At 37.0% G+C, this 70,101-nt stretch overlaps 9 protein-coding genes and 1 non-coding gene across 14 annotated transcripts; 7 read left to right on the forward strand and 3 right to left on the reverse strand.

Moving 5' to 3' along the window:
• The first annotated feature begins 6,818 nt into the window (after positions 1–6,818).
• Positions 6,819–7,441, forward strand: LOC118432969 (multidrug resistance-associated protein 1-like). Its single transcript, XM_035858997.1, has 4 exons — positions 6,819–6,836; positions 6,890–7,089; positions 7,165–7,390; positions 7,433–7,441. Exons 1-4 carry the CDS (start codon positions 6,819–6,821, stop codon positions 7,439–7,441), a joined length of 453 nt encoding a protein of 150 aa, XP_035714890.1.
• Positions 7,442–7,489: 48 nt separating this feature from the next.
• On the forward strand, positions 7,490–8,556 carry LOC110858878. Its single transcript, XR_004836922.1, has 5 exons — positions 7,490–7,614; positions 7,701–7,710; positions 7,784–7,932; positions 7,996–8,110; positions 8,372–8,556. It is a non-coding gene; the product is annotated as an uncharacterized LOC110858878 (transcript).
• A 2,778-nt stretch (positions 8,557–11,334) lies between these two features.
• Positions 11,335–15,110, forward strand: LOC110858879 (cytochrome P450 3A31). The gene is made up of 5 exons (XM_022107765.2): positions 11,335–11,892; positions 12,330–12,493; positions 12,915–13,549; positions 14,072–14,338; positions 14,770–15,110. Exons 1-5 carry the CDS (start codon positions 11,596–11,598, stop codon positions 14,934–14,936), a joined length of 1,530 nt encoding a protein of 509 aa, XP_021963457.1. The 5' UTR covers positions 11,335–11,595; the 3' UTR covers positions 14,937–15,110.
• A 6,593-nt stretch (positions 15,111–21,703) lies between these two features.
• Positions 21,704–23,578, forward strand: LOC110858931. The gene is made up of 2 exons (XM_022107813.2): positions 21,704–21,883; positions 22,169–23,578. The coding sequence occupies exons 1-2, from the start codon at positions 21,829–21,831 to the stop codon at positions 23,356–23,358; spliced, it is 1,245 nt and encodes a 414-aa protein (XP_021963505.1). The 5' UTR covers positions 21,704–21,828; the 3' UTR covers positions 23,359–23,578.
• Positions 23,579–26,796: 3,218 nt separating this feature from the next.
• On the reverse strand, positions 26,797–29,371 carry LOC110858975. Its single transcript, XM_022107859.2, has 5 exons — positions 28,871–29,371; positions 28,658–28,779; positions 27,650–27,929; positions 27,340–27,485; positions 26,797–27,267 (listed from the first exon to the last, which is right to left on the reverse strand). Exons 1-5 carry the CDS (start codon positions 28,912–28,914, stop codon positions 26,936–26,938), a joined length of 924 nt encoding a protein of 307 aa, XP_021963551.1. The 5' UTR covers positions 28,915–29,371; the 3' UTR covers positions 26,797–26,935.
• A 614-nt stretch (positions 29,372–29,985) lies between these two features.
• Positions 29,986–33,926, reverse strand: LOC110858989. 2 transcript variants are annotated; one of them, XM_022107873.2, is made up of 6 exons: positions 33,830–33,926; positions 33,685–33,750; positions 31,287–31,415; positions 31,031–31,211; positions 30,463–30,657; positions 29,986–30,285 (listed from the first exon to the last, which is right to left on the reverse strand). In XM_022107873.2, the coding sequence occupies exons 1-6, from the start codon at positions 33,876–33,878 to the stop codon at positions 30,171–30,173; spliced, it is 735 nt and encodes a 244-aa protein (XP_021963565.1). In that variant the 5' UTR covers positions 33,879–33,926; the 3' UTR covers positions 29,986–30,170. The 2 variants fall into 2 exon arrangements, with proteins under 2 accessions (XP_021963565.1, XP_021963564.1); XM_022107872.2 differs by having other exon boundaries at positions 30,463–30,672.
• A 5,635-nt stretch (positions 33,927–39,561) lies between these two features.
• Positions 39,562–41,733, reverse strand: LOC110858872 (cathepsin L1). Its single transcript, XM_022107756.2, has 7 exons — positions 41,490–41,733; positions 41,289–41,409; positions 41,016–41,221; positions 40,863–40,947; positions 40,540–40,763; positions 40,172–40,284; positions 39,562–40,101 (listed from the first exon to the last, which is right to left on the reverse strand). The coding sequence occupies exons 1-7, from the start codon at positions 41,592–41,594 to the stop codon at positions 39,951–39,953; spliced, it is 1,005 nt and encodes a 334-aa protein (XP_021963448.1). The 5' UTR covers positions 41,595–41,733; the 3' UTR covers positions 39,562–39,950.
• Positions 41,734–42,186: 453 nt separating this feature from the next.
• On the forward strand, positions 42,187–48,756 carry LOC110858870 (hercynylcysteine sulfoxide lyase). Of its 4 annotated transcripts, XM_022107752.2 has the most exons (8): positions 42,187–42,366; positions 42,492–42,547; positions 45,039–45,162; positions 45,418–45,498; positions 46,016–46,289; positions 46,665–47,100; positions 47,490–47,831; positions 48,492–48,756. In XM_022107752.2, the coding sequence occupies exons 3-8, from the start codon at positions 45,072–45,074 to the stop codon at positions 48,669–48,671; spliced, it is 1,404 nt and encodes a 467-aa protein (XP_021963444.1). In that variant the 5' UTR covers positions 42,187–42,366; positions 42,492–42,547; positions 45,039–45,071; the 3' UTR covers positions 48,672–48,756. The 4 variants fall into 4 exon arrangements, with proteins under 4 accessions (XP_021963444.1, XP_021963446.1, XP_021963447.1 ...); XM_022107754.2 differs by lacking the exon at positions 45,039–45,162 and having other exon boundaries at positions 42,190–42,366; XM_022107755.2 differs by lacking the exons at positions 42,187–42,366; positions 45,039–45,162 and having other exon boundaries at positions 42,423–42,547.
• A 437-nt stretch (positions 48,757–49,193) lies between these two features.
• On the forward strand, positions 49,194–51,660 carry LOC118438562. The gene is made up of 3 exons (XM_035859028.1): positions 49,194–49,273; positions 49,686–49,784; positions 49,978–51,660. The coding sequence occupies exons 2-3, from the start codon at positions 49,731–49,733 to the stop codon at positions 51,235–51,237; spliced, it is 1,314 nt and encodes a 437-aa protein (XP_035714921.1). The 5' UTR covers positions 49,194–49,273; positions 49,686–49,730; the 3' UTR covers positions 51,238–51,660.
• Positions 51,661–68,573: 16,913 nt separating this feature from the next.
• Positions 68,574–69,774, forward strand: LOC110859026. Its single transcript, XM_035859081.1, has 4 exons — positions 68,574–68,811; positions 68,889–68,973; positions 69,037–69,119; positions 69,496–69,774. The coding sequence occupies exons 1-4, from the start codon at positions 68,671–68,673 to the stop codon at positions 69,730–69,732; spliced, it is 546 nt and encodes a 181-aa protein (XP_035714974.1). The 5' UTR covers positions 68,574–68,670; the 3' UTR covers positions 69,733–69,774.
• The last annotated feature ends 327 nt before the right edge of the window (positions 69,775–70,101 follow it).

The following is a 70,101-nucleotide window of genomic DNA, read 5'->3' on the forward strand; positions in this document are numbered from 1 at the left end:
TTTTGGTGGTTGTCTGACGGTGGTTATCTGGGAATGGTTGTCTGACGGTGGTTATCTGGGAATGGTTGTCTGACGGTGGTTATCTGGGAGTGGTTGTCTGATGGTTATCTGGGAGTGGTTGTCTGACGGTGGTTATCTGGGAGTGGTTGTCTGATGGTTATCTAGAAATGGGTGCCTGATATTTATCGTGGGAGTGGTTGCTTGATGGTGGTTATCTTGGAGTGGTGGGTGTATGGTTGGGGTTATCCGATGGTGGTTATCTTGGGGGGTTATCTGATGGTGGTTATCTCGGGGGTTATCCGATGGTGGTTATCTGGGGGGTTATCGAGGATGGTAATCATGGATGCTTATCAAATAATTGATATATTGGTTGTCGTGACCACTTTACTTTAAAGTAAAGTAAAGTTAAATGTGGAAGTCAGATCAGGGTATGCAGGATTTGCCACTTTACTTTAAAGTAAAGTAAAGCTAAAGTGAAGTGGAAATCAGTTATGCAGGAGTCGTCACTTTAGTGGCATTTCGCAGTGGTGAAAATGACTATTACTAAAGGGTGTTGATTTAATCCGCGAACATCGATTTTTCTGCCTAAGCTCGAGACAAAGCCAGCTATAATTATGGATCCCGTTAATATTTTTCTTTGAAATTTTTACCATGAGTAGCATGAAGGTAAGTGCTAATTATGAGCATCATAGCATTTAGACGCAGGTCTTAGAAGTGGTGAATTTCAAGTGAAAACCAAAATTCACCAAAAATCGGATGTCCCGGGCAAAGGTAGTGACAATGCATGAGTAAAAATTTTGTCCCGGATGAAAAACGATATCAACAACCCAATTGGGTCCCACCTACCTGGGAAACACCGACCTTGGAAATCTAAGCTGTATGAACCGCTAAACCCTGGTATGAAACTTTCGAAATCTTGCAGGGAGGTCAGGTTTTGGGGCAGTATATGTTGCCACAGGGTAGTGGCACTGACGTGCGTCGATGGGATCATGACCAAAGAGGTTTACCTTGCTTTGTTAGAAATAAGTCTTGGCCAATTCACAACAAAGAAAGACTTTTGTCAGAGATGTATTTTCAACAATAGCCGGATATTTGATAAATATTACAAAAATAATCTTAAATGCCTCAAAGATAATAATGATAATGTTGATAATGATAATGATAATAATGATAATGATAATAAAGATAATGTTGGTGGATTAGATGCTCAAACGATTTCAATCAGTTATTGGGGTCTAACGAAATATTGAACCGCTCCTACCCCCGTCGCATTAATTATGTAACGTGCAATTTGCAATATTTTGACATTAAAATATTTGTGGATTCAACCGTTCTATCTCCATACCTCTGAAAATTTGCCTCAATGTAGTCCAATATATGGTGAATAATTGGTATGAAAACAATTTTGAAATATCTACCTGTTCTTGGGAAAATTGAAGTTGAATTTGAAATTAAAAATCGTAGCATTAAATAAGTTACATGCTGTAAATAGAGTGAAACGGATTAAACGAAAATCTAATATAAATAGCCCATTTTGGTGAAACCCAACGTCCAATCTACATAATCTTGTTACAGAACTTACAAACTAACAGTAAAAAATCATCTCTCCTCCAGAACAGTTAATGACCGCGTTAAATTTACGTCAAAGTCATGAAAAAATGGGTATTTGACACCATTAAGAATTGGGTCACCGCAACCTCTGCATCAGTTACCGTTAAATTGGGTTCTATTCAAAATTACACTGACAAACGTTAAGATACAGAACGGCAAAAAATTTGGATCAATCTGTAATGAGGGTCCCGAAATCTAGATTGGAAGTTGTGGTGTCAGTGCCCTCGGGCGGATTGCGTTGACACCCCTAAATATTGCATGGAAATGCGAAAACATGGCCGCAACAGGATATATGGGCAAATGTGACCTATCGAGTCTGATAGGCTAGCAAACAAGGAATTATTGCCAATTGAGATAAAAAATATTTTCCCACTGTGCTATGCCGCAGAACACATAGAACAATCCGCGGTGAGGATAATCGAACATCAAGTTTCACCTGGGCCTACAAAATTGTTCTGGCATGATAAAAATCTCGCTGCGAATTTTCTGGATAACCTGTCATACAGACTTATGGAAAAAGTGTGCAAGATCCAAAAACTTGAACAAGCCAAGATATGGTTACCAAAGTTCGAGACCTGCGGCGTTTAATTCTAAAATCTACTTTAGAAAAATGAGTACAGGGCCAACAGCAAAAATTTGAGGGCATTGTTAAAGTCCGTGGTGTAAAGCCCACATACAGGGGTATCTCTAAAAAAATATTGGATTTGGTTCCACCTTCACTTTTGAAAAACAAGCATTTAATTTTTCAATGGAAAAATGTTCGCGGATTAAATCAACACCCTTTAGACAACCACTGTCAGATAACTGCCATTAGGCAACCACCCAGATATATAGCCAAGATATCCACGATTAGACAACCAGCTCAAACTACCATGAAACATTGAATTTTCTGAATTTAATTTAAGCTCCATTAGAAACTGGACGTTCTTTACTTTCACTTCCGTTGCGGAACATTTACTTTTAGTTGGTTGCCGACAGACATTTGCAGTTTATAATTCTCGCTCGCCCGGCGGGAGACGGGCTTATACGCTAGTGTGTAACTATTTCTAATTTGGACATCTTATTAAAGACTACCATCAGAAGAGGATATTTCGTAAGATGCATGGTTTTCCCACTAGTTGTAGGGGAAACTATGATCCATATTTGGACTGGGATATGCAGCATTTACCGGTTGCGAAAAGTAAGATGGTAGAAATATGTGCAAATGTAATAGAATATATTTAGGATTAATGGAGGCTTGACATTAACTAATAAGACCTTGTAACGATATTTTTTAACTGAAGGAGGAAGAAAATTCCTACGATAAAATTCAAAATCCAACAATATTCAACTTTTGGATGGATAAAATATTTTGGAAATCGTTCCGTACCCACTCTTTACAGCTGAAGCCGTTCGACCTAAGAAGTGCTTACTCATTTGCAGATACTGACTGGAGGGATAGAAGTATTGGGAAATTGGGAACAAGGTACCTTTGGTTTGATTATTTAAGGTTTTTTAATCTGAGGAAAGCTTATGGCTGAAAAGCCTCTCAGTTTATGTAGAAAGCAAACCCATCAAGTTCAGTATAAACAAGATAATTGAAATAAATATTTCAATGGGTTACATACCTAGTTTCGCGGGCCAACGATTTTGTGCGATGCAAGTTTTTAGGAGAAATTTTCAGAAGCAATTTATAATCTCAGGACTCCAACGTGTTTGCCAAGAAATCTTATCCTTTGCGAAATTTTAAGGTTAGCTAAAACAACAGTTATCTGTTGACTTGAAGACTAACTCTTCGCTGCTTAACAATCCCCAAGTTTTTGCCACATCTTTTTTAACAACAATATTAAACATTTGGATCGAATATTCTTTGTTATTTCTTAGAATAATGGTCCCCCATTTTACCGAAACCAAAGAGGATGAGACATGGAAAGATTACTTCTACGTCTTCTCGTTAACTGTATCATTAATTGCGAGAAACGTTTTAGGTTTATTTTATTGGAGAAATGTAAGTTCAATAGCAATAAAATGCAGATCAATGCTCCATTCCATCGCAATTCAGAAATCTTTACGCTTAAGTGTTATAGAATCGGCAGGTAAAATTGTGAAAGAAATGTAACTCTTGTACAATTAAAGAACAGCGTTAAGTAAAAGTCAAAAAAATAATTCACAATTTTAGATTCTACTAGAAGCACCTTGTTAAATATTATTGGAGCAGATTCACAAAAGATATGTGATGTAATTCCACTCTTGCACACTTTATGGATTACACCTATTCAAACGATCGTTGCTACATATCTTCTTTATAACCTATTTGGATACTCGGCATTTGGTGCCATTGCCACAATTCTGATATTGGTTTGCTTAACCGTATTCTTGATGAGTGGGATAAAAACCCTACAAGTGATGCAAATGATAGCGAAGGATTTAAGAACAAAGATTGTATCAGAAACAATCCAAAATTTAAAGGTAATTGCTCACCTGAATAGATAATATACGAAATTTTCATAATATATACATGAAAATGTATAAGAAATAGATTATTAAACTTCTTGCTTGGAGTGAAGCATTCATTAACAAAATTGGACTAGCCCGGCAACCGGAACTAACCTCGATGTGGAGCTCGTTAACCAGGATGGCCTTCATGGTGACATCTTTCACCGTGGCGCCCGTCGTTGTTCTTATCGTCCTCCTTGCAGTCAAATCTCAGCTTGATGGGGAAACAATCTCTGCCGGAACGATGTTTTCGGCATTGTCGATCATAAATATTATCACCGTACCACTTTTAACGTAAGGAATTGAAGCCAATATTGAGCGTAATATTTTAACCTAACTCATCAAGCTTATTAAGGCATTTTTTTATGATCAGAGTACCTGCCCTTGCTATGCTGTTATCTCAATCATCCGTTAGTATAAAAAGAATTAATAATTTTCTGAATTTGGAGGAATTCCAGTTTCATAAAAATTACATCAAATCGACAATAATTTCAGATCGTGAGTTTCAAATAGTGTGCGGAAAACTACAGCCCGCGGACCCCAGCCCGTGGGAGTCCACCCCACCATTTCCAGCCCTTGATTAACTCCAGCCGGCCAGCTCCAGCCCTTAATTATCTCCAGCCCTTAAATTTCTCCAGCTCGTATATAAAAAGCTCAAAAAGGTTTCAAAAGAGAACCAATGTTGCCGATTTCCGAAAAACTATAAATTATTTTCAAGCAAATCATCGTCTTTATAGTTCATCTCGGAAGTTGAAAATATCAATTCCCAATTACCGATTACCAATTATTTTTAATTTTTAACATGTAATCCAATTACGTAATTGGATTAAATGTAATTAGATTACATCATACGTGTCTACATATGTAGACACGTAACTAACTGAAATTCAGGACCTTGGATTACATGAAATTGGCCCATGTATGGTCGCTAATGGCTCCTACTTAAATAATATGAAGCGAAATTGGTAAATTTTTTATGTGGAGTGACCCCCCTAGGCGGTGGCACAAACCGATTTTTAGAAATTGTCCTTAAAAGATCAAATTCGGTAAGGTGATACTTAATAGCTTCTTATGAAAGCATGTGAAATTAAAAGCCAGCAAAGTTTAGTCAGAGGGTGACCCACACCGCTTTCTAAGAGTTGCTATTTAAAAGTTGGTAGCTGATATTCGGGACATTTGTCATAGTTGTGTATTAAAATGAAAGTACAAAATTATGACGACTGAATTATTATTTTAAACGACTCAGGAGGGGTGATCGCAAACGGTTGAAAACTTTTACTCAAACCGGGGTCGTAGTTTCTACTTAGCATAGTCGAAACCGTTTCAATTTTTACATTCATTTATGTATTAAATATTTTGTTATACACGGGTGAGGGCGGGAGATAATCAAGAAAGTAGTACATGATAGCGAGTGGAGCTACAAATAATAGAAAAATTGGTGTGGCTTAACACGTCGTGAATATTGCGCTTAATAAGAGGAGAAAGTTAAGTATGGTGGCTTGTAGATTTTGAGGAAAGATTGACTCCAAAATATCAAAATCTTTTGATACAACATTTAGCAGTTGTCCCACCCCAATCCGATTTAATCCGGTTATCTCTCCGTTAAGAATTTTTAACGCCATGATGTCATGTAAATTCCTGGATGCAGTGATGGAGAAATTATAAATGGCCAGGCAGCCAAGAAGTGAGAAAATGGCTGAAAGGTAAAATCCAAAATTAGAAAATTCTACATAATTGTTAAATCAATTAATAAATAGCACTAAATACCTTGGATAAGTCCCATTGTGCTATAAATTGCAATGTTGGTTGTCCCAGTTTGTTCTTGGTCCTTTTCATCTTGTGCACTCCAAATTGATAACCAAACATTAGAAAATGTGTATGCAGCTAAACAAATATTACTTCATTTACATTATTTAAAGGTTGTCTTCAAAATTTGTCAATATCTAAATTTATTACCAGCTGAAAAAACAACCAATGTCACTCCAAGTGCGCAGCCTTTTAGGCCTCCTTCTCGCACATATAACCACTTTTCTGCCGGTAGATCATTATCTGATAAATTGTTTTCTCTAATCTGCCCTGGGAACGCATCGGTACTGCAAAGTTTATCATCACGGTGGTTTGATAGGGGACGCTCTTGTATGAAAACACCTCGACCTGGACCGACAGATTTTATTGCCCCGTTCTGTAATTCTATCACAATGTCTGCCTCCGCAATCAAATCGTTATAATGCGTTGCAATAATTCTAGTCGTCCCTTTTAATAGGCCACGAGAGCTTAATAGTTGATCATAGACTTTACTCGCTGTATCTCCGTCAAGGGCACTCATCCTGAGTGCCGGTATATCCTGAGTGCCGGTGCCTTATCCAAGGTATTTAGTGCTATTTATTAATTGATTTAACAATTATGTAGAATTTTCTAATTTTGGATTTTACCTTTCAGCCATTTTCTCACTTCTTGGCTGCCTGGCCATTTATAATTTCTCCATCACTGCATCCAGGAATTTACATGACATCATGGCGTTAAAAATTCTTAACGGAGAGATAACCGGATTAAATCGGATTGGGGTGGGACAACTGCTAAATGTTGTATCAAAAGATTTTGATATTTTGGAGTCAATCTTTCCTCAAAATCTACAAGCCACCATACTTAACTTTCTCCTCTTATTAAGCGCAATATTCACGACGTGTTAAGCCACGCCAATTTTTCTATTATTTGTAGCTCCACTCGCTATCATGTACTACTTTCTTCAGGTAAGAACTAAATATTTACCAATTTATGGCCATTTGTAATAAACAATTCGCAGAGATTCTACGTCGTCACAGCGACGAATTTGAGGAGACATGAAGCATGCACGAGAACTCCACTTTACAGCCTAGTCCTGGAAGCCTTAACGGGTTTATGTTCCATAAAAGCTTTTGAACTGCAAGATAAGATTATGGGCGAAATTCAGAAAACCCTTTTGGAGAACAACAAGGCTTTCTTTTTATACATGAGTGCAACGTTGTGCGTTACAAAATAAACTATTTTGCAATGCATTTTTGATATACACAATTGTAACAAAAATTTAAAACAAAACAGATGGAGTAAGGCCAGATTGGATATTCTTGGGACGCTAATAGTGTTGGGAACCTGCATGTTTGCCATAATCTCAAAGGAAACCTTAAGCCCATCCGTCGTAGCATTATCGTTATCTTCCGCCTTGCAGATTACCCAGCTATTAAATTATTTTGTAAAGCTGACGGGTGAATTCGAATCCAACATTGTGGCTGTGGAAAGAGTAGTAAACTTGACGTCAATTCCGCAGGTGATAAATTTAATTACTTTTTATTAACCTTACTTTTTCAAGAAATTCTAATCCTTAAACTAGGAAGGAGGCGGCTATGCCTATCCTGACGACATAGTTAATAATTCATGGCCAGAAAGTGGGGAATTAATCGCAAAAGACTTATGAAAAATTAAGTCCAGTATGAAAAAAATCCTCAACCTGTACTACAAATTGATAATTTTGTGATAAGGAGCGGAGAAAAAGTATTTACAGTTGAAATTTATGTGAATATATTGTTAATTTCATTAAAAAAATATGTACAAGTTTTTTATCTTCTCATTTATTTCAGGTTGGAATTGGTGAGACGACTGTTAAAGAAACGATTAAAAATTTGTCAACAATTTAAATACGATTATTTCTGCTCTGCCAAAGTTGGCAGAACAGGGGCTGGGAAGTCGTCCCTCTTAATGGCAATATTTCGAATGATAGAAGCAACAAAGGGAAATATAACTCTGTCTGGAGTTGACATTGCAAAAATTCCGGTGAATTATTTGCGATCTAAGATGGCCATGGTGCCTCAAGTAAGTCAACACATCAGATTTTTAGCTGTATATTTTCATGATATACTGCGTTTTTAATTACAGGAGCCTACGTTTTTTTCTGGCACTCTCCGGTTTAATTTGGATCCGTTAGATTGTTATACCGACAGTGAAATATGGGCCTATATTTTCAAGTAACTCCGGACGATGCAAAGCTAACGTAACCAAAAGGCTTAAGTCAGGATTACACTCTGAAAAATAATCTTACCCTGTCAAAAAGTAAATGTACTCTAAATTCTGTATTACATATGTATACAATACTATATTTTGTAAGAGCATTTTTGTAAAATTGACGACGCGCTGGATTTAGTATGATTTGCTTAAGATCGAATTCAGAGTGCATTTATTTTTCAAGTGGGTAAAATAATTTTTAAGAGTGTACAAGCTAGATTGTTTTTGTTACAACTTAAAAAAATTGCAGGTCTGGTTATAAACAATTATTTTGTTTATCGCGTGCAATTCTAAGGAGGCCAAAATTTTTAGTACTTGACGAGGTTACGGCGCATTGCGATAAAAATATTGAGCATGTCATTCAAAACGTTGTGAAAGAGGAATTTAGGGAATGTACCGTTCTAATTGTGGCACACCGCATCAAAACTTTGCTTGACTGTGACAGGTGAGGCACTGTTTTAATATTAGTTTCTAAATTAATATAACTTACTTTTTTATTTTGCAGGATTATGGTTCTCAAGGATGGCCACATAAAGGAATTTGACACGATAAATAATTTACTCAATTTAAAATCAGACTTTTATGAAATGGTCAAATCTGACAGATCGACGTCGCATTTGTGTAAATAATGAATATTGGAATAAATACGTGAACGGATATTTATTTGTTTAAACTGTTGCATGCATTTATTTAACGCCGGTACGTTCGAGTTAGTCGATTGTGTTGAAAAGTGGACCCACACTTACAGTTTCACGGATAAGCATTTGTTCCCAGTAAATATACCAAAATCAAAAACTGAAGTTCATATCCCTTCGTAATTTCACTATTGGTGAGTTTTACTCGTACGTTAGTACAGATTCACGAAATTCTCATACACACATCTAGCGGAAGATCGGATCCAATTTATAATGCGACGGCAATTTGACAGGTATATATGAAGTTGATTAATTTCTTAAACCTGACGGCTGACATTCCTCTCTTATTCTGAATTTTATAATTTACTATGCCAAATAAATCTTTTACAGGGCTCTTTTTGCATCCACTTTAACGAGAGGATTGCGAAACCATTAAATTGGTTTAATCAACGTGTGGTATAAATTCAGAAATAAATTTTTAATTAAATCTCGTGCGGGGGATTAGATTTCTACTAGGTAACTTACTCAATTATAGATCGCATTCTTCAAATTAAGTTAGGCATGTTGAAACTTTGCCATATCAAAAAGTACGAATCGATATCACGCTTTGACAGTTTTCTGGAAGGCTACGCCATGGCAATTAATGGAAGAGTGACCAAACACTAAAGGATTAACAATTTAAATTTCTAACTCACTCGGACGTTGTCAAGTTTGCAAGTTCATGGAATTCCTAGAAACCAATGGAAAAAGAGTCCAAATTGTTGGGAAAAACTCTCCAAAAACGTTTAGCTCCTCATTCCTTAATTAATTATGTGATGGGGCGCTTGTATGTATTTTTTCATACTTTTTCATAACGTGATTAATTCTGGATCAATCACATTACTGTAATCATTTAGGTTTTAGTTTTCACGCCAGAATGTTTATGATTATTATTAATTTGTTATGCTTGCCATATTTTTCAATTCTACTACATAGATGAGTTTTACAAACTTTTAAAAATATTGTGGCAAAGCGGTTTTACGAAAGTTTGAAATAAAGTGAAATCTAAAACCGTTTTTTAAATAGGACGTGAATTAAAAATGTTGAATTTCACCTGAGTTAAAAACTACAGAAAACTTTTGATTTTATCAAGTTTAAATTGGAAATACAATTAGAGAATACATACGTATGCCCACCTTTAACTGGAAATGAAGAGTTTGCTAATATGTAGAGTCGTTTTTGTACATATACATACATCTCTTCTTTGAAAGGGCGTTTGGTAGGAATCGTATTACTTATAACACACACAGGGTCCGTGCATGCAATATGTCGTATATTTTGGTTTGAAAACATATCTATGTTACATGTGATTTCCATCTAAATCTCGACACGACCTATGCAATTTTCTGCCATGGAGATAAGGATTAAATCAGCCACATCTTTGAGCATGATTCCCATAATTGTATTGTTCCTGTACAGATAAGCGCTTATGCAAAATATGCATTCGTAAAATTATGCAAACACATAAAGTATGTACATACATACACACATGGCATGTAATAAGGCAAGAACGATATGTACATGAGTCGTTTCCAGATGTATCTCTCTCTTTAAAAGGGCATTGGGTAGGAATCGTATTTGTTGTAACACACGTGAGGGCCGTGCATGGAAAATATGTACATTTTTGCTTCAAAGCGGTATCCGATTTTGATAGTAATTTTGACACGTGGTATACGACTTACTGATAAAGAAGACTTGGGTAAAGTCTGGCACATACTTTACGCAGCGTCCCATAGTTGCATCGTAGTTTACGCCGTGTTATTTGGCAGAGATGAAGAGTCTGCAAAAGTAACAAGGTTGAAATCATCACCGAGGACTTTTTTTTGCTATGAACCCCCTGAAACATTTTTATTAAGATTTTGATAAATTATAATATTAGCCAGTGAAGTACGTCCAAACAACGCAAAAAATGCGTGTTAAAAAAATCCACATGTCAAGCGTAACTCTGAGGGACTTATTACATCTTTTACACATATCCCTTCATTGTGCGACAACAAAAAGTCGTAAAAATATGGGGTTTGGATATTTTTAATCCAAATGCGATTGTCTAAAACGAACTTCAGTAAGGAGTCGCTACGTGACCTTTTTGGCCTAAAGTTTGACCTTTTAAATTTACATGTATTGCGATAAAATTGACATGCTAATAAACGGTAAAACTTAATTTTTATAGAGGTCAAACTTTAGGTCAAGAAGGTTACGTAGCGACTCCTTACTGAAGTTCGTTTTAGACAATCGCATTTGGATTAAAAATATCCAAACCCCATATTTTTACGACTTTTTGTTGTCGCACAATGAAGGGATATGTGTAAAAGATGTAATAAGTCCCTCAGAGGCACCCTTGGCATATGGATTTTTTTAACACACATTTTTTGCGTTGTTTGGACGTACTTCACTGGCTAATATTATAATTTATCAAAATCTTAATAAAAATGTTTCAGGGGGTTCATAGCAAAAAAAAGTCCTCCACCACTTTTTTGTCGAGTTGTACGTATTTAAATGATTGATGCAATCCATGTCCCCAGTCCATTTGGTCATTCGCAACGTGACAAGTAAGTTCTTCGTACGCCGTTAAAAATCTGGCAGTGTAATATCTACTGGTATCGATTTGGTAATAACTTACTACCCGATTGGTTTGTTTCTGAGTAGTAAATTTTTCATTATCAGAACATTACTGAACCGTAATAAATACTTGTTATTTCCGTACCGATAGAATCATATTTATCCACTCCTCCGTGTAATAATTTAATACCAGTTTGCTAAGAGTGTACCATTAGTAATTTTATGCTAAAAAACAGTCACAATGTGGGTAATCCCTGGAATTCTCGTGGTCTTGGTGACCGCCTGGTTTTTGAGGCGTTTCATGAAAAACTCAAACGCGGATAAATTGTCGTACTGGAAGCAGCAAGGATTTACCATTTTGGAAGAGACGATATCCGGCTGGGACATTTTTACAGGGAAAGGAAACGTGACCGATTCGGATATCGAGTATTATAAAGAGTTGGGGCGCAGGGGGGAATCGTGCGGGGTGGTGACCGAGTTGGGAACGCCGATCCTGATCGTGAGAGATTTGGATGTCGTGAGAGATATTTTGATTAAGGTGAGATTAAGAGGAGAATTTGGACATTTATGGAAATTGATTGATGTAGAATTCTGCAGTAGTTAGTAAAAATTTCATGCATATGATATTTTGCATAATTTTATGTTACATAATTCAGCATGAATTATTTATAGGTTTTACTTTATAGATGTGCATAATTTTCTGCACAAATCCCTCCGTGTAAAGTTTGTCTGTAGAAAAGAGGCCATTTATTTCTTGGTATTAACATTGCACGGGTCGGTTAAAATTTAATACTGATGTGGTAAACTTTTAATACCGATCTATTAATACGCATTATTACTTATCATTATTACTTTCTCCAAATCGTACGTGTGAATACGACTTGGTATTTTGCTATATTGGATTTCCAATCATGAGACTGACTTGATTAAAAAATTTCGTGTGTTTCAAAATTTTGGAAATCTCTTAAATTTCAGGATTTCGACAATTTCACGGACCGACCTCCGTTTGGAGAAGGGAACAAAATCTTTAACGGAAGTTTATTCGGTTTGATGGGGAAGAATTGGAGAAATATGAGGTCCTTTTTAAGCCCAACTTTTACATCGGGACGGATTCGCAACATGTTTTCACATTTTGAAAAGTAAGTATTTTCATATTCGTAATAAATTTTGAGATTAGAGCTTAGATTAGAGTTTAGATTAGAATTAGAGCTAGAGATTGGATTAGATTAGATTTTGAGATTTGAAATATTGTGGTCAATTAATTTTTTAACATTTTTTAGTAACCCCACGTTCATAGTAATTGCATGGTTAAAATAGCTTATCAGCTTAATCAATTTTCAAAATATGTGGGATTCAATGTTTTTTGAAGATGATAAAATTAATTTTTGAAAATTTGGTTCGAACTTTAAGTACTTAATTATGTTTTCCCACACGAATGCAACAATTTATGAAGTTTTAGATTACGAAATTTTTTTAATTTGCCGTTCGATTAATTGAATTTTTGAAAATCGAATAAATTAAGTCGAACTTTGACTACTACATTGTGCTTTCTTTCCTCAGGAGTGCCGCCAACTTGACCGCTTTTATCAAAAACCAGCAAAAAACCTCGTCCTCCACCAACTTCGACTTGCCCGTGGTAGAAGCGATGCGAAAATTTTCCATGCAAGTCATCACCTCCGCCGCGTTTGGACTGAAAGTCGACTCTTTTCACCCCTCCGACGAAATAATTCCCATGGCCCGACGACTCTTTGCGCTCACAATGTCCGCCAAAATAAGGATGATTTTCGTCCTACAATTTCCCAAGCTGGCAAAATTTTTAAACGTGAAAATGGAAGATGTCGAAGCAGTCGATTTTTTCTGGAGATTGATTTCAACCGCGATAAACATCCGCCAAAAGAGTGGGGTAAGGGGCAACGATTTTCTTCAGAGTTTAGTCGACGCGCTAAATTCGAAGGAAGCGGGTGACATTGTATGGAGCGAGGATGCCGCCATTCCGCAAGCTTTCGCCTTCATTGCGGCGGGATTTGATACGATCGCGAATAATTTGTCGGCGGCGTGCTATGTCCTCGCGACGCATCCAGAAGTTCAAGAGGAGCTGTATCGTGAGGTGGAGAAGGTCATGCAAAGTAGTGGGGACGACACGATTTCCTATGAAGAAATTAATGGGATGGAGTACATTGATATGTTCGTGGCAGGTAAGGTTTAACGTGGGATGAGATCATTGAGATCGTCGAAATCTGCATTTTTTTAAATCATTTGCCCCCTCTGGGAATTTAATTTTAAATTCTGGGCAACAAACTTTTAGCCAGTAAATTGATGAATAAAAGAGCTGTAGGTTTCTTAAGCCAGTTCCTATTTTTTTGAAGGCTTCTTAAACTTGATATGTCCTTCTTCAGAAAGTTTTAAAATCTGGAGTGTATATTTTTTTCAAATTGGGAACGACCTGTTGTCCATAGATAAATAATTTTGCCATCCAGAATTTTAAGATAAATTTTCAGAGCCTAAACATGATTTATGTAATAAGTAAGTCGTCATTAAACATTACCCGAGGTATATTCCTCAAAGTCGTGAAATCCTAGGGAAATTCTTAGTCGTATACAATGCCCTTTCAAAATTTTGCTGAAATTATCCAGTTCATAAAACTTTGCCAAGTTATGAAGTGTAGCGAAAGCAGTCCAAAGCGCGTATTAATTAAAATGTATTTACTATTTTACCAGAGACTCTCCGCCTTTACCCCTCGGTAGCGAGGCTGGACAGAGTGTGCACTACGGAGTGCGCATTACCGGACGTGGGAAAGGGCGGGAGAGCGAGACTAATTCGAAAGGGGACTGTGATAGCCGTGCCAGCGGATGCATTTCACAAGGACGAGCAGTACTTTCCAGATCCCTTCAAGTTTGACCCGACCCGATTCAGTCAGGAAAATAAGGCGAAAAGAAGTCCCTACGCGTACATGGGGTTCGGAAACGGGCCGAGAAGTTGTATCGGTATGAATGAATTTATGACAAATAGTATTTTTTTTAGAAATTATGTGACCCTTTTAATAAGTAAATTTATATATGTACTCTGAGTTCCTTATGGATTAAGTAATCTATACGAACAACAGAGTAGCGTTAAATTTAATTTACTCTGGATTTAAACAGTGTTGATTTAATTTGTCCCGGTTTTTTGAGTTAATATTTGAAGTCATGTACGTAGATAAAAGATGGTGAAAACTCTGATGCCAATTTTTTAATCAGAGTTTCTTTCCAAATTAGTCTTTAGACTAATCATCCCCTTAACCCTTTCCTTCGACTTTGCCCTAATTTTCGTATTTTTTTGGACTCCCAAACAAATCGGGCCGAATTAAATCAACACCCTTTGGATATCTTCTATATTTTTTTCTCTATAGTAGAATTTAATTGGTTAATTTTTCTAGGGATGCGATTTGCCTTGGTGGAGACGAAAGTAGCTTTGGCACATATCGTGCGAAATTTCGAAATCAGACCATCCGCCGGGACCCCAATTCCGGCCAAGATGGAGAAAGACATGCTTGGATACAGCGTTGGGACCGATATCAGGCTTAAATTTATTCCGAGAGATTGAAATTATTTCAATATGGATGCGTTCTTAATTTAATTTAGTAATATGTAATTCTACTTGAATTTTTGGAAATGTACCGATTAATTAAGTGCAAATTGAAAAAATGTAATTATAAAAACAAGTATTTGGATTAATAAAAACTAATTAATAGCAACAGGTCGAAACCTGCCTTGTTTTGGGAAAAGTAACGTTGAATCTATTATATTATTTATTTAATTCCAACATTTCCTGAGGTTTACACTTCAAACTTTCACATTATTAAATAGTCAAAAATAGTCTGGCTTGCGTCCCCATAATTTTTTTACTGGAATCATATCGGACAACTTCGGCTCGTTCCACCTGCCTGGATGCTCCAAGGTTTCCCATAAACCCACCAAGTCACCCAGTGTTCACAATTACAATTCACAACGTTGTAGTATTCGAGACCCCGGGAGATATCGGCTCGGGCCCGTTCAACCGCTCCGGAACGTGGACTCTTGTTGAAGGCGGATTTCATAAATCGGTTAAATTGTGAGGTGCACGTTTTACATTTCTTGTATTTATCGGCTACAGTTGACCAATAGTCTTCTTGTATCCGGGCCTGTTCAAAAAACATTTATTCATTCAAAATTCATTCAAAAAATTATTCATTCATTACTCATTTATTTAAAATTTGTGAGTAAATATTTATTCGTTAATCATTGTCTATTCATTTTATTCTAAATTCCTCTTATTAGATGGACTTCTCAATATGCCTAATGCATTTAGCATAGCATGAAAACTGACAAATGAATAAAATAATCCATTCATTCTTTCTTCATGCATATGAAATGAATGTCATTCATTGAATGAATATTTATTTGTTATTTCTTGGATAAAAAATGGAAAAAATTATTACCCATTATTCATAAATTTGTAGAATGATAAATGAATAGCTTATTTACTCTCAAATAAATAAATAAATATGAACACATACTATCTTTCCAAGCAGGTTTGAACTTTTGCAGAAACTGAGAATACTGAAAAACTGAACTAAAACCAGTCTCAAATTATGCTCACGGGGAACTTTGACGCAGCCCGTTTCTCAGAATTCTAAATTTCTGAAAAGGTTCAACTGTTTGTGAATGAAGGGTACACTCTTAGCAACTTGGTAACAAAACCCAAAAGTTCGTTAACACCAACCGTCGGTGTCAACGTCAATTCCATTAAATGGTGACAAAATGTTGTGTAAAATTGACACTGACGAAGAATAATGCGTTGACACCCTACCGGAATCAGCGATATCTTGAAATGATGTCGAATTGACACCGTGCGATGTTACCGCAGTAAGCAAAACTTGGACTTTACACCAAATTGTGTCAGTCTCTTCGCAATGGACGGGTCTGCTTGGCGGCCATTTTCCTTCCTCCTCCACGAAAAGTCAACAAAATGGATAAATTAATTGGTGTGCTCAATTGATTTCGAGGGAAAAATTGTTTTTTAATAAGTTTAAGGACATCTAAAGTACTTCCAATTTCTTGACTTAGGTGAGTCAATATATGTAGCACATTAATTTGCCCTCATTTAATTAAAATTATTTTACTGTGTGTATTTTTATTTTTCAAAACTTATTGTTTCCAGTACAGCTAAAATTCGACGATGGACCCAACGAGGGAGCCAAAAGTGACGAATAAGGATTTGTCCAACCGGCAACCTATTTAATTATTATTAAATATCTTGTTGCTAAGTTAATTTAACTGAAAGATTTACTCATATTTTAGACCATCACCGTGTTAAAAACATATAAGCTTTTTCTTTAAAAGTGCATTAAGGTATGAAGCACAAAGTAGTATTTAATTTGTGCGAGTGTAATAATTTGTTGCTTGTGAATATGTTTGAAATACTTGATTAATTTTGTAAGTGATTAATATTATTGAATGTAAAATAAAACATCTGTTACTAAAAGTTGTACTTCAGTTGTCACAATCCGGGAACAATTTGTCACCAGGTGGTGACATTCATGTATTAAAATACACATATAATGTTACCTAGCAGTGTCGAATCAACATAACTGAGCACAACCTCTTTTCCATTCGCGGTGTTGGTATTGTCACAACGGCATGTTGGGTTGACACCGCAGCGGTGTGCAACATAATTGACACCGCACCGTGTCAATTTGACACCAAACCGGTAGAGTCATATATAGACACCGGCATGGTGTCAATTCGGTATCGATTTTTCTGTGAGTGTATGCACTTGCCTTATCAGACCCTTCTCGAACAATGTGGATAACCCGATCCGACCCAGAGGCCAGAAGGATGTGATCTGCTACCGGAATTATTTCATTCTATTATGTCCCCCGCCTCAAAACTAATTTTACCCGAGTCTCGTTTCTCATTTGCATGAACTCCCCCCGATTTAGCGTGAGCCAGGCTAATTGCGAAACCGGAATTGTGCGTTCCCCCATCCACTGGTACATTTAGAAGCACTGAAAATACCACGGTAAGTAATATTCGCAACTTTAAACCTAGAAAAATAGTAATTAAAAACATTTTAGTTAAAGACACACATTACTTTTTACAAAAATAGCTAAATCCAATTAGCACCAATAAAATTTTTGGCAAACTTACTTCCCCTGTACATCTCGAGAGTTATAATTTTGCAAATACGAGAAAATATCCAGGGTATCAAATTGTGCTGAGTTAAAGAGGTTGGTAATCAAATGAAGACTGATTAGGGGTAAAGTAACAACACCTGGTTTTATACGGTTTATGTGTGGCTGCCAAAAAATGGCAAAGTTCAACAAATGCGTACAACATGTAAATACATACATAATTTCCAAGAAAATCAGATTTATGTATTAAGTCGTATTTAGATTTAGCAACGAACACGTGTTCCTGAACAACGTGTACATATGTATGTATGTAAAATCAGCTCTTTCGTTTTATCGTACTGTAAAGTAATGTACCTAAATCTTCGTTGAAATGAATGTAATCCGATATGCAGATATATACTATGTATGTATGTGTAATACACTTATCTAATTCCAAGTAATTTATAAAACAATCTGCCACTAAATACTTAACTACGTAAGGTAAGGATTTGTGAAGTGCTACGTGTGCCAAGTGATTGATCTGCAGAGTTTGTAAGTATGTAGCATGAAAAATGACAAGTGAATAAAAGAATTCGATATTAATTTTTCATGAATATGAAGTGAATAAATATTTATTTAATATTCATGGGTTCAGAAATTTTGAAAAAATAAAGGTTTACTTATTATTCTTAAATTAGTTGAACAATAAGTAAATGAATAATTTATTCGTTCCCTGTTAAATAAATGAATGTGAAATGCACCTCTTCCACGCAGGTTTGGACTTTTACAGAAATCGAGAATATTGAGAAACTACACTTAAATTGGTCTCAATTTTCCCCAAATTATGCTCATGGGGAACCTTGAGTCTGGTATCTATGTAGTTTCGCAAAATTTTAAATTTCTGAAAAACTTTGTGAAGAGTAAATATGTATGCCCTTGCCTTATCGAAGATGAAGCCATTCCAGATATGAATCATCAACTTCTTTTAGAATTATTGAAACATGATAAATAGCAGATGATGATAAAAATTATTGAAAAAAAACGGGAAAAATGTTAATTATGTGAATACAACATTCCAGAGAATGAATAAGTACATACATAGATGCATCAAAATGATTGTGCATGCTTCAAAATCTGGAACTTGTACCCAGGCCCCGTTTTAGGTATAGGCGAGCTAGGCAACCGCCTAGGGCGCCAGATTTTGGAGGGGCGCCAGCCGGCGCCCCTATGCACTAGATAAAAACAACTTTGCAGAATTTTATAATTTGTCGCGGAAAATAACTTAAAAATAGACTTTCACTGGAGTCTGTACTACAAAATTTTATTTGTAAGTATTATTAAGAAATTTTAACTTGAAAATCTTGCCAGCTAAACTTTCCATTTAACTTATTTAATAAACCACAATTTTTCATGACACTTACGATGCAGAAGTGTGAAGTGGTTACCTCCAATCTTGACCATTTTTAGATTGTTCAGGCTCGGAAATTAGCACAAACATATTTATACTTTTGCGTTTCCTTGAATGCAATTATTTTGATTTTTTTAATATAATTTGGCAGGCAAACTCTGAATTTTTTAAAACGCTCTAACTTGTCAAATTTTAACCCGATTTAAAAATCATGCACAACTTTTGCTTAGAATTGCTTAGCTGAAATTATAAAATTCGGTTTTTAAAAACTTATAATTTAAAGAACATGAGCATTTTTTGCCACTTTAAAGATTCACAAAAACTCCTAGAATGAAAATATCAACTACATATAAAAAAAAATATTTTTTTATAATTTCAGAGAACAAATTCTAAGCAAAAAGCGTGCTGAATTTCTTAAATCGGGTAAAATTGGAAAAATGACGTTCGTTTTTGAAAAACGTTTTTGAAAAATCCGTATACTGGGTGTAGTTTTAATCTAAAATTTTGCCACACACGTAATCCCGCAGATTCTACAAAACAAAAAATGTTACTACTTATTTCTGATAATGCGATGGTGCGAAGTTTAACCCTACCATTTGGTTGAAATATCGAAATTGTGAGATCCATGTCAATACAAACAACGTTTATTGAGGCAGTTTGTGCGATAGTCAGAATTTGTCAAAATATTTCAGTTCGAAGTTGTAAAACGGGCGATTTTTACCAGGCGGAGGAAGCAAACTCAACTTCCAATTTCTTCCCGTGCTAAAAACTTCACAATTTTTTAACTTTAAATTCAAATATTTTGGCAGATTCAGACCATCGCACAAACTGCCTCAATAAACGTTGTTTGTATTGACATGGATCTCACAATTTCGATATTTCAACCAAATCGTAGTGTTACACTTCACACCATCGCATTGTGAATGTAAACAATTTAAACTTACAATGAGGCGTGAGGTGGTTATCGCCGATATCGACCGGACAAATTTTAAATTGTTCACGCTCAAAATTAAGTGGACACGTATGTCTGCTTTTCCTGAATGGGCATTTTTACGCCCGTGGCGGAATTTTCAAACAAGAAATTCAGCCAAACTCTGGGTTTTTTAACACGGTGTCACTTTTCGAATTTTAACCCGATTTCAAAAGCTAAACACAATTTTTGCTCAGAATAACTTTTATAAAGTTTATAAATGCATTTTATAAAATTCAGAAATGGCATGAAGATATAATATTTTTGAAATTTTAAAAAATTAATTTTTACAATTTCAGAGAAGTTATTCTGAGCAAAAATTGTGTTTAACTTTTGAAATCGGGTTAAAATTCGAAAAGTGACAGCGTTTTAAAAATCCGGGTTTTGGCTAATTTTTTTTATTCCGCCACGGGCGTAAACATGCCCATTCAGGAAAACCCAAAAATGCGGGTCCACTTAATTCTGAGCGTGCTCAATTTAAAATTAGTCCGGTCGATATCGGCAATAATCATCTCACACCTCCTCATTGTGAGTCGCGTCAACCTCGGAAATAACCATGTTGCACCCCACTATTGTTAGTACAATTTTAATTTAGAATGTGCAAAGCCTCAAAAGGTGACAAATCTTAATGAGGCTTCTGTGCCATATTAATAGTCAATTATTTTTTCAGGAATTAAAAATATTTAATTAAACGTATCTATCTAAAAAAATGCTGATTTGTATACATGTAATTAGTGCCAAATGCAATTTTGTGCACAATTATATAGTAAGCTGTCGTAAAAGGGTTTTCGAGCGTCGACGGTGCGAGTACGTAGGGGCGCCATTATTTTCTTGCCTAGGGCGCCACATTGCCTAGAACGGGGCCTGCTTGTACCTTGTCATATTTCCATTTGAATAAATACATAAATAAACCGTAGTAACGTTAGAAGTAGCTCACCCTGTCATAATGATTGAGACAGAACTTTGCACCGAAGGTGCGGAATAAGCCAACAAAATAGATCACAACTCTTATATATTCATTATATATATGCCGTTTATGGTGCAAAAAATTCGGCCCACCATTGCACCATTAGTGCAGAATTAGCGACCATTCGGGTTATATAATTTTGAAAACTTTGTCAAAATTGTATGATCATTTCTCCCGGATATTCTGTACTATTGGTGCGTTTTGCATCCCATCCCCCAATTATTTCGCATCATTTTGTGTTACCGATTGTTAGATATCAACTGTGCTATTTATTTACTAAAAAAATTCGATCCAGTTTGTTCAATACCAATGGTGCGCCTAACATAATCAATAATTGTGAAGGGGATTTTTAATTAGCATCAATTCATGCAAAAAACTCGTTAACAGACAGACAGACAGACGGACGGACAAGAGGAATTCAATAGCTCCCGTGCTACGCAGGGTGAGCTAATAAATAACTAAAAAAAATTAGCGAATCTGCACTTTGGAGGTCGGTGTGCAAAAAATGATATATGTGCAGACATACAAAAATTTAAGTTAATAACACATGCCTGATTGCGTTTAAAAGTACGGGATCTTCATACATACATATATGCATTTTGTACGCTTTTCCTTATTATGTACGTTCTTGCTACAAGAATCTTACTTAATAAGTAACTGAATACATAATAGCCGAATAATGAACTGAGAATGACGTCCGTTATATCTGAATAACTTTATTTCTCCTATAAAAAACAATAATTGCTTTTGTCACCTGCCATTCAATCAAATTAATGTGGCACGTAAGAACTTGACAGGTTTAATTTGTCGGGTGTAAATTAACTCAAGATCACGGCCTTCTCCAAATAAAACCAGGAGACATCCATCCCACAATTCATTCGCTTTTAATCATTCACAAGTTTTCCTTTGTTGAATCCAATTGGAACTTATACATACTTGTACATAGCTGAAAATATTGTGAAATTTTATTGAAAACTCGAAATTTAATTTAAAATTGCGATGTTTCTCAAAAGTTTCATAGCAATTGGTCTCGTACATCTACTCCGGTTTCATGGTAATATGTGGAGAATTATTTAAATATATTTCTTAAGTACATACTTTCTACATTTTTCGAACGTAAAATTTTTCCGAATTAAATACCTTTTTACCACACTGAATAAATTTACCTACGTATAATTTGAAATGGTACAACTGATTGAGTAACTCTAAATTTAACTAAAATCTGGTTAGGTAAAATATACTCAACCAATTGCGTGATTTCAAATTTAACTCTAGTTATTATAAATATTTAGGCTCAAATATTTTAAATTCTTTTACCACGTAATTTTTCCCTTTCCAGGAATCAATGCCGAAACGTGTGTCCGCGACGGATACGAGGAAGAATGTAGTGGTTTCTATGAGACCTGTCCGGACGGCTTCACTCGTGAGTTTTACGAAGTCCCGCATGCCGTTGTGCAATGCCGATGTGTTCGAGGCTTGACGGCGCAGGAGTATCAGGACTATCTCGCCTGTAAATGCCGTAATGCTGTCAGCAGTTGTAATCCCGACGGCGGATTTGGAGCGCGATACCAATGCGGTATTGCGTGGCGAGACTGTTCCGATACTGTCAAGACTGGACTATGCAGCGGCGATCTGACCAATTCAAAATGGAGAGGGTACTGCTGCGACGACGTAATTGGGAACTGCATTACCACAGTTGACAAAGCCACCGCAAATGGGACTGTGCCCCAAAATTCGCAAGATATAGTCACCCTGTGCGGAACTCACACAGCCGAATGCCTCAGTAATGCCCAAATAAGCGACCTGTACTGCCCCCGACTAGCAACTCGTTGTCTTCAATCGGTAGAGAACGCTACAATAGCTGGCAAATTGTTCACAAGTAGGGACAACGTGACACAACTTTGTGGCACCGAAGCGGTCAAATGCCTGCCGGATTACAGAATTACGAACATATATTGTCCCGCACTCGTAAGCCAGTGTACCAAACTGATTCAAAACAGTAGCGAATCCATTGTCCGGAATGAGCTTGATGTTCCAAAACTTTGCGGAGCGGAAATCACGACGTGTCTTAGTAATAGCGAAATTCGAAATTTTATCTGCGCGCCTCGCCTCGCTAGGTGTGAGAAGATGATTGAAAATGCGACATTTGCTGGAGTCCTGCTGAATAATACGAGCCAAATTGAGCGGGTTTGTGGCGCCGGAATAGCTTCGTGTCTGGATGATGCTACGAGAGAAAAGTTGCTCTGTAGACATCTCCTCGTCCGCTGTAAACTTACATTGGTTGGCGTCATCACGGTGGATTTTCTTATCCGGGCTAACGATCGAGATAAGGTTTGTGGTAAAAACGTGCCGGAAACACTGACTTGTATTGAGAAGAGGATATTTGGATCCACTTTGGTACAAAGTGTTCCTCCGGTGCTTGGTGGAGCGTATGGCAGAATTAGACGAATCGGTTATGAATCACCGCTAACTGGATTACTTGAGTCTCCCCGTAATAGTCTTTCGGGATTTGGCAATTTGTTGGGTTAATTGAAAAACGCAACGTCAGCCTGACGTTCAAAATACCTAAATTGTAGAACTAAATAGATAAATTGGTTAATAAAATTATATGCTGTTTAAAAAATTCAACTTGGGATATCTTTATTTTAAATGATTATTTTTGTCCAATAGATACTCTGCTTGATTGTGCCTTTTTAAATTTAGGTTGTGCGACGAATATTTGGTTAAAAATAAATTTTCGCCCTTGGCTTATGGAAGTTTACCTGTATTGGCTGTATTATACATATTTTCGGGTGGAATCTCAGCCCGGGTGATATTGAATAGGGTGACGTTTCTCCACAGAAAGCAAGGCTATTAATTTATGTGTGTCTTGTCCATGTTACACATATTAAATTCTATGCACTACCCTTCCTACCAAATTCTAAAATTGTGATGTCCCTTAATGTTACTCCCAGTCTTCTTAAGGAACTGATGCTTGAAAAGTATAGGCATAATTTGAAGACCTGGCTTGCAAGAAAAATTTTTTAACAAGTAATCTTTGGTAATTAGTAATCCTTGGGTGAAAGTAGAATTTCGATATCTTTTTCCATCATAGAGAAATCCGCGTCCCGTTTGTACTTTTAGCTTTTTTTGCCTCATACTCTACCTCCCATTTTTCACGGGTTGTTACGTAGGGAGAACCTAACTATGTGGTGGGGGGACCCCAAGGTGCAGCCACTAGTCCGCACTCCCCCACCACGCACTGTGAGGGGGCCCCGACCCCATACGATTGCGACACTGGCCGGAAAAACCCATTCGGGAAAAACCGCTGCCACAAGGATTCGAACCCTGGTCCATTCGGTTCGCAACCGTGCTCTCTAACCATTAGGCTATCGACTCACAGCTTTCTACCCCTCCCCCCAGGGAAAGGGGCGGGGCCGAACCAAATTATTTATTGGTACCGTTGCACTCACAAACATCACCTCTATAAACTATGCCAATCTTAACAAAAATCAATTTTTTTCTCTTTCGAAATTCCATATTTACATTATTGTTACTCTTATCTTAAGTAAGCCTCGTAACACTTGCGATCCAGAAAATTGTTCGGATGTAATGTTAATAAACCCATATTTTTTTTAAATAATAGACATTTATTTTTACCATTAATTAAACCATGGAATTACAGATACCAGTTTTTTAGGAAGAAAACTATAACTGTTTTTTATGGAAGAAACCGTTTTTTTAGTTTGTTTTTCAATCATTTTAAAACTTCACACCAAAATCTTTGACTTTACTTATGAAATTCTTTAAAATAATTATAAGACGCACAAACAACATTCATGATACGAACGACAGTAACCATGTAAACATGTAGATAAATATTAAACGGCTACAAATACCTGCATAATCTAAATAAATTAATGCACAAATGCTCACATTGAATCATACTTAAAATTGTAGGATACAAAGCGGACAATTATGTAACTGTACAATTAAGAACTTCAAACTCGGTATTTGCAATTCAGTTGCAAATTCAATTGTATAATAAGACAAACATTTAGTACTTACTTACTTCTTGCTTATTTAATCGAACAACCACATTAAACTTTTCTGCTTCTAGCTGATTAACAGATTCTTTAAATATTATTATCATTCACTTACATATTTAGTTAAACATCTTTATCCAGACATAAATAATTTAGACCTTGTCGTTATCCTAATCTACATATTTATGCACTAGTTGACTACACATAAATAACTATAGCATGTACAAATTTGAAGGAATATCATCCAGTGGATCGAACAAGGAATAAAAATGGATTACAAATTTAAAATACTAATATCACTACACATTAAAATACTTTCTTAAAAATTTGACACATAAATTGTATACAGATTTAAATCTTAATCTTAATTGGTAACCTTGTACGAACCATATTTATTTAAAATCTACAAAATTAAAAAAAACTGAGTAGAATATGTAAGTCTCACGGTTTAATCTCGGATAAATGGTATACATTAATAAAATACGGAAGAAAATATCTAAAAGCTGGAAAAAATGCAAAGCAGCTTACAAAAAAAAATAAAAACGTTTCTTCTATTTAGCTCATTTACTGAGGGATGTCCCCATAAAACTATAACTATTTAAATATGTAAATACCCTAAATATATGTAATACTGTGACTGTAAACATTACACACATACATGCAAATTTCTGTTAAATACGTAAATTCATAAATACTTAATTCAGAGATTAGATACCAGTTTTTTTCTCTACCAGCACGATTTTCTTCACCTCGAGGTAATAAATACATGTATAGAACTTTAAAAATGCAGCAGAAATGCATGCAACGAAATGGGTGCCGTTTTGACGTGGAAAAAATTTAGTCTTAAGAATAATGCGACCCTTTCGCAAAATAAATACAGTCCGAATTCTAAGTAAACTAATTCTAAGAAAAATCCAGAGTAAACTTATTTTAACACAATTTTAAGATATTCTTAAGAGTGAAATGCACATTAAAATTAAAACGTTTGAGACTTGTTTTTACCTAGAAATTCACATTCTTCTATTGAGTAGCAATAAATTCGCCTTGCTCTTGCATTCCATGCCCGTTATCTGGCACGTGGTTATCCTCCACGTGATTTTCCTGCACATGCTCACCCGCCACGCGGTTTTCCTGCACATTCCCAAAATCCGCACTCTTCCCTCTATTCAACCCCCTCGGTTTCGCGGTCGGATTTGTATGCGTTTTCTCATGATATTTCAAATGATGCCCTCTCTTAAACCCTTTTCCGCACACGGAGCATGCAAATTTCCTAATCGACTGGTGCACACTTTGATCATGACTCTTCAACTTGGTCAACGTGCTGAACATTTTCCCGCAAAGGGTGCACTGGTTCGACTTGTCTGAATGAATCGCCACCATGTGGAGCTTGCAGGATTGGCTGAATTTGAACGTGGCATCGCACTGGGTGCACTTGAAGGGCCGCTCGTCCCGGTGTTTGCGCATGTGCTGTTGCAAATTTGAATTTAAGTGGAAGGACCACCCGCAAATTTCGCAGATAAAGTTTTTCACGTCGGAGTGGATCTTGAAATGGTTTTTGAGTTGACCTTTCGTCGGGAACGCGCGGGGGCAGAGGGAACATTTAAAATCGAGAGATTGGATCGTGTGACAGCGCTGTGTGTGGAGCGGGAGGCCGTTGTAGGCGAGAACTTTTTCGCAAATGGGGCAAGTCACGGGAGCCTTGGAGATCAGGGTGGGTGGCGTTTTGCGGATTTTGCGGGGGCGGCCCCTGCCCCGTTTGGTGGGTGGGGGTGTGAGAGGAGGGGAGGGGGTGGGAGGAGAGGAAGAGAAAGTGGGGGAGGGTGGTGGGGAGATTTTCAGGGTGGCGATGGGAAGGGGATGTTTGCGGGGGCGACCGCGTTTTTTTGGGGGTGGCAAAATCTCTGGGGAGCAAATGATTTGTTCGGAAGGGATTGGTGGGGAGGGGAGGATTTTTCTGGGGCGGCCCCGCTTTCTGCGAGGGGGTTCTTCGGTGGGGGTGGTGATGATCTGTTCGGTTTCAAGGGGGCGGATTTTTCGGGGACGTCCCCGCTTCTTGGGGAGCGATATGACCGATGGGGAGCTTATTGGGAGAGGGATTTTCCTTGGGCGGCCGCGCTTTCTGGGGGACCAGGGACAGGGATGGGCCCTCCCCAGGGGATAGTTTGGTTTGGGAAGATGGATCTTGGACGTCCCCGCTTCCTTTTGATTAGTGGGGGTGGGGTTAGGGGACTGATAATAATTGGGGGTTCGGAGGAAGAGCGGGCGGCAAAATTTCGGGGAGCGGAAGCAATTTTTTGTTCATGTTGTTTCTGGGATTTTTTTATTTTTCTTTGCAAACTTTGTGATGCTCTGCGTTTTAAAAGATTGCTGATTTTAATTGGGGGGACGGGTGGGTGTTGTTGTGGTTGGGAATCTGAAAGAGGTTACAATTTATTCAGAAATTGACTGTCGGGTTACTTTGTAATATAAATTTTTAAAAAATTACCAGAATTCTCGACTTGATTATCTTCAGAATTATAGTCCTCTTGATAATTTGGGGGTGGAACTTCATCGTCGGGATCCCAATCACTGCATGATTCTTCTTCCGTTCGTGGGGATGAAGGTTCATATGACTCTGCAGGGACGGTGGACCTGTGCAAAAAATTTTGCAAATTTTAGCATTGATATATTGATATATTGATTACAATAAGTATTTTGCCATAGTTTGCGTTCCAGCCGTGCTTGTCGAATAATTATTTATCGAGGTCTAAAATTCATATGTATTACAATCCTACAAAATTTGCGAAATAATTTACGCTTCTGGAATAAATTGGTGCTCCGATGTTTCTTCAGTCGGTGGTGCCAAGTTTTCTGCCGGTTCGTCCTGCTCCTCCGATTTCATGGTGGCTTGGGGACTGAGAAGTAATTGAAAAACGGCGTCGTCGTCCTCCGTTCGCGCCTCCACTTGACGTTTCTTCTCGCCCGTTTCGGCGTCGTAATTTGCATGGAATTTCTCCTCGACTTCGTACACCCCGTCGTTAATTGTCTTGAGACCGTCCACCAGCATCAAGTGGAGGTCACAGGCGTAGCTGTAACCTGAAAGTTGATTACGCACATAATTCAGTTAAAATTGTAATATAATCAGTGTGGAAAACTTGGGGTTTGATTTGGCAATTTTATACAGGGTGGTTTAAATGTAAGGTTACAATGGATAATTTTTCAATGGGAAGAATTCGCAAATCTCCATTATTTTGCGTATGAAATTCAATATTTTAATAATTTTGTCATCAGTGTTCCATAAGTTTTGGTAAAAAATAATAAAAATCTGAATCCCAAATGTGTAGTAACTAATGGAAATTTACGAATTTTTCCGATTGAAAAATTTGCCAATGTAACTTGACATTTAAACCACCCCGTACATCTAAATAAATACCCTGTTTGCAAATAAGTCTAGCAATATTTTTGCGGAAGTTAAAGTTTTTCGCAGTTGAAATATACGTTTTCAAAGTTTGTTGCGAATTTAACGTATTTCGTACGTAAGGTATCCGGTTTTTAAATAGTTTTCATTTTAGAGAGTGTAAATTTAAATTATGAATAATTACACAAATTATTCACGTAAATTCGTCTTCGGTGTTGAATTTTAAGTTTCTTTTTTGTACAAATTCTCGGGTTTCACTTCAAGTCGTACAAATATTTCTTCTTTCTTAATCCCAATTAAAAACTTAAGTAATTCAGCTTTTTGACATAAAATCATTTAAAACAACGGGAAATTGGTTTAATTTTGGCAAAATAATTAAACTAGTAAAATTTGATGTTGAACCCACCTTCAAAATATATTTTGCATTTTTGCGTAATGGAAACCAATTTTGTTTCCGCATCGGTCAGAACGCGACGCAATGTTTCCAATTCAGCAAGGAAATTTTTGAACTCTGGAATTCTTGTTTTCCTACAAAAAAATAGTAAATTAAATAAATTTGGATACTTATTTAGTTAAAAAGTAGCATTTAATTGTAGCAATATTAATTTTGTATTATTACGGATCCACATTGTCGGGAGGTTGACTTAATTTTGGTAGCTCCATTTTGAAATTGTTTAAATTTTGTTAAATCACTCGTTCGTAGTTTTTATATATGCAAATGGGTTTAGATTGGTAACCATGGAAACCGTGTGGTGAGTTGTCCAGACACAAGACGATAATAATGCAAATATTGCATTTAAAGTTGACTGAAAGTTTTTCACAAAATGTGAGTTTCAACAAAATTTAGCTATTTTCACGTTTTTTATTATCTGGTAATTATAGCAACGAATAAATCCACTTGTTTGAATTGGAATAAGATTACAAGTTACGAATTTTTTTAGTAAATCGCGATTAAATAGAGTTAATTATGAGGGAAGTCTTATTTTAACTTAACAGTCTCTTAATTTTTTAAAATTTTTGCATAAATTAATTTTTCCTGGACTTTGAAATGTTTCCACAATATTATGATTCTGTGGGAATGAAGTTTGGAAAGATGGCAGCTGAACCTCATCAAGTTACCATGGAATCGGCAGCCAGAGAAGAAGAATTGTTAGCCAAAGAGTGGAAAAAAAGAACCAATAAGAGGAAGGTAGGGGGCATTCATGTATTACTGGGGTAAATTTGGTAAGTTACGACTTTCCGCGTGCATCGACTAAATTGAATTTGCATACCTAAATTTGAATATAAATCAAATTTAGTTAACGAAGGTAAGCGGACCTAGTAGAGACAAAGTGGGTGGACGACCCCTCATTGCCCATGCGCCTTTTCGCTCAACCAATGAAACTGGTCCAAGTTCGGAATTTCTCTTCCCTGGAGTTGTGAAGCTGGGAAAAAGTGAAGGGAGGAAAGTTGAGCAGACTTTGTCTCTTCATGAAATATCTACATACAGAGTTGCGTTTTCATGCAGTGTGCGCGTGTGGTAGGTGAGAAAGTTACCAAATGAATAAAAGCATTGATTCATTCTTCATCAGTATAAAATGAATTTAATGTATTGAATTTTATTTATTTCCTCAATACTCACCAGATCAGAAATTTGGGAAAATCATACACTCACTCATTTGGTGAATTATTTACTTATGCATTTCATTAATTAATGTTGTGCGAATGAGAGAATGTGAGCAGGTATGGTTGAGATAGGGTTGATATATAATTAGTTGATTTATTTATTTGCTCATTAAATGAAAGAATTAGATAAGCATAATTTGCGTTAATTTTGCTGTAATTGTATTACATTTATTCAGTAAGTTGAATTTTTTTCATGTATAATATTTATTTGTAGTTGTGCATTTGGTCAAAAAGTTGGATTTGGTTCGCTTTGTTTACGCGAATGCGCAGTGGACCCAGGTTTCATGCCCGCCGCAGCTGGATCCCGGGTAACAGGCTTCCACAATGTTTTGCGCGAGGCAGAAATCTCTCAAAGCGGTGCAGTGATTTCTGAAATAGAATTTGTAGTTTCAGAATAAATTGAGAACATAAAATAATCCTGGTTTCCTTAAGCTAATTAATGAATTATATATTAATTTTGGCGGGAAATAACTTGTTTAACAATGCGTAATTCATGCTATACTAATTTTACGAGCGACTCATTTTCGTGTGCATTTTAGTGCTTACCGCGGAGTTGAGCATGAAATGTCCCACGTGTTTCCCTGATAATGCCACGAGGTGGAGGAGTGGCACGACCCCGCGATGGCGTTGATGTCAATCGATTGCCCATACTGGGCACGAAAGTTGACTGCGTAAGTGTGCATGGCACGAAGCATGGAACCCTTCAAGCAGACACACCCACCCGGCGCGGCTGCGCAGTAGCTTCGATTTAAAAAACTAAAAACTTGCTTATCTCCGATTTAAAACTTATAACATACATATTTACATTTGAAAATAAATTTTTAAAAATCTCAAATATCCCGGCTAAAAATTTGTACGGCGTAGAAATTTGGCCCTATTTTTCCCTCAACTTTTGCTTGGTTTTGTGCATAAATTGGGCCAAATTTCTACAGAAAAACTATTTATATGCAGAGCGATTTGTGCCGAAAAAAATATGCGCGTATGTATATATGGTTACGCAGATATTTATGGCAAGGAATATGTATGCAAAAAAATTGCAATTATGTATGTAGATATGTTAATTACTGCAGAATTATTTGCTCAGTAAGAATCCCATGCAAAACCGATTGCTTACTTGGATCTCTTGACCTGGCGGCCGTAACACGTGTCCCGAACGTTTGACAGGGCCGACGCCCCATCGTACGGATTATTCCCGTCGGCGCTGAAATGGTCCGATTTGAGACGAATTTCTCCTCGCTCGTGCATTGCGAGAATGCGACACGCATAATCTTTCGCCTCCACGTCGTAACAGGCACCTGGATGAAGATCAAATTTTATATAAAAAAGTATACACAAATTTGGCACGGAAAAATAATTTTATGAAAATTTACCGCATCCCGTCGTGCACCTATTTCGGGAGAAGCAGCACCGAATATTGTTGGCATAATTGGGACACAAATTCGAAATCGCGACGCCACCTTCGCAACAATCGTCTTGCAAACATTCCCCGTACGGTTGACCTAGAAAGGGGGCATTTTATCGGATTTAATTTACAATGCGATGGTGTGAAGTGTAACCCTTCGATTTGGTTGAAATTTTGAAATTACGTGGGCCATGTCAACACAACCTCCGTTTCTTCGGGCACGGAGGTTCGATGGTCAGAATTTGGCAAAATATTTGAGGTCAAACTTGAAAAACGGGCGATTTTACCAGGCGGAGGAAGCTCACTCAACTTCTATTATTTTCCCATGCCAAAAATTGCACGTTTTTCAACTTTGACCTCAAATATTTTGCCAAATTCTGACCATCGCTGCCTGAAGAAACGTTGGTTCTATTGGCGTGGACCACCTAATTTCGAAATTTCAAACAAATCCGAGGGTTTCACTTCACACAGTCATATTGTCAGTCACGGTGCATATTGTAAACTGGCAATATAATGATTTATTTATTTGCATAAAATTTATTGGCGTTCATGCTTAACAAAGTTACATACAGTCAATGGAAAAAGTATTGGCAACACCCACGCAAGCTAAATAAAATTGGTTATAACTTTACCATGCGTTATCAAATTGGCATGAAACTTTGGACACATTTGATAAATCTAATGTAGTGTTCGATTATAATCGTGTTTCCGATTTAAATCTTGTAAACATAACGCAATCCAAATTTTGACCCTAACTAGTCAGGTACGAACCTGCAAAAAGTATTGGCAACATGTGGCTAAATTAGTTACTCGACACAATTTTCTTAACCATCTTCCACATTTCGTTACGGTAAGGTAATTAGGTGACAAAATATAACGTTAGCGACATTTTAAGTCTACAGTTGTGTTGTCTGGAGCCAAAATGGCGGCACTAAACCAGCTGTATTTGGCGCGGCGAGAAATATTCATGCCTCTTCTATAAAAATGCTTTGTTATCGAAAAATCAAAGAGAAAACATACTTTTCCATATTCACTATTGAAAACGTAGCAAAGAAATATAAAATGACGATCTCAGTTTCTACTTTTCGACGATGCGGAGGAAAAAGGTCACCTACGCCCAAAATCTACTGATGAATCAAGCAACAAATCACTCGAGATCGGAAGATTATAGCCCCCAAATCCATGTCGAATTTCAGTACCAACTGTGGGGCAAACATATCATTCAATTTGGTGTTCACTAAAAAATTATGCCTTAGGGTTTCAGGCTCCAGTAGCCCGACCGACGAGAGAGTCCCAAAAGCGAACCACCTCAATAAATTGGAATGGGCTAAATATAAGCCTCAATTGACTTCCAATGAATGAAATAAAGTCTACTGGTCTCACATAGGCATATTTTACTTATTCGGAGCTCATTAATTGGTTCAAGTCTGGCGGATGCAATAAAAGGCTCAGAAATACTAAAACGTTCGTATGGCAGTTTAACACATAGGAGGATCGATTATGGTTTGGGGTTAAATGACTAGGTGGCGGCGTGTTTACCTGGTCATTATCGACAAAATCATGACCAGGGAGGTCTAAGTAATCATTCCAAACGATAATTTGAAATTATTTGATAAAAACCTGACCTGTGGAGGAATTTTATATTCCAAAAATGCAGTGACTCAAAACAGCTACCCCAATTAACGATGCAAGTTTTTGGAGACCGAAAAGGTTACGCTTCTTTCGTTGGCTGCACAGTCTCCTGATGTCATTCTGATTGTTTGGGCTGCGAAAAGAGAGACCGGTGGGAAACCACTCGACGAAAAACGAGCTTGTCAAAAGTTCGAAACAAGTGTGGCCAACCATATAAAAAAACGTTATAAAGAACCTTGTCGAATCAATTCCATGGCCTATTTCTGCTCTTATTGCGTCGAGGGGAGGTACCACGTAATACTAGAAGCAGTGTGTTGCAGTAAAATTGGCCTTTCTTTGCTCTATGATTTTTTAAGTTAGAGGGTGCCAATACTTTTTGCGGGTTAATTTTGCAAATTTTCCAGCAAATTATTTAAAAACTGCGTTAATATAATTTTGAGCAGTAAAACATGATTATAATCGAAAACAACTTTAAATTAACTAAATGCGTACAAATTTTCATGCTAATTCGATAATGCATGCCAAAGTTATAGCCAATTTTATTTAGCTTGCGTGGGTGTTGCCAATACTTGTTCCATTGACTGTATATGCCCAAATTTCGTCCGTAATTTATTCAAATTGTAAAGTTTATATAAGCTTGTGTAAAGCTTGTGTTAATTTGTACGCATTTCTTTACTTAATTAAAAAGTTTTTTAATTGCTTAACTTATTTAAATTTATAATGTATGTACATACCATTGGACGGAGTGTTATAGCAGGATTGTATTCCGCCTGGAAACGGACCGCCCGGAAATACTTGACCTGAGTAAAATTTGGATTTGATCCAGATGATAAAATTGGTCTGAAATACTTCTTTCAAGTCAATAAATAAATAATTTACCCAACACAAGGCACGGAAGTAGAGAAATTCCGACCAATTTTTGCAACATTTTGAGGAAAAAGTATGTATTTATGCAAAAGTCAGATGAGACGCAGGTTAAAATAGAATGAACGTAAACTATGCGATGCGTCGTATTTATTTGTTACTTTACATTGGCCAGGGTTGCAAAATTCGTGTTTTTTGTGCAATTGCATTTTGCTTTATTGTGTGCTCTAATTTTTTTGTTGGATAATTTTATTGATGAAAAAAGTGCACAAGTCATACTCATTTTTTTGCGAGGTCTCTGGAATTTCGATTTATTTCCAACTAAAAACAGGAGGAAAATTTTGTTGTACATGAAAATGTAGTTACATTTTTTGAAAAGTAGTGCACTCGCACAGTGCAATCAGGTTACAACTAGAAACACAATATTGGAAACCTGGACATTCAAAAAGTGCTTATCAATTTTTGGGTAAGCTTGATCGATTTGATCCACCACACCTGTCCACGCGTAATCCGTAATCCTTTACTCGATGGAATTCTGTCGTGATAAGTAATATTTAGATAACCATTAGTGAGCGATTGCATTCCATTGGAGTAACATACGTGGGTATGTAAATATCTCCAAATTTAGAATAAGAAGGGGACATACATAAAGTATGTATGTAACATAAGTTAACAAGTGATTTGTTAACCCTTTAACGTGCATAAATAACAACAAGAAATTGCATTGATTCAGGGACGCTATCAGTATGTTGTGGTCATGACGCGGGAGTAGAAATTCAAAATTCAGGAGTTTTAAATTAAAACTCCTGAATTTCTCCTATTTGTATTAAAACTTTAATACAACTCGAAAAACTGAAAAATCCCAAATTTAACATTGCGTTGTATAGGGAAATATCCAAATTTTCGGGAAGAAAATCTTCAAATTTAGCATTGTGTTGGCATAGGAGAAATCCCTCAAAATTGCAACAAATTTTAGGTCCCGGAGAGAAAATAGAAAAAATCAATGACCTCCTAGAAACGACAATTGTCTTCCCTCCGCGCCATGACCCACGATTTTTTAGGACGACTTTTGTCTTACTCCCGAATTAAGCCATTTCTTATAAAACGACTATTGTCTTCGTTACAGTTTAAAGGGTTAAAAGCGAGAGGTGGGATGGGGTTGTCGAAAATCGCGATTTTTGCCTGACGTAATTTATAAAGTGCCCTAGGGATTATTCAAGATTACCGAATAAAGCCTACATACATACATAACACTAAAATAGTGTTGTTTAAAGATTTACATTATTATGTACCATGTTACCTAATATGTATTAACATCCAACATAATTATTTAAATTATCAGATGGTAATCATTCGTAAAAGAATGTATGCATTTAGTAAAATAATGACCAAATCAACATATGTACGTACTTAATCATCGTTTTGTCGTGTCTTCAAATATAGCAGGATTGTAATTTTAGGGTCTGTCTTGGCTTCAGACGCGGCTATAATTTATAGAAAATTATCCATTTATATGTAAATGAACCCCCGCCCCGTACATAAAGGGTGCGGATTTAATTCGCCCCGATTATTTTTCGGAACCTATAAAAGTTTGTGAAAATTAGTCCAAATTCAAAAGAGAAGAGTTAAGGGCATGATTAACATAAATTTTCTGAAAGATTAATTATCTATGTAGGATTGCTTCCCTATTTAATAATAAAGATTTCGCCCTTCTTGGTTTTCGAAGATTGATAATCGGGACGAATTAAATCAACCCTCTTTAACATCGCATCTTTGGATTGATGAGTTTGGATTCTAAATATTCCTTTTCATACAAACAAGTAAAGGTCGATTATAAAACAAAGCATTGCTGCTTTCTCTGAGTTACATAGATATTGTACAAAATGGATTAAATTAAGGACTTCCGTTCGTTTTGAATAAACGTCAGTCCTAATTCCTCGAATATTTCGAGCTACAGTTGGATGTTTTTGTCATTCAATAATTAATTATTTTACTGGCTGGTTTCATTTTTAGGTTTCAACCTTGCTATATGTATGCCTAGGTTGGGAAGAAATAAAAATATGTAGCGATGTTTGCCATTTTTGAATTATTTATCAACTAGTCTGCAAACTTTAAAATGCTTTGTTCCCGAATTAAAAGCATTAAGATTAGTACTCAGGAAGGATTTTTCATATGAAAAAAAACATTGCAAACACAGGAAGAAGGAAGTTAAACAACATTTTGTAATTTATTTGAAGAACACTCCCATTTGATAAATACGGTTTGTAGTGAAATTTATGTAAGTAATTGCAGTCAGACCCTACGCCGCCGTATTTTACGCGTCGCACCCGACACCGATATTTCCGATTTCCTATATTGCTGCAACAATTAGGCGCCTAGCGGCAGAGAAATCATGCCCCACCGCCTTATTTGTCGGTGTTGCCTCCTGATTCCAGTAAAGAAGTAATTTAATACGTACATAGTGAGTAACCTGCAGTGATGGGCAACCTCACGAGGCCTCGGCCTCTTCGGCTTTGGCCTCTCGAAAAATTAAAAGAGGCCTACGACCTCACATGGCCTCGGCCTCGCCGAGAAAACTCCAGGCCTCTGCCTCTCAATTTCGGCCTTGGCCTCACACTTTGAACCTCAGGCCACAGCGAGGTCGGCCTCGGCCTCTCCAATTAAAACTGTGGTGAGGCCTAAGACCTCATTGGCCTCGACCTCGCCGAAAAACTTCCAGGCCTCGGCCTCATAATTTCGGCCTCGGCCTCACGTCTTGAACCTCAGGCTTCAGCGAGGTCGGCCTCGGCCTCACTAATTTTCGAAGAGTAGCCCTCAGGCCTCACTGGCCTCGACCTCAAATTCCTTAGAGAGGCCGAGGCATGAGGTCACAAAAAATTGCCTCAAAGAGGCCGAGGCCGCCCATCACTGGTAACCTGTGGCTTCGGGAAAAAATCCGTCCTGAGTAAAAGGCTTTATCTCATAAAATACATATTTATTCTCGTTTCGTTATTTCGTCTTAACCTGAAAGAAAACTAAATTCTTATTCGCTGATTGTTTATTGAATTCGCCCTCTGCATATTAGCTAATTTAGAAATTACTAAACCCACCCACCGTAAATGCTCTATTTATTGCCGGATCTAAAAATACGTAATACAAACTCATCTGTGAATACAGCCTGGCTAAAGCTGGGACTTTTTTCGACCATATTTACATACATGCAATGAAGAATTTACGTTGTCGATTTAAACGCTTCCCACAATTACAAACGGACTTATCAAAATCTTTAAATCTTCGCTAGCAGACCCGGCCATAAAAAGAGGATTTACGGTGTCTGGTATAAAAGTGACTAACTCACCGATATCATAAGCAGTCGATTTAAACCCATTTAAAAATCCTGATATGTCACTATGTTTATGTGTGGGCATTGTAAAGGGCGTTGATTTAATTCGTCCCAATCTTTCCTGTGGATATGTAATACCTCAAAAAGCAATCGGGCCGAATTAAATCAACACCCTTTATTTACCTATGTAGCGTTATTTTTCTGAGGGGGTGACATGATAATATGCCGCCAAAAATTCAGAAAATTAAAAACCTTACATCGCCCGGACTTTGGGATGCATTTGACACTTATGTCAAAGTTTTTCGGAGAGCATCCATATTCCCGTTTGTTTACAATCACAGCGAAAAGCAGCTAAAATTGCGCGTTCTGCCAAACTGGAAGATCGTCTGGATAAAATTATCTTCATCTTTGATGCCACTCGTTACCTCGGTGTTTTTGCTCATCTTCTTACACAAACTGAAGTATGGACAAGTAGATCAGTCCGATGGATGGGAAACTGCAAGAATGCTGATATGCGTCTTTATCGTCACTCTGCTCCCGTGTTGCACTTGCCCCAGTTTTTTGGCAGCATTCCGACCAAAATATATTTGTCATGCGATGAATCCAATCGAACAATGTGGTTCGAAAGTATCTGGTAATACATAATTTGATTATTGGTGAATTGTGTTTACGTCAAAATGATGAATTAAGTAAAGACCAGGCCAAAAAATAGGTAATAAAGGGTGTTGATTTAATTCGTCCCGATTGTGTTTTGGGAAACAGTTTGAGAAAATGAACACAAAATCAAATTGAGAGAGTAAGGGGTGCGATTATTTAGTATAAATTAGTAAAATTCTAATTAGCAACGTATGTAACTCTGATGAAAATTCTGACCTCCAAGTTTTCATCATTTTTGAGGTTCAAATTTTGACTGAAGAAATCGGGGCGAATTAAGTCAACACGCTTTACATGGAGACTTCTTTTATTTCAGAACTAATTTCAATTGATACTCAAAGTAATCCAAGATTGGAAATGGTTGTGAAGCATGCCACGTGGGTTTTCTTGGTCATTTCACCGCCCATACTTTCAGTCGGACTAATTCTCGACCTAGACCCGACCAGAGGATTGTGGGAATTCGCTCTTGGGTCAGATCGTGCCAATTCGGTGACCATTATTACCATAAAGGTAACCGTCACCAAAACTGTTTACTTTCATTTATATGAATGAATATGAGAGTGGACTGAGGTTTTTTTTATCTAAAAAAAACGAAGGGGATATTTTTTTTAATTCCAATAAGGCGATTTGATCAGGTATTTTTTAATTTGGAAAAACGGATCAGGAATTTATTTTAATGAAATGAAATGACTAACAATGGAGAGGTGTCAGGTGGTTATCGCCAATGCGGACCGGACTAATTTTAAATTGTTCAGGCCCAGAAATAAGCCCACCCGTATTTTTTGGTTTTCCTGAATGGGCATATTTACGCCCGTGGCGGAATTTTCAAAACAAATTTCAGCCAAAATCCTAATTTTTAAAAACGCTGTAACTTTTCGAATTTTTGCCCGATTTCAAAAATTGAATACAATTTGTGTTCAGAATTACTTCCCTGAAAATATAAAAATTCATTTTCAAAAATTTTTTAATTTTCCAAAAATTATCGTTTTTTTCATTTCTAAAAACTCAGAAATGGCATGAAAATATTAAATTCGAAAAATTTTTGAAATTGAATTTTTATATTTTCAGGGAAGTAATTCTGAACACAAATTGTATTCAATTTTTGAAATCGGGCAAAAATTCGAAAAGTTACAGCGTTTTTAAAAATTAGGATTTTGGCTGAAATTTGTTTTGAAAATTCCGCCACGGGCCAAAATATGCCCATTCAGGAAAACCAAAAAATACGGGTGGGCTTATTTCTGGGCCTGAACAATTTAAAATTAGTCCGGTCCGCATTGGCGATAACCACCTGACACCTCCTCATTGTAAATATGAAAAATATTACGTAGGAATGCAATCCTTCCTTCAAAAACGGCCGGTTGCACATTGTTGTCTACATGGTGTTTCCATTGTTGGGCTTGATCGCGGTGACGTTTCTTTTCACAATGTTGCCATGGGCAACTATTCTGCATGAGGAGGGGCAAACATACTATGAGACGTTGAAAAAGAGTTGTTTTCAAAAATATGAGATAAAATCGATCCGTTCATTGAAGCCGTTTGGGATAAAATGCGGAAATTTTGGGACTATAACGTCCGATTGGATGGTAGCAATCCTGCAAAATATTGTGGATTATACGATTAACTTGTTGCTAACGTTTTAAGTAAATATGCGAACAAGGATGGAATAGTTTAGATTATTTAGACTGTATGTACCATGAATGTCTCAATATTATGGAAATTATTGCTGAAAATTACATAGTTTGATGCGAATGAAATTCAGAGATCTATGTTATCGAAGGATAAGTTACGTACGTACATTTAATAAGAATGAAATACAAGTTACAAATTTCAGTGTTCTTAAATACTTAATAAAAAATACTTAATATTAATTGAGACAGTAGGTATTACATGCGTTCGTTTTATGATATTGTGTAAGTTACAATTATTTTATATTTACATTTTAAGTGAAACTTACCTAAATACGTATGTAAATAAATATTATTTAAATATCTATGGAACGAAATACACCAACTGTTATACATTTATGTAAGTCTCTAATAATTTGTGGGGAAAGGAAACATGAATGTATTATATAACTTAATACTATTAAGTAAAATATAAATTACATATTTTATACTCATTCCGGAAAGTTGGGTGAGTTTATCCGAATGTCTGGAATTACTACCAGAATTTTGGATAGCTTGCCATTGTAGCAATTCCGCACTTATTTCCACTGTTTCTTGCAAGCCAAAAGTATCCCTGCTGACCCCACGTAGTTCCCCAGGAATTCTTTACAATCCAGTACGCATGCCCCGTCGTGTCGGCACCATATCTGCAAATATTCAGTTTTATGAGAATGATATGCATAATTATTTTTATACGTGACACAAGTAGTAACTTACCCAACCACCAAAACGCCATGGTCCAGGGAGGTACTGGAGCATGCGGTATCGTTATATATTCCCGACGAGTAATATTGGAAGGAAGCTAGAGAAGCATCAATCCCTACAGACACCTGAATGGAAAATTCAAAAATCTTAAGTTTATGCCCATGTAAAATATTATTTTATGTAAAATACTGTCAACTTCGCAATATTATGATTACGCAAATTTTAAAAAAATCTAGGATGCCATTAACGCATCTGAAATTTATGCGATGAAATTCGTAAGCTAAATTTCGAATTTAAATTTCGATAAAATTTTACGCACTTTACGAATGTACGAAATTGTCACAAAAACTAAATACTTTATTACATAATCAAAAACCTACCGGTCCAATCAAACCAACAGCTTGTTGCAAGGCTGCCTCATTTGCTGTAGCAATATTAACATATCCTGTAAGACCTGCTAGGGCACTGTTGGCCGCAGAATATTTGCAAGTGGATTGAACCCCTTTATAGGGATAACTTATTTCCGTGTCAAGACCACCATTGGCTTTGACATAGTTGAAGGCAGCAGTCATCAAACCACCGTTGCATCCCTGGTTTCCGTAACCTTTTAGTGTAATACATAAATAACTATTGAATATTTACTTTTAAACGATGGTTGATTATTTGTAAACTTCTTTTAAAAAATTTAGAGTTTCTCATTTACTTGACGAACAATCGATTAGATTCTGTTCCGACAAATTTGGCAAGGTTCCAGTCCTGTTTTTCTGCATTCCTTCCAGTGCCCCCGTCTAGAGGAAAAAGATATATACATTTTTATTATGTGCATACATTGTGAAAAACTGAAGTAAAATCTTACCGCAGAAAAACTCCAACATGACCCACACTGGCCTTGATTTTTGACTGGTGTAACCCATCCGACCGTTCTCCAGTCGATGGATGCCGGGGCGGTAGCCATTACGGCGGATAATCCAACATTTCTAAGCCCTACGGGAGACGAGGCTTTAAAGCCGTTCATTTGCGAGACAAATTCTGCCGGTTCGAGATCCGAATATTCGTTGGTGGCTGAAATTATTAGGGAAATGAAGCTAATTGTTCAACAGTTGAGTTTTAGAAATTTTGGAAATTTTACCCAATGTAAACGTGTTGGCAGGATTTGAATTATGCGCTCTGATGTGACGAAGGGCTCCTACGAAGGCATTTTTTCGTTTAGCTTCGATGCTCGAATTGTGGAACATTTTATTGTGTTTTAGCTAAAAAAAATAGAAAAACAAATTTGTGGATAAATTTTTGCACTACTAAAATGAACAATATTTTGTTACTTAAAAAATACCTTGAAAGCTGCCCAATCTTCGTCATCGGAACTTGATCGGACAGGGTTTCCTAATACTGACTGAATACAAGCAATAATTGCAAGGAGATAGATGAACGACTTCATTTTAAGATACTGTTTTGGTATTAAGAATGTAAATCTTTCCAAAATATTAATCCAAAATCGAAGTTTCTTTACAAAATGTACAAAAACGGAGAGATTTCCTTTAGAAAATTGTAAAGGACAAGGTTTGTAATGAGAATGATTTTGGTAAATGTTCTGCTTCCTCTTTTTATGTGGTTTTTTCAGCACACTCAATTTGACGGTTGACGTCTTGTTTTCTTGTTTCAATCATATTTTTTTATTTAATAATTAACAATCTTCCTCGGATTTGATAAAAGAAAGGAACAACGTCATTTTTATTGATGTTATTGAAGAGTCAGAAAAATGGGTGATGTGTATTATGAGATTCATACATACTTACATATGTACATATTTACGAAGTTGCATAAGTTGTTGGTGAAACTGGTGATGAATGAAACTTATCGGTGACGTATGGCTCATCTACATATGTATGTATGTACCTCTTCACGTTATTACGTATCATACATAACGTGTGTATGTACTTGTGCATGCAAAAAATTGTAAGTAAATTGTCAGTGTTTAATATGTACGTGGGAGAGATACAAAAATAAATGAATAAAAATGAATAAGACATCATCTGATTTTAATAAATTCATTAATCTTTGTTGGTACATAAATTAGTTTATTTACTTGGAAGAAAAATAGAGCGTGCGTTAGTTCACCAGATCAAGCTGGTTTTTACCGGAAGTGCATTAATATTAGTATTTTTATTTTTATTGAAAAATTTGTCATCTTTTGTATGTACGCATTGCAGGTAAACATTTTTATTCGTTTCTCCACTAAAACTATGTGTAATTAAATTATCCATAAAGTATTTATGTTTTGTGATGTTTATTCTGACCATATGTTATTTTGAATACGTATTCCACATTTGAGAAGCAAAAGGACGAAGGAATAGTTAAAGACGAGTTAAGAACGATCTGATGCTCTTTTAGGTAAGATAACCATAATTGACTAATATAAATTAAGTAAGTAAGAAATGAAATTTTTAATATTATTTGGCACATGATTAATTGGTCTCGTAAATAAGCATGGAAATAAATCAATTGCATATGTGTTCAGCCCAAATACATATGTACATATTTATAATTACTACGTATGTGTGTGTGTGTATCCAGTATGGACGAGCGTACATAATGTAAAAGTTTAAAATTTTAGCTTTAACCTTGAACATTAATAAATGGCATTGAAAAATTAAACGAAAAATCATAAATATGAATTTGACGATAATAGCGACTTTATACAAGTTGGTATTTTAAAACTTTATATGCAAACTTTTAGCAAAAGTGTTTTGAGGAACTTGTATTTACAAATAGTAACACTGTAAATGTAAGCATTACTTAAATTAATTCTAAATGCTACAAAAAATTTGTTACGTAATTTGTAAAATTCAGACTTGATTTACTCCAAGTTAAAAATAGATAATAAGACTTTTTAGCCTGATTAATTGTTTCGTCATGATTTTAATTAAAAAATGTGTTTATCACGAGATCACAAAAATTATATATGTACATAATTGCTTATTACATACATAGTTGTGTAATAGGAATTAAACAATGTGCATTATCTGTAAAGTGTGTAATTCCTGATTGATTGTGTCATTAAATATCCAGGGTTCCCGGGATAAAAGTACAAACATTTTAATTTCTACGTAGTTTTTATGTCGGATTCAAATCGTTACTCTTTTCATGAAATTTTGAGAGAACATGGCGAGAAAGCTTTGTGAGGAAGTGATATTTTTAAATATGAGAAATTTTGTTTACTAATTATCTTCAGTAATTCTTTGGTTGGAAATTTAATTATTTTGCAAGGCATTTGAACATACAAATATGACGTCATATATGACGTTGCTAGATATTCGGCTACATACATTGTTATTAATTTTGGCTGAGTAAAATTACAACAGTTTCTTTTTCACAGATTTTAGTAAATTTCAGAAAAGATACCTATAGAAATTTCTGAGGGAAAATTTATGTATATTATTTACATATTTTCATAGAACGCATCATAAATTACTAAATGCAACAGGCGATCGATTTTTGTATTTGAAGCATTTGGGGAAAATAGCTTTAAAATTGTGTGTGTATTTAAATATGACTAACCCTGTAACATTACCCTGTCACGTAGCCGTCGTATGAAACGAGTTATGAGAATCAATCATCTGATAAGCTCACGATGAGACAATTAATGTTCGGCATACTGAAAAATGTAGAAGGAGTGGAATAACGGAAACTGGTTTGTGATGGAGAACAAAGCTCGGCGAAATATTTATTTAGATGTGCCAAATATTTTATGCATGTGCACGCCGTTTACAGGAAGCGTTTTTAATACTAAATTTAAAAAATGCGTTCAGTTAATGCAAATACACTCTGAATAATTGTATTAAAAATGTATTCAAAGTTACATAAAATTTGAGATGACAAAACTACAGAATTTACCCAATGGAAGTTAAAATTTATCCACATAAATCTGTATTTAGGATTTTCGTTACATAAATAAATGAGTAAATTTTACCTTCATTAGGTAAATTGTAGACACAATTTGATTTAGAGTGTAAATATAGGTATAATGAATTTTACGAATTTTTAAAATACTTTATTAAATTTCTGAAAATGTAAGACATTTTGAACTCGTAAGGTCGAAGGGGATGCTGTAAGATTCAAGTTCAGATCTTGAATCTCACAACATCTATCGATATGTACACTCTTAATAATTCGGTAAAGTCAGGCAGGTAATGATTTCTCCGTAATAAATTTGGCAATAATGTTTTACCAGGTAGTAAAAATTCCTTACCATGATGGTAAAACTTTATAACCAAGCCATTACCAAATGGTATAGCTTATCATTACCACTTTGGTAGAGTCATATACTTGTGCTTTTCGGTAATGTTTATTACCAGATTGTTTACAGTGCACATATATAAAAGTGTACATATATTTTTCCAGACAAGTGCATTCATACAAATATAACTATGCAAAAATATATATCTTTCAGAAACATTCAAAAAGAATCCTTTCCTTAACCAGGAAATGAAATAAGAAAACAAACAAAATGAAACACATATCTGTAAGTTTAATATGTACGTGCACATATAGACTTATGAAAAATATTTTATAACTCTTCTCAAATATATAAATCGTTAATTGATTAAGATTTATCACTTCTTTTCACAAATTCTGTATTCAAATAGAACCATACGTACATACATGGATTCAACCAAAATATTGCGAAAACAAGTTTTTTGCCCTACACTAAAGTTCCCAGTATGTAATAAATTATATATACAAATATTTAACAGAGAAGTAATAATTAATCAAGGTTGTCATATCAGTAGAGATAAGCTGTCATCAAAATATTTAAGTAATGGATTTAACCAGTTAATGACTCTTGTCCTTCACCAAGTGCATGCGATTTTATTCTGTGCAGAAATTTCTACTACTTAATTACGGGGTTGGAGAAATGTTAAATTTTAACTTTTGCGTCCGTATTTTCGTCGTGATTGTTCCTCTCCTCGTGCAAAATGGAGACACGTCCAATCTTCCGCGACAAGGTGGGGACCAGTTTGATTTAATAGTGTTTAATTATGCATTCTAATACGAAGTATTTTGCACTCTAAATAAAACTTGTCCTAAATTTACCGAAGGTTAAGTACAAAAATGGATGAAGCAAAAATTTAGCCGAATTTGTGCAACGGGTTGGACAATTTTACCAATTGTTGCGTCACCGACTTTTTTACTTGGGCAAATTTAGCTCAACCTTTATTTAGAGTGGAGTTTGTAAATATATAAATAATTTTTATAAATAGCTCTGCCGCCTATGGGGAGGGAAATGAGGGCCGAATTTTTACACGCTGCTGACTATACTCCACTAAATCATGGCGCATACGGTAAGAAAATAAAATTTAGCAAGGATCAAAGTCAAAATTTGGTGGTTTTGTGTACAAAAAATTTTTGTGTCGCTATCGGGCTTTAGTTTTTGTTATTTCATTGAAGTGTGTACTTATTAACTTAACATTAATGCACGATGTGGACAATTTATTGAACTAGAATTTATAAATGATGAAAAAAGCTTAATATACATGCACTTTACGTAAACCAAGTTTATGCAAAGTTGAGTAAAAGGTAAAGCGGATGATACAACAATTTGGTTAAAATTTTGTAACGGCTGGACAGATACACAAATTGGACACAGAGTTTGACAAGTTTTTGCGAATTGTTGTGTCATCTTCTTTTCCACTTACTCAGCTTTGGGTTAATTTTATACATCTTCATTTAGAGTGACTGTAACATTGAAACTTTATAATTTTTAAGGAAATTAATCTTACAATTATTTCAACACTCTTGGACATGATTTAGGGCCATGTACATTATTTTTTTGCCATTAGTATGTTTCTAAACACATAGGAACGTTTCCCCGCCGCGTGCAAACCGCTCTACGTCAAGTCCAGGAACGGATCGAGTCCAATGCCGACCTCTGGATTCGAATCGACGCGCGCATCGAAATGGACAAGGTTCGCGCCCAGATTGCATCTCTTTTGAAAGCGGACGCTTCCGATATTGTCGTCGTTCCTAACACGACCAGCGGGATGAACGCCATCTTGCGGAGCATGATTTGGCAACGTGGTGATAAGATTATGCACTTTAGCACGGTTTACGGCGCGATGAAGTCGCTAATTCAGTAAGTTTGCCACAATAAAGTTTCACAGTCTCATAGCATGAATAAAATGTTCATTCATTCTTCAAAAAATTCGAGTAATGAGTGAATATATTTTTCAATATTTTTTGACTTCATGAATATTGAATACATAAACACATAAATATCTAATTCATATTCATAAAGAATGAATGAATAGTATTAATTTTTCATTCTTCGCGATATTCTTAATATACGTTGTGTATTGAGGAATTCACCTAATAAGGGAAATTTGAGATAATGTAAAAAATGAATAATGAGTAAATATTTAATTTCAAATTTTGAGTAAAGGAATATTTTTTTTCAATTTTTTAAATTGAACTTAAACTACTTTTGAATGAAGAAATATTTTTTGAACAGGTACGTTTGCGACACGTCGAACGGGACCGTGACCTCGATCGAGATGCCGGTAACGTATCCAATTACAAATGCCGCGCTGATGGCGCAGTTTGAAGCGTTCGTTACTGCGAATCATAATCCCGCTTCTGGGTCGAGGATTAGATTGGCGCTGTTTGACCACGTGACCTCTGTGCCACATGTTATCAATCTGATCCAAGCGTTCACCTCGTACTTGAAAGAGCGCGGCATTTTGACCTTGATTGATGGCGCGCATGCCGTGGGGCAGGTTGAGATTGACTTGGCCACAGTAAAACCAGACTACTATATTACGAATGCGCACAAGTGGTTTTACGCGGCGAGATCGGGAGCGCTGCTGTATGTGGATAAAGTGCGACAGGCGACAATTCATCCGGCCATTATTTCGTCAAATTATGACAAAAATGGCGGGCGTTTCCAGGTGAGTTATTCAAATTTTGGTGTGTCGAGAATAGGAAAAATAGCGAGAGAATGTGAAACTCATGGGAAATTTAAAAAATGGGTAGTATTTTTAGTTGTAGTATTTTAGATACAACGAATTTAGAAATACTACATGTGTATGTATTAAAGAAACAAGAGATTTCAGGATTTTTTGTAGGCGGAAATTTTCAAGAACTGTTTTTTACAGCGGAAAATCCTTAAGATTTTTTATACCGTTAAGCTTATAAAATGCATTTTATAGCGGAAAACTTTTAAGAATTGAATGAATATTCATACAGAAAAAATGTTAACAACTAAATATTTCTTATAGTAGGAAACGCTTAAAGATTTTTTACCAAGTGCATAAATACATTTTTTCAAAATTTCCAGGACGAGTTCTTCTGGACGGGGACAATCGACTATTCACCCTACATAACAATCCCAGCAGCTCTCGCGTTTCGCGCCGAGTTAGGGGGCGAAGCGGTAATCCGGAACTACACTCATGCTCTAGCAAAAGAGGGCGGGGCATATTTGGCGGGTCGATTCAGAACACGAATTTTGCAAGAAGACGAACAAATGGGGAGCTGTGTCGATGTCCAGCTGCCAATTCAAGTTTACGACCACCCACTCATCGTTCCCGGCTGGTTTGACGAGGAGCTCATCAAGAAAAGGAACCTTTTCACGGGAGTTTATCAGCACGGAGGGGCCTGGTGGATCCGAGTGTCTACGCAGGTTTGTCCTTTTAATTCGTTAGCTATACTCGTTAGCAAAATTATTACCATGGCAATTGTCGATTTACTACTGGTGGTCGTTTGAACCAAAAGATTTGGGACCTACTCCGGAGTTAATAAAATATCGTTTTTTGGTAATTCGTGTCCGAATCTGTTTGGATCGGATTCGGTAATTTTTTGAGTACATGTGCATAAGAAAATGATAGAATTGGATCTGATTTTTCGGATCGAATTTCGGTTCTAGTTTTTAAATAAAAAATGGATTGGATCGGATATTCTGGAAAGTTAAAAAACCGGGTTTTTGTATGATTCGAGTCAACTCCAGGCTACTCGATAACACTGAGGCACATTGATAAAGAAAGATACCGTAATAGTGCAAATAAAGTCAAATTAATCATAAAATGAATGATATAATGATGAATGATAAATGAATGATAAAATGAATGTGATAGATAAATGAATAAAAATATATGTGCTACTGCCTTGGCACAACTTGTCAAATTATTGCTATTTCGTACTAGTATGAGGTTCGAATCCTGCTTGTGTCTTGCGCCTTTCAAACGCAATTTGGTTTGGATTAAGCACATATATTTATGCAAATTCTTTGCAGGAGATTGGTCCCTCTTTGATGACAATTTCTTCTATTTATTTCAATTTATAGATCTACAACAGCATTGAGGACTTCCACAGAGCGGGTGATGTCTTCACAGAGATTTGTGACGAGCTGAACGCCCATACCGGATCGAGCGGAGGATCTGCTGGGAAGGCGGGGTGGATCGTTCATGGGGGTGCGGCCACGTGGGGCTACCTCAAGTGGAAAGCCAACAACGGCGATTTGTAAATGTATTCTAAGATTGAGGCCGAAATTTAATAAAATTTGGTGGATTTTATTTCATGAAAATAAAATAATTTCACGTTAATACGCACATAAAGAGCTTTATTCCGTTTTGTTCGCTAAGTTCATGCATATTACTAGTCAAAACATTTTAATAGGATCATATATAAATATGACTTGGTATTATTTTAATACCGGATTTCCAAGAGGGTATGTATTACCGATCAGTAATAAATTAATCTCCAACTGCAGAAACTTTGGCTTCGATCCAATTCTACAGAGAGTGAGGTTACAAGACAGAAGAAACTTTTGACTACCTGAAAAGGGTCGTTTTATGAATAGGAGCCGCTCATAAAGGATGCAGCTCTTCTTCTCCCACTTTTGTACATATATGATCCTTTACTTTAATATCCATAATCTCATTTACATATGTACAAATGTGTTCTATACGTTTTTAGCCTTCTAACAGAAATAAATCACACCACGTCTGCATACACCCCCCAGATTAGGTGGAGAACTTTCAGATTAGAAAGTTGGACTACTGTTCAGTCGCATTGCTTCTACCACTAAATATTTTGGACTCGGTCTTTCCGGAAAGAATAAAACAAGTAAATATCTGAATATTTGTAGTCATCTGGCAAGTTAAATTATGTATTAACCAGGAATGGGTAATCCGATCCGAGTTTAAATGGTCGGATCGGATCGGATCGGATTGTTCAATGCTTTAGTAAATACTCGGATCAATCCGTCGGATCGGATTACCCATTCCTAGTATTAACCATATTCACGGCAAGTTTGCTATATAAAACAGGGCTCGCAAGTTATCAAAAAATTGTCTTGAAAATTCTTTACGAATTACGAATTTAAGCCTCGTATTCAGATATATTTGTGAAATATTTTTATTTGCAAAATTGTGTTACAATGCGAACATGCAAACTCGTAGTGAATACCTTTATAGTCAAAAACGAATTCATAATCTAAATTTATATTTATTTCTGTCCGTCCGTCTTGAAAAATTAGGTTGGTTGGAGGACTTTACTGTGGAACGTTAACATAAAAGAGCACATGAAAATGGCAACTTCCACCCGAGCGCATAACTTGCTTTCGAGCTTACCGGAGGTAATTGATTCCTTAATGATTTTGAAAAATTTGAGAAAAAAGTACTAAATACATTTGAATGTGAGAAGCCCTTTCGAGTTAGCATCGTTACCAAATTTCGTAAAATTTTGTTTAGAAAATAATTGATTTAAGAACTTTCGCATCTACTTAAAAGTGTAATTTAAATATAAATTCAAACTTCGACCTCTTTCAGATAATTTTCAAAATTATGGACTTCTTGCCCACTCAAGATATAGAAACGACCTCTCTTATCAACTCCACGTGGGAACGGGAAGCTCTGAGACATCTCCTAAGACGAAACTCGGTCGACGTTCGCCTCCACACTGGCACCGATTCCACAGATGACCTTGTCCCCCTTAGGAACTTGTCCCCCGTTCAACTCAGCTTATATATCCCCCCACCCAAGGAGGACCAATTGGAGGTTTTATTTTCAAAAATTGACTCATTCACCGTCCTCAATTTCACCTCCGTGACAAAATTCAGTCTATTTATTCCCGTCGATAACTCACTACGACACGTGGCGTCTCGTTTCACCAAGATTCATGAATCCTTTAAAAACTTGAAATCCCTCGAATTTCAATTCTACTTGACCAATCCTATAGAATCATTTTCTTCCGGGCAAAATTGGGCAGACCTATTTCCTGACAGTCACGTGACCCAAAACCTGACAAATTTATCCCTTGACGTATCCCGACTCCTTCCCGATAGGGAAACTGACCGATGGGATCACATGGTCTCGCTAACCACCCGACTTGTAAGCGTGTTTAGACACGTGGAATCTCTCAAATTAATTGACACACGTGGTGGGCTGAATCATGAAAAAGATCTCATTTTACCCCATCTCAAGTCAATCTGCTTAATAAGAACGTTTCCCATCTACGGAGAATATAACCCGGTCACGCAATTTTTTGATTTTGAAGCACCCTTCGCGCCAAGTTTTGCGAACGTGAGGCGACTCGAGTTTAACATTCTGTTCCACGATAAGTCCAACAGCGTGGATCTTTTGCAACTCCTCGCGCCACAGCTGGAACACGTGTGCATTTCCGGGGTCCATAATACCAGCCCGAATAACAGAAATTATGCCGTGACTTACGTCCCGATTCCGGTTCTCCCGAGGTTGAAAGTTTTCGAAATTTTAAGAGAAGAAAGTATCGATCGTGACTATGAAAGGAATTTTTTCCGACCGCATATCTACTTAAATTTTAAAAGTGGGAGGGACGCGATTGCGCCAGTGTATGGAGAACATTTCCCTGTCCTGGAGAGGTTAAGGGTGCACGTGGTACCATCCACATGGAAGAATGAGATCCCTTGTCCCGATGAGAATTTGCATTTTGAGGCGACCATGCTTTTCCTATATGAAAATTTTTTGAAGGAGGGGATCACGCCAAGTGAGACGGTGAAGAGTTTGGATATTGGTTTCCCCAGGGGGGAAGGGATGTGGGAAATATGGTAATGAAGTGGCCGGGTTATGGTCACTGGGGTTGGAGGGAGGAGGTGCCGGATTTTTATGGGAGAATTGCCACCATTTTTCCACACGTGGACTACCACGTGGTTGAGAAAGGGAAGGAAGACTTGAGAATTGCAAGGGCAAAGAAGTTGGGGGAGGCGCCCGGGGGGATATTTGAGAGTGCAGGGATGCGCAGGGTGGTTTAATTGATTCGATTACATTTCTAGGAGATAGATTTTCGCCACTAGGCAAATTGTTAGAAAGTACTTGATTCAAAAGTACTCCATTTTATAACACATTTCGGTTGTATTTTACTAATGTGTCATTCATGCATATCTAACTAGATTAGTAAGGCGAACTATCGTACATTATACATACTGTATACCTACATAGTGGGGTCATAAGTTCTCGTGAATGCATTTCCGGTAATAAATCCCAAAGTATTAGAGCTATCTGTTCGAAATTTTTATGGATTAACAAGGTATTAATATTGGTTAGAAATCATAACTTCTTTGTCAAGATTTCGTCCACGGGCAATTAGACAAGACATAACTGGTGACGGCCACAGGTCGATCGTGGTACGCGCCAATTTTCGTGCCAAAAGTATTTCAGACTTTTCACCGTTGGCAAAAAATGTAATAGAAAAAAAGGCCAGATATTTGTTGTACAGAAGTCTGACATCCGTTTAAGTATGCGGAAGTCAATACGAAGTCATCACCGTGGTGTGAATGGGAGCAAGTTGGCTGGAGAAATGAAATCTCTGTTTTTTACCGCAAAGGGTACAAGTTGAAGCCAAGAATTATTTTCAGAGTGTCCTAAAGCCAAACGTTAATAACCTGAACCCTGGACCCTCCGAAAATCAACATTGGACCTTTCAACAAGACTCTGTTCCTGCGCAAGGTGCAAAATTGTCCAAAACTGGCTTCAGACGAATTTTCATGACTTTTTTTCATCCGTAGAACGGTGCTCAGTATCTGCAGACCTTAATCCCCTAAATTATGACTGGTGGTCAAAATTATAGGTACAAGTATGCTCTAAATTTCACCCAAGTGTGGAAGGGCTGAGGTCGCACTTACTGAAGATCTGGCGCTTTTCCCAGGAAATCCGTGCGTGCCGCGATCGAGCAGTTTTCGCCACGACTTATGTCTTGTGTACAAGCCCGTGAAGGAAATTGTGAAAACGAAGTTATGATTTCTAAACAAGATTAATACCTTGTTCATCCACAAAAGTTTCTACCAGATAGCTCTAATACTTTGGGCTTTATCACCGGAAATGCATTCACGGGAACTTATGGTCGGACTATGTACATATATTATTTGTTGTACGTGTACATGCAACGGTTCCATTTTAAGCTAATTCAAAAATACGTTAACTATCAAATAAAAAATATAATTTACAATTATAAACGACAAAAAAAATTAGAAGAATATAAAATAGAATTTTTCTAAAGCTTTTAAAATTAACTACTTAATCATGTACATACGTATGTATATTTGGTAAGAGCTTTCTTAACTATGTAATCGTTAATAAAAGAATTTCCTTTTTATAAAAATGTGTTTACTTTACTGAGGCCCAGCTGTCTTGTGGAAACTAGTGTTTCCTTACCCTTGGGGTCGTCCATTAATTAGGTCACATAAAAATTGCTATTTTGAAGGCCATCCATCCCTCCTTTAATATGTGTAACCTAGGCACGATATCAATGTAGTCTGTGACGAATCCCTCCCCCTTGTCGCGTTACGTAAGTTATGTCCGACCCGTTTCCTACCTGTATGCTGTTTGCGTTACTGCGATCGATATAACTAATGAGTGCTTATAATCGACTAATTTACCCTCTTATAACCCACACTCCTTCACAATTTTACAACCCACGCAGTTATCTCCTTCCACCAAAAGTACATTGTGTTTAATTTTCAAATACGTATGTAAATATGCATGTCCTGTCATTTTGTGCATTTATGTATGTCGGCATAATTTCCGCACGAAAGGAAACCACGAATTAAGAAGTTTAGCGAGCCGATTTTGCGACATATACAATTATACTGATTACCAGGGTTGGACAAGATACATGGGTTTCGAAGTACTTTTAACTTTCATGTGAAACATAGTTTCAAAATACCATGGTGTGCAGTTTATATTTCAAATAGTATTTTGCCCAACCCTTCCAATAATCCAGAATGCCGAAGCTAAATTCCTCATAGTGTCAAAATTAAGATACACAATTCAGCTCCATGGATTGGTTAAACTTTAAGACGAAGAAACAAACTAGTTCGTTGCATGACCAATACATTAGCAATCAGATATAGTTAAAGGTTAGACATAAAACTTGTGCAAGAATCTAAATTTATGACAGACGCAGTCTTAACATATCCATTTTTCACCTCACTTCGTCTAACATATTCCCAAAGTTGGGGTAGAATATTAGAATGGGTTTCCTTTTTCTCTCCAAAGTCTCCCTGTTATATTTTGTTATGATTCACAATTTGATAACCGAATTACTAGTTACTGTGAAAAGTCATCCGACTGGTAAACCTATCCCCCCTGAATTTGACCCGATTCATTTTAAACATTATGTCGAAATAATTGAAATCTGTACCAATATTATTTTGATTCATAAAGAACAAAACCTAAATTTGATCGTGTTCCGATTCTTCTACGAAGCAGGCCTGCCGGACAATTTGAAACAATTGAAACTAGGTTATTTTTGCAGAGAAGGGTAAATCCTGCTCGACATTGCTGGGCATTATTTGATCTGCTTGCAGGAAGACGTGAGAGGCGGGGTCCTTTTTCTCGAACCAAATACTCCCTTATACGGCCGTACTTTGGACAAAGATTTTTGATTTTCGGAACTAACATGAGACTTACAATTGAACAAGGTTTTCCAGGATGGCGAAACAAGCTAGTAGATTTCCGGCTGTTCGAGATATTAATTATTGAGATAGGCCAAGTACCAGGACGAGTTGTCAATGCATTACACCTGAAATATTTCAATACTTATCATCACTCTGGATTAGTAGTGGCAGGTAAACCCTCACAGAGGTGGTACACAATAGAATGCTTATCCCATGACGGGGCCCAGTGTTTCAGAAGTGCTCAAATAGTGGGAAAAGATATTAACGAGCTGAGTAAATATTTTGTAGAAATAACGTTATATCGCGGTCGCAAGGATGTTGAATCTAAGGTTAGAAAGTGGTATGACAGAGGTTGTGAGGAAAGAGAACTTCATGAAATTGTAAAACTCACCAAGCTATCGGAATTGGCATCATTTTGGTCATTTCAAGATGCATCCAAATATTCCAATCTAAATATTACGCCTCGTCATAGGACCCCCGCACCTCAGGATAATCCTGACATGGAGTATACCTATGTTACGGGAAGTGTGGAAAGTTTTAGTTTCGTATCTTGTTATAAGGTCAAATCAGATTTGTTTATTCTAAGTGGATTGACCAATCCATTCCACACTATTACCTGGCTTTTTAATTTTTTTATGCTATTAATTATGGTACTAATTTTGACACTGCTGCCTCGAACACTTCGGACAGATGGCGCATATGTTGTGATTTGCATACTATTAGAAAATTCAGGGTTGGGAAATGTAAAACTATTTCAGGAGAGATTTCCTGCTAAATCGAATGTATTCGGGGTGCGCCTTTTACTATGGGTGTGGATTCTGATGAGCGGAACGGTGCTAACGAACTGGTATAAAACCTCATTCACATTGGAAATGATAGTTCCCGTGATGTATGCATCGCCATTGGAAACATGGCTGGATATTCCAGACATGGAAGCACTTTTGCCCTTGAATATGTTCCAGGTTTTGGACTCGGAAAGCTTTGGTGCATATTCTTTATTTCATTTGCGGATGCACGAAAAATTCACGACGTCAACTAGGTAAGTTTGCAATATTCAGGATTTAATTTGCAACATTTAAATACTTTAGTTTGCGTAAACCAGTCACCCACAATTTTCATAGAGGATCAAATTCGTGACATATTATTGCAGTTCTTTTACAATTAAGGTACAGAGCAATAGCAGAACAGCTGAGCAACATAAAGGTCGACCCTAGCGACAGACGAAAACCGATTAATGAAGAAAGCTTTGTGAAGGAAGAATTTATGACCCGATGGGAAAGAATACTCAAGACCCATCTACTTCGATATTCGCCACTCAAACCCATCCAATACAGTGAAACGGTTCGATTGGTGGAAAAGTTATCGACCTGTGGAAAAATAGAATTTCTCGATACGACAGAAAACATTGCGTCCTTGCTCCCATTTTTAAATGATAATCAGGACAAAATTAAATACTTGAGTGGCATTGAACCCTTTTTCAAAGTAGCACGTGGCTGGAAAATTTATCCAGTTCGTGAGAATTATGTCGAGAAACGGCTGCATATTATGCTATCATCAGGAATTTATGGACATTGGGAGACTTGGTTTCGCTTACTTAAATCCCCAAAATTATTTCATCACTATGCAAATTGGACACGTCCAAGATATAATGCCGTATCACAATTAGATAACAATTCTAAAATCGTCACAGGATTCTATGTTTGTGGAATTTGTTTAGGCGGTTGCCTCCTTTGTTTGGGCTATGAGATTTTAAGTATTATGATAAGAAGGAGGTTAAACGATGTGCACCAAATTTTTAAGTTCAGCTTAAACAAATTGATATAGTAATTCCGCTAGATTTCACGGCGGATACGTTAATACAAGGTTTTTGCAGCATTACAAGCTCTTAATTTAACTTGATTTCAACAAAGATTTTACTCATGACCAACATAATGAGGAGGGTAATTGAGAAGCAGGAGGTGAAGGAGGTGTGGCCTTAGCATTTAGGTACGTATATATGCACACTGTTAAATGTAAAATCATGAATTTATAAAATTGTAATGTTTATGTGTGTACACAGAATTGGCCAATTGCATCGCATAAACAGTTAATAAATTATTTATGTACATCAACCTGTGGCTATTTTACTGTACATATTGTGTCGTCGAGAAATTCATATAATTATAATTTTTATGAATATTGACTAAATTATAAGGATTATGATTTTTATGACCTCTTAATGATAATGAATATTTGCATGATTTGAAAATATGAGATTTTGTACGGTTCTGAGACTTAAGTCCGAATAGGAAATTAGAACCGGCTCCAGTCAGCCTCGAGTTAATTGAGAGTTTGTCCATATTTATGTCCTCAAATTTGAAGTTTTTGAAGTTTTCTCCTCTCCTTTCCTGCTCTGCAATTAAATTAACCGCTAAGGGATCCTTTTGTCATTGGTCAAGAGGTGGATGTTCATTTGTACAAGTAACGTCTATCATTTTGGTTGATATTGGTGAACAATTGTGAAAATGACGAGTATCTCTCCAGAACTTGAAATAACAACATTCTCTCGTCACACTCATTGTAACTTTGAAATTAATTGGAACTGTGGGAAAATAAATGATACTACCCCAGTTACTAATTGTGACCACTCCGCCACGATATTTACGTGGCGACAAATGTATATGTGTATTTGTATATGACAAATGGTATTAGTACCCGTTAAATTCTCCATGGGGGTTTTGGCACTTCTAGTTGCCATTATTATCTGCTGTGCTACCAACGAAATACATGCAAAAGGTAGGGCAATGTGAGATTCTAAATGATGCAACTTTAAATTCGAATACTTTTTCCAGGTAACGCGACAAATTTTACGAAGGAAGAAAACAACACACGAATTGTTCGAGGATATCCGACCACTATAGAGGAATATCCATACCAGGTGTCTATCCAAGCGCACGGTTCGCATTATTGTGGAGGGTCACTCATATCGGACCGACATGTTTTGACCAGCTCGTAAGATAATTAACAGGGTGTTCGCAGGGTTAAGAAAAACCCCGGGTTTTACCTCGAAAACCACTACCACAGGGTTGGGTTTTACTCAATGTTTTGGTTGAACTATATAATACAACTTGCAGTTTGGGGGTGGAGTTATAAATGCCGCATATTTAAACACTAGCGTATAAGCCCGTCTCCCGCCGGGCGGGCGAGAATTATAAGATACAAACGTCTGTCGGAAACGGAAGTAAAACAAAGTCAAGTTCCGACTGGCGCGTAAAAAACTTAAATGTCTCATGGTAGTTATCTTGGACTGGTTGTAGCCTTGATTCCGACTTCACTTTACTTTAAACTAAAGTGGCGAATCCCGCATACCCATGATTGAATTCCACTTCACTTTAACTCTAAACTAAAGTGGCCAAGTTAACCACCCATGATAACCACAATCAGATAACCACCCGTGACAACCGCCCACAGATTACCACACCCAGAAAACCACCCATGATAACCACCCCCAGATAACCACCCATGATAACCCTCCATGATTATTAAATACCATACATACCATATATTTAATACCACCCCCAGAAAACCACCCATGATAACCACCCCCAGATAACCACCCATGATAACCCTCCATGATTATTAAATACCATACATACCATATATTTAATACCACCCCCAGATAAACACCCATGATAACCACCCCCAGATAACCACCCACGGTAAGCGCCCCCCAGATAACCACCCACGGTAAGCGCCCCCCAGATAACCACCCACGGTAAGCGCCCCCCAGATAACCACCCACGGTAAGCGCCCCCCAGATAACCACCCACGGTAAGCGCCCCCCAGATAACCACCCACGGTAAGCGCCCCCCAGATAACCACCCACGGTAAGCGCCCCCCAGATAACCACCCACGGTAAGCGCCCCCCAGATAACCACCCACGGTAAGCGCCCCCCAGATAACCACCCACGGTAAGCGCCCCCCAGATAACCACCCACGGTAAGCGCCCCCCAGATAACCACCCACGGTAAGCGCCCCCCAGATAACCACCCACGGTAAGCGCCCCCAAACCACCCACGGTAAGCGCCCCCCAGATAACCACCCACGGTAAGCGCCCCCCAGATAACCACCCACGGTAAGCGCCCCCCAGATAACCAACCACGATAAGCACCCCTAGATAACCGTCCATGATAACCACCCCGAGATAATTCATTGAAGTGCTCACTTCACACTTTGTAACACGTGAGCATGCACTGTTTGTGAAGTGTGCACATCACACTTTGTACCATGTCCAAGGATGCACTTTCGGAGCAGATTGGCGCACCGAACTGCATCGTAGTTGGTGTCTACATGTGTCTGTGCTGTTATCTAAGAGCGGTTATCTGGGGGTGATTGTCACACGGTGATTATCTGGAGGTGGTTGTCAGACGATGGTTATCTGGGGGTGATTGTCAGACGGTGGTTATCTGGGGGTTGTGGTTGTCTGATGGAAACTATCCTGGGTGGTTATTTGGGAGTGGTTGTAAATGAAAAATAATTTTGTGTTAAATTAAAACTTTCGTGCCATTTGAAACTTGTCTTTCGGGAATCGAGTATGAAGTTCTATGGGGCATAAGTAATGCAACTTTGCTTGACCTTAATTTTATTTTATTTTTATTTATTTTATTTTTATTTTATTTTTTGCTTGACTTTAATTTTATTTTCTCGCATTACCCCATCAAGTGGGCTGTCATTTGAAAGGTCTAATCCAGCTCTAAACAACCCCGACTATTATTGGACATTATCGGCACACCCACTGCCAGGGGGTCTGGTCAAAATACAAATTTGAAAGTTTTGTTTCGATAATTTTGAGGATGTATTATCATTAAATGACAATATTCAATAGTTTTATGAAGTATTTCTGCCCTCTAACTTAATTAACAAAGAAAATAGGACCAAACTTATAAATTGAATTATGCCTCCTCAGGGGGTCACCACTTCATAAAATTCCCCCGCTCGTAATAAATTTTTTAAAGGGGTTTGTTTTATGATATTTCCTTCCCCCAAGGAGTGGCCAAGATATTTTGAAGCGATTGTGTTATTTGGAACACTCAAAAATTTCATAGGTGACAATGACTGGAGCACTCTAGATATTTTACTTACGCCAATTTGCAATTGCATAAAATCAAATCTCTCGGCCTATTTGTAATGCTGGCAGCTGGTGGCAGCAGTTTTTGTAGATGAGATATGGGGGATTAATAATACATTTACGGTTCCTCGAAGTAGCACAAGAATAGACAGGATTTTCAACTTGAAGTTTTCCCCATTTAACCCAATTCTATCAGCCAAGTTTGAGCATACGCCACGCCATAACCACTTGAACAATTCAAATGAAATTTTCCAAAATTGAACATCTATGTCAAAGGTACTGAAGACAGTACTTTGTTTTCGAATCGGTGAGCATAGGTTTTGGCCAACAAATTCCATATTCCGGACCAGCGTGCGATGGTGGGAATTTGGTAAAATATTTTAGGGCAAAGTTAAAAAAAATACAATTTTTAGAACAAGAAGGGAATAGAAGTTGAGTTTGCTTCCTCCGCCTGGGAAAAATCGCCCGTTTTTCAACTTTCAACCTAAATAGTTTGACAAATTGCCAGCAAGGAACGTTGGAAGTATTGACTTGGACCACATAATTTCAAAATTTCAACCACATCGTAGGGCTGCACTTCACGCCTTCGCATTGTAAGTGTGATAATGTACAGAAAGTTTAACTCTTTGTGTTAAATAGGCAAATAACATCTTTTTTATCCGCTAACTTTATATCAAAAAATATTCCGAAATGTTCCAGCTAAGCAGCAGCATCACCTTAGGCCCCAGTGCGCAATATATCTCCCTTCCTCCCGCCGGTTCGAGGCCAGCTGGGGATATTATGTGTCACATAACTGGCTGGGGTAATGAGGAAATTATCAATTATGTGATATAAATATGATTTTTAACACCATAGATATGGAGTGACAGATCCCCGATCTCAAATCACTCCAATATTAAAAACTTGGCAAAATTTTTGCGTGAAGCTAAATCCTGCTCCAGCTTCTGCCAATTGAAAAAGTGGGGCAAAGTGACAACAATGTCCATTTGGGTTATACCCAAATTCAGCGCTTTCTAATTAATTAGTGAATCTAATTTACTATCTAATCAAATATCATGTTTAAACCAATCATTAATTACTAATTAACCATAACTACATACGTAAGTGTTCCACCCAAGCTAATTTTAATTAGTAATTAATTATTTAGAATATCACTAGAAATCACCAATTAATTGGTCAATGTTCTAATTAATTAGCTAGTTAATTGGCTTAATTAGCAATCTGAGTTTAATTACTAATTACCAATTAATGAAACGCCCTATTTTCCTTCTATTTATCAATTAGTAATTAATTAGAAATATAACTAATTAAAAAGCTCTGGCAAAATTATACCCAAGTCGTCCTCCACGCTGAGACGCTTTTCTCACTAGATCCTCCATCTATGTCACTCCATATCTGTGCTTGACACATCTTTTTAATACTACGTAAAATATGTCAAAGGTAACCTTGCCTCCGGTCGTCCATCGCCTAATAAACGTTGGGATGTTCTACTGTATAGTGAGGCCAATTGTCAAGCTGCCCATGGCAGTAGCATCACGAGTACGATGCTATGTGCCGGAGTCCCAGAGGGAGGAAAGGGTGCTTGTAGTGTGAGTGGGAAAGTTTGAGTAGATCAATTACAATGTCTCCTTTCATGCCTGACTAAATATCTTGCAATTTTTCTGCTTTATTGTACCGCAGAAATTTGTATATTCCATACATTAAGACGCCATCCATATAATACGTCAGCAAAAACTCTCGATTTTAGCACACACCCATACATCGTAAATATTTAGGGATAGGGAATTTTAACATGGGAAAGGTAGGAAGACCTAAACTGCACACCTACTAAAATGATGACGCAATATATGGAAGTTCCCTATATATGTAAGATCACACCTTGATACAATTATCTAAATTACCTAAAAATTCTTATCTCCTTGCATGGATTTTGATAAGTGTTTCGAAAATCACTACAGCTATGTATGTTTTTACTAAATTTTAGACCAATTGAACAAATTTACATGTGTTTACGGATTTGATTTTCTCGTAAAAGGAATTTTAAATAACACAATTTACATATTTTCCGTGTGATTCTTTCATGGTTCTTCTCAAGAGAGTTAGGAATAACAGGATAAAGTTTGCATTAATGTATAATTTATCTAGGGTGACTATGGCGGCCCTCTGGTCTATGGAGCTGTACAAGTTGACACTGCAAGCTGGGGAATAAAGCCTTGCACAATAAAAGGTGGTCATTAATCATTCTCTGTATTAATTAAAGAATTTTCTGTGGTCATTAATTGTCTGTGTAGATTAGAGTTTACAATTTATTTTTAAACTTCAGGATATCCAGACGTCTATACAAATATTGGAAGCGTAATGGACCTTATTACAAGCTGTTGATAATATTGACTAGTATCTCAAAATGTATAAAGCGTTTAACAAAATCATGGAAAAATTTGCTATCGGATGTTAAACTAGAGAAGATCTTGATTAAGATAGATACATTTAAATAGCGTTTTTTTTCGCGCTCCAACCACGATTTTCGAGTTTGATGTGTTAAAATTTCTGTAATTGTGTTTATTTTGAGATTTCGAAATAAAATTGGGGGTGGTACATAGGCCAGCAGTTTTCAAGATAAATGCCAAAATGTACGAATATTTTGCTAATTTTGAAATATTCAGGTTTTGACTCAACTTTTGTTTTTGGAGTCGAAATAATTTCAAAAATTATTTTGGCATATGCCCTGAATTCTGATCCCGTAATCAGCCTGTCATATTGTATATGTTGTGAGCTTCAAAATTATTTCCCATAAAACTTTCTACTACTGAAATAAAATTATTTTTGTCAAATTAGATTAAATAGACTTATGTAAATCTGCCAAGTATTCTTAAACAAGGATCTATCATATCATCTTTGAACAAACAGCCTCACAAGATTTTCTACTTACGTATGTAAATGCCCAGACCAAACAAACATCTGCACATATAACACGTACCATATTAAGAATTTTCTTCCAGATTAATCTTTGCAACGTACCTATTTATAAACTGCCTAGTTCATCCCAAAGAAGCTCACGTAGTCTGGCGTCTATAATTCCACCCCTGCCCCCACCCATATTCACCCACCCACCCACCTATGTAGCAGAGCTACCCAAGTTCTATCTAACCAAGCTATGTTATAACCACAGTGAGAATCTTGTGTGTGGAAGCGACTCCTTCCAAACTATACGAAGTGTGGGATTTACTGGTCTATTTTTGGCTGCACACTTAAAAATTTAATGGTACATGTCATAATATTGAACGAATGGGGATCATCGAGATCGGTTTGCGGCATCATATACATATATGACCCCAGGGGGAGGATGCGATCAAGTTTCGAATTTAGTGAAAATCTACCTTTCCCCGGACCACACCCTCAAGTGCTAGGAGGAGTGGTCCGATTGATCCCAAAGGTTGATAGGATCCTCCTCCTGGGGTCATAAGAATGATGCCACAAACCGATCTCGATTATTTCAATCTGTTATATATCATAGCATTGAGCATTATATTATTTAGTGTGTAGCCAAAACCACCACGTTTCCCCACAGATTTTTATTGTGATCTCATCTTGCCCCATGAAACGGTGGATTGGATTGGGGGTAAGTTATATAGAGGTGGGGGTGGATTTGGGTGGAGGCCGGGGTTGATTTTGGTGGGGTGGGGGTGGAATTATAAATGATGGCTCACGTAGTCTGGCAGTCAATTACAACCGGTGGCGAATAGTAAGTAACTGTCTGGTAGAAAAATTAATTAATTAATCCGTCTGTCAGACATCCGCATTGAAATGAGTAATCTTTTGCAACTTTTCGCAAGACTTTGGCTCTGCTGTTATTAAATAAATAAAGGATCTGCACATCCATCATCTTCCAACAGACGGACAATTTCTCTCTCACAAAAAGATTGATTTTTACTCCCCTAAACTCCGCTTATTTTTTGATTACTGATAAGATTTAAAAACCTACTATGCAAATTATTGCAGCATTTTCTTCTATTTTTTGTATCCTAATTTTTTCGCACGCCTTGGTGGTGAAGGTAGACGATAAAAGTTTCTACCGAACCCTGCCAAAAAATGAGGAACAATTGTGGTTGTTGAAACAATTTGTCGCGTCAAGTTATGAGGTACATAAATAGGGGCCGTCCATAAATTACGTAACGCAAAAAATCGCGATCTTGTCCTGAAAAATCTAGATATTACATTTTTACTTGTGTGGATAATTATTGGAACAAATCTAAAATAAAGCTTGATGGTCAGTTTGGCAAAAACCAGTTTGTCGAAAAATGTCTTTTCGACATCGTGGTACATAATAAATTGACACGAAATTTTCGCACAATCCTTGTTTTCACAAAATGCGACAATATTTTCGACAACAAGGTTGAAGTACCGTTAAATGTATGAAATTTATTTTTCGCCAAGTGGGATTTTTTCATGGCAATTTTTTTTCGCCAAAACTGTTTTCGCCAAACTGACCGACTTCCAAAATAAATTCTTATCTTCATTTTCTATGTTAAGGTAATTTTATGGAGTGGAATTAGTGAGGTTGGCCAACCCGTCGAATTTTTAGCAGTTCCTGGCGCCATGGAAAAATTCACGCATGATTTTAACACTAAAGTTAACCCCAATCTGACAATAAGTGTGGAACTCGTATTTCCTTATGTTGGCATGTAAGATAAGAAAATTTCCACATTTTTCGTATCTAAAAACGTAAATTGCTATCGCTCTAATTCTGTTTTTTTTTGTATACTAGACAAATGTCCACAGATCCACCCGTTTTAAAGCTGCAAGAGAAACAAATGAATAAAACCGACTTGAGAAATAGTTCGGTTCCAATCTTCCGAATTGCTGGGACTGATTTATTCACTGGAATTTACTACAAAGTTAAAATGCCAAAATTTCCGGAAGGATTCGTAATCTACACCGAAGCAACGGACAAGGATGACGCGCATTTCATACAAATTGACTTAAACCCAAAGAATTTGCCGCATTATGAGCAAACAGCAAAGTGGGAGAAAGATGCTCAGTGGATGTTTCGGCCGACAGAGGACCCCGACTGGTACCAGTGGGATAATCGAGTAAGTCTTAACAATTATTGAAGGATGAAAGCCCTTTATAAGATCGTTACGTCTGTCCGTCTGTCCGTCCGTCGATAACTTTTCAACAAAAAGACATAAGGACTTAAAATTTTGAACGTTAACACTTAACGTCAAGGACGATTTCGAAGATGTACGCTGTAGGTCACACATTTCAAGGTGAAGAGGCCATGAAATATCATTTAATGGTCAAATTGCATATATATATGATTTTGAACTGAAGTTTAATTAACCCCGAATTCAATGGTGACCTCCATTTTGACCTCAAAGGTAACCGAAAGGTCACCAACTGTAGAAAACACGTCAGACATGACAAGTGTAACAGATTTTAAACTAGCAAACACAATATTGTGTTCAGTTTGACAGATAACACACTGATTTCACCCCTTCGTTACATTTGTTGTAACGGTTTATTTAGGAACTACATGAATTTGTAGCACTTTTCACAAATTTAAATTATCATTTTAATTTAATTTAACATTTTTTAAATGTTGAGTTACCTGCTTGTATGTTTGTACTTTTGAAAATTTACTTGTTCAATTTCTCAGGTTCTGTCCGATAAATACAACGCAATAACGGCCTCTAGTTTCAACAAAGTTGGGAGTGGGAGACACATCATGGCGGATACATTGGAACGCCTAGAAGGCTTACGCGCCGGCGGGGTAGAGAGGGATCAAGCTTTATGGAAACCTGTCCGGATTTCAAATTCTGATGATACGATACGATACGCTCGATATGATCTACGATACCCAATATTATCAGCTGATCAATAAAAACTATCCGAACGGCACGATCACCTGGACGGAAAAGAAGTACGGCGACTTTTCCCACTATATTCAAGTCGATAGCAACCCAGATAACCGAGAAAATTATGGCATCGGTGAAAAATGGTATTTCGATTCACTGTTTGAGTTTGAACAAGAAGAAATTTTTTTGATGGGAAACATTCAAGATTTTTCATTTGTTACCCCGAGTAACGTAACCTATTTGGATGAAGTGAACCATACTTTGACCAATCCCACCTCCGTGGAATTTAATCACGTCATTCAGCAAAGTTTTGAACGGGTGGTGAACGTTTCCTACAAATTTGACAAACTCCGCTATCAGCCTAATCTGGTTAAAATTGTTATTGAGAACGTACTTTCGTCCAATTTCGGAGGTGAGAACGAAACAGTTACTGTACCAATTGAGGTAGGTAATTCGCTCCAACTTTATGAACTGGAAGGCATCACGCAGGAATTGGAGAGGCTGAAAGGTGAAATTTTTGACAATTGGGGTTTACTAAATTATGCCGGAAATGTATGTCCGGGACGGAAGAAAAGTAAATATCCCGCAACGGAGGTAGAGATAACCACACCCAGATAATCCCCACCCGACAACCATCCTAAGATTTCCTTCAGAAATTTAATTTTCGCGCCATTAAAAACTTGACTTTCTTTACTTCCATTACCGTTGGCGATAGACATTTCCAACTAATAACTCTCGTTCGCCCGCCGGGTGACGGGCTTATTCGCTAGTCATAGATAAAATCTTGATATGTACATATATTCCTGAACAATTTTCAGAAAGCCGACCCATCCAAATTCCAGCCCACTCGTCCCTTAATATATCAACTTTCTCTGAATTGGTCGCATTTCCGGAGACGGGCTTCAACTCGACGATGATAATGACAGGAAGGACAGGGAGTGGAATCGCCTTGGATGGGCCCTTCATTCGAGCGTATCTCATCGAAAGGAATGACTGGGCAGACGCGTGGATCGTAAATGAGAAAAGTGTCTCCATTCCGATGGAAGGGTCGATGAGTGGGGTTTTCGTGGGAAAAGGAATAATCTTGATAGATGAACCTAAATTCAACGGTGAAAAGAAATGCCGAGATTCCTGTGGACGACAAAATAATCTGGAGCCTCCTACAATTCCAACTGTGTAACTGTTACACGAATCAAAGTTACTCTCCCGTCCCACATAGTAGCGCTTTTACAGAAATTAATAATTCCGAGAAACTACAGTCTCTAAGTTGCCCATCATCATAATTTGAGCGAATTTCAGACTGACAGTGCTGTAGTTGCTCAGGAGGGGAGCTTGCGAGGTTGATAATAACAGATCCTGATGCCCTTTGGATATGTGGTAGGGTCCCATGAGTGTACTAAAACCCTGAAGTGGTTTAACTCCATGGCCACATTTGCGCCCGCCACACCCACTCAAAAATACCCAAAAAACGCTTTCACTCCAGTTTTCACTCACTCAAAACCTCGCCAAAAATCCAATTTACTCGGATTTTGAAATTTCTTTCACCATTACACTCCCAGATAGTTGCTTTCTTCAATCCAATATCAAACTCAATTTTGCTGATGATTATTTCGCAGGGATAATTTGCGTTGTTGATTACTACAACAATGCTCATTCAGAATTTTAAATTTTAAAAATACTAAAAATTTCGAAAATATTGAGTTTGATATTGGATTGAAGAAAGCAACTATCGGGGAGTATATTGGTGAAAGAAATTGCAAAATCTGAGTAAAATTGGATTTTTGGCGTGGATTTGAGTGAGTGAAAACTGGTGTGAAAGCGTTTTTTGGGCATTTTTGAGTGGGTGTGGCGGGCGCAAATGTGGCCATGGAGTCAAACCACTTCAGGGTTTTAGTACACTCATAGGACCCTACCACATATCCAAAGGGCATCAGGATCTGTTATTATCAACCTCGCAAGCTCCCCTCCTCAGAATTGTCAATTCCTGTAAAAGTTCAATTGTGTGCGGATGGAGAGTACGAGATAAATTCTGTAGTTTCTAAATTATCAAAATAATTTAATTGCTAAATGAACAGTAAATCTTTATGGCATAGCAACATTGTGTAAGAATTTGCTCAATTTTTGACAAACTTATCACCACATAGAAAATGATACTTGAGCATTAGCGAGAAACGGTGAAAATGAAAATTCTCGCTCACGGTTTCCATCATAACTTCGTTTAAACGGAACATTATGAAAAATCCCGAAACAGGTGTTTAATTATTTATCTAGGGCTACATAATTATCATGGTTTCGTCAAAATCGAAGCGAGACCGCTGGCGTCATCGCATTTTAAGTCATCAACATTCACCCTCCCTGACACAAATACTTATACCAAGAAGTTTAGTAAGGGCTGTGGAATATTGAAGTACATAACATTGTGAAAATTATTTCAAGTCAGTTTTTAAGGGGTGAAAGCCCTTTATAAGATCGTTATGTCCGTCTGTCTGTCCGTCCGTCCGTCCGTCCGTCCGTCCGTCCGTCTGTCTGTCCGTAGCTCCGATAACTTTTGAACGAAAAGACATAGACACTTGAAATTTTGAACGTAAACTCCTAACGTCAATGGACAGGACGAGTTCGAAGATGGACACTGTGACATCGTCACCTGTGACGATGACGTCGTCACAGTGACGAAAAGTGACGAAAAAGTGTCACGTGTCAGTTTTGACATGTGACACATAATTTTTAACTATTTTTCAATGAGAAATTCGAAAATTCATGTCATTTTGCGGTTGGACGTCACCTGTGACGATGACATCGTCACGGTGACGAAAAGTGACGAAAAAGTGTCACTTGTCAGTTTTGACATATGACACATCATTTTTAACTATTTTTCAATGTCAAATTCAATGGTGACCTCCATGTTGACCCCAGAGGTCATGTAAAGGTCATAGGGCATATCTATTTCAATTTCAACTGAAATTTAACCCCGAATTCAATGGTGACCTCCATTTTGACCTCAGAGGTCATATAAAGGTCACATAAGGGTTATCAACTGTTAAATTTGACACAAATAAGACACAAAAGTCGAAAACACGTCAGAAGTGTCAATCTTAACAAATTTTCGAACAATTTGATATTCACATTGACGTATGACACTCCTTTCACCCCTTGGTTACATGCGTTGTAACGGTTTATATTTATATCCATACACTTGAAGGAAGGACTACACAATTTCAACGGGATTCTTGGGTCTGTTATGTTGGAATTTCTCAACCTTTGTTTCTCAGAAGGGTCAATTTTAAGATAAGGGACCGTCCATAAATTACGTAATGCAAGAGTGGGGGCCTTATGCTCCAATGATATCGTACCTATGCTACACGTGTTAATGGGGGTCCAGAAAATCACGCTTTTTGCGTTACGTAATTTATGGACGGCCCCTAAACATTTAAGCCAATGGAGTCACACATGTATGGACAGCTATCTATATTTAGAAAGACAACCTTATCCAAAGTTCAGTAACCCTTATTCCTCCAACTCTCTGATCGCATTTCTTCCAGTCCAAGGCGGAAAAGTGCTTGTTCCTGTCGTAAAACTGATTGGTTCTGCATTTGTACATAAATTACCCTAAAAAATATTTAGCTTCGACATGCCGTCCTATCTCGAAACGTCGCCTACTACTCCGCAAAACTATGGCAGGAAAGTGGGAAAGTTTGTTCGTGAAATCAATCCATGCTGTGGCGGATGTTCAATCAAGCTTGGGGCAAAATTGGTCGTCATTTTACAAATGGTGACAACAGAGTTTGGCAAATCTTTTTCCAAATTGAACTCACAATTTATTAAACCTATGATTTATTGAAATTCCAGCTCATTTCCGTTATCTTCATGTTCGTCGGATGTGGAGAAATCATAATGAGGTCCGTATGTTTTTATGACAAGGACGACTGGAAACGTAAGTAGCTTAATTTTTGACCTAGGATATGGAATCATTGGACTTTTTACGGTTTACTTGCAGCCCTTTTTTTCTTTGCCTTCATCCACGCCTGGTTTTCTGGAAAGTTGGTGCTGTATGGATTTCTGTATAAAGGAGCTAAGAATGTGAGTAAGAAGTTTGGGTGCAAATTTAACGGCCCAACGAAAATGCAGTTTTATCCAACCAAAATTAATAATATCGCCAATCATGAAATATGCAACGGGCTTAATTTTTCTTTCCAACGAAGATGTAAAAGCATCCACCCAAATCATGGAAATTTTGCTGAAAATTATTGCAAAATAATTTTGTTGGAAATTTTAATGAAAATTGTTGCAAAATAAATACATTGGTCATGATTGGCGAATTTATTAATTTATAATAATTTAATTTAGAATAAAACCCGGGGTTTTCCGAACCCTGATGCCAGTTTGATTAAAGATAATTTTTGTGTTTTAGGTATACAAATAAGTGTAATTTAATTAGATATTTTTGTTTCCATAGAGTAATTACAAATTGGTCACCCGCTGCTGGAAGATTTCCATTTGGTCCGCAATTACTAACGGTTTGCTCGTAACGATGGTTACTACCTTCACTGTGGGACGACAGTTTGGACTGGGGGAATTTGACGTTATAATGGAAGTCCTGAATCTATACTCAATTTGGGTTGTGTTCTTCTACAAAGAAGAATTAATGAGGGGTGCGGATTTTATGGGACCCAATTCCGAGAGAATTCCGTAAAATCGTTTCATGAAAATGTGGAAGTTGAATTGTTAAATGGATAGCTAAATAAAAAGATGAAAAAGTTAAAAAAAACAACGTGGATAGGGAATTTTCTAACATTCGGATGGAATTTTTTTAACGTTGCTAGCGAATTGTTTTAACGTTGCTATAGAATTTTTTTAACATTGCTGATCAATGTAATCGTAACCGAAATTATATACCGAAATTATAACCATAATCATAACAGAACTGTTATGGATGGTAAAGCGTAGGTTTAGATCAATAGCTTCATAAGCTTCCCAGGTGTACTATGTAGTTGTGACACCCATCCAGCCTTTTCTTTATGTACATTTAATACACATTTTAATACTAGCCCTATGATTTGAC

This window comes from Folsomia candida, unplaced genomic scaffold, assembly GCF_002217175.1.
Source record: "Folsomia candida strain VU population unplaced genomic scaffold, ASM221717v1 Fcan01_Sc023, whole genome shotgun sequence".
In the NCBI taxonomy this organism is placed as follows: Eukaryota; Metazoa; Arthropoda; class Collembola; order Entomobryomorpha; family Isotomidae; genus Folsomia; species Folsomia candida.

Bases quoted from the DNA above. Each gene is read 5' to 3' on its own strand.
- LOC110858931 (XM_022107813.2), top strand. From the start codon at position 21,829: ATGTTTCTCAAAAGTTTCATAGCAATTGGTCTCGTACATCTACTCCGG. The intron at 21,884-22,168 runs GTAATATGTGGA...TTCCCTTTCCAG, and splicing joins ACATCTACTCCGGTTTCATG to GAATCAATGCCGAAACGTGT.
- LOC110858870 (XM_035859027.1), top strand. From the start codon at position 45,018: ATGCGATTTTATTCTGTGCAGAAATTTCTACTACTTAATTACGGGGTT. The intron at 45,163-45,417 runs GTGGGGACCAGT...TTTTATAAATAG, and splicing joins GTCCAATCTTCCGCGACAAG to CTCTGCCGCCTATGGGGAGG. The intron at 47,832-48,491 runs GTTTGTCCTTTT...TTCAATTTATAG, and splicing joins GGATCCGAGTGTCTACGCAG to ATCTACAACAGCATTGAGGA.
- LOC118438562 (XM_035859028.1), top strand. From the start codon at position 49,731: ATGAAAATGGCAACTTCCACCCGAGCGCATAACTTGCTTTCGAGCTTA. The intron at 49,785-49,977 runs GTAATTGATTCC...GACCTCTTTCAG, and splicing joins TGCTTTCGAGCTTACCGGAG to ATAATTTTCAAAATTATGGA.
- LOC118432969 (XM_035858997.1), top strand. The intron at 7,090-7,164 runs GTGCGTTACAAA...AAAACAAAACAG, and splicing joins TTATACATGAGTGCAACGTT to ATGGAGTAAGGCCAGATTGG.
- LOC110859026 (XM_035859081.1), top strand. From the start codon at position 68,671: ATGCCGTCCTATCTCGAAACGTCGCCTACTACTCCGCAAAACTATGGC. The intron at 68,974-69,036 runs GTAAGTAGCTTA...GTTTACTTGCAG, and splicing joins TGACAAGGACGACTGGAAAC to CCCTTTTTTTCTTTGCCTTC. The intron at 69,120-69,495 runs GTGAGTAAGAAG...TTGTTTCCATAG, and splicing joins TGTATAAAGGAGCTAAGAAT to AGTAATTACAAATTGGTCAC.
- LOC110858975 (XM_022107859.2), bottom strand. From the start codon at position 28,914: ATGGAGCTACCAAAATTAAGTCAACCTCCCGACAATGTGGATCC. The intron at 28,780-28,870 runs GTAATAATACAA...ATTTTTTTGTAG, and splicing joins CCTCCCGACAATGTGGATCC to GAAAACAAGAATTCCAGAGT. The intron at 27,268-27,339 runs GTAATTTTTTAA...AACCTCTTTCAG, and splicing joins TAATCAAGTCGAGAATTCTG to ATTCCCAACCACAACAACAC.
- LOC110858872 (XM_022107756.2), bottom strand. From the start codon at position 41,594: ATGAAGTCGTTCATCTATCTCCTTGCAATTATTGCTTGTATTCAGTCA. The intron at 41,410-41,489 runs GTATTTTTTAAG...TATTTTTTTTAG, and splicing joins AAGATTGGGCAGCTTTCAAG to CTAAAACACAATAAAATGTT. The intron at 40,285-40,539 runs GTAGGTTTTTGA...TTTTCCATTCAG, and splicing joins CTGTTGGTTTGATTGGACCG to GTGTCTGTAGGGATTGATGC.
- LOC110858989 (XM_022107872.2), bottom strand. From the start codon at position 33,878: ATGTTGCAAAAATTGGTCGGAATTTCTCTACTTCCGTGCCTTGTGTTG. The intron at 33,751-33,829 runs GTAAATTATTTA...AATTTTACTCAG, and splicing joins ACTTCCGTGCCTTGTGTTGG to GTCAAGTATTTCCGGGCGGT. The intron at 31,212-31,286 runs GTAAATTTTCAT...ATCTTCATCCAG, and splicing joins TAGGTGCACGACGGGATGCG to GTGCCTGTTACGACGTGGAG.
- LOC110858879 (XM_022107765.2), top strand. From the start codon at position 11,596: ATGTGGGTAATCCCTGGAATTCTCGTGGTCTTGGTGACCGCCTGGTTT. The intron at 13,550-14,071 runs GTAAGGTTTAAC...CTATTTTACCAG, and splicing joins CATTGATATGTTCGTGGCAG to AGACTCTCCGCCTTTACCCC. The intron at 14,339-14,769 runs GTATGAATGAAT...TAATTTTTCTAG, and splicing joins CGGGCCGAGAAGTTGTATCG to GGATGCGATTTGCCTTGGTG.